The sequence below is a fragment of the Hemicordylus capensis genome, chromosome 3 (genome assembly GCF_027244095.1).
Source record: "Hemicordylus capensis ecotype Gifberg chromosome 3, rHemCap1.1.pri, whole genome shotgun sequence".
NCBI classification, from domain to species: Eukaryota; Metazoa; Chordata; class Lepidosauria; order Squamata; family Cordylidae; genus Hemicordylus; species Hemicordylus capensis.
In genome coordinates this window covers 151,791,449-151,863,537 of record NC_069659.1, presented here as the reverse complement: position 1 = coordinate 151,863,537, position 72,089 = coordinate 151,791,449, and the positions used below count along the sequence as shown (strand labels likewise).

General features: G+C 43.4%; 1 long non-coding RNA gene across 2 annotated transcripts; it reads right to left on the bottom strand.

Moving 5' to 3' along the window:
- Window positions 1-31,471: 31,471 nt before the first annotated feature.
- LOC128351550 (uncharacterized) lies at window positions 31,472-64,844 on the bottom strand. 2 transcript variants are annotated; one of them, XR_008319858.1, is made up of 4 exons: window positions 56,134-56,276; window positions 42,079-42,223; window positions 41,804-41,895; window positions 31,472-31,869 (listed from the first exon to the last, which is right to left on the bottom strand). It is a non-coding gene; the product is annotated as an uncharacterized LOC128351550 (long non-coding RNA). The 2 variants fall into 2 exon arrangements; XR_008319860.1 differs by lacking the exons at window positions 42,079-42,223; window positions 56,134-56,276 and adding an exon at window positions 64,769-64,844.
- Between the last annotated feature and the right edge of the window lie 7,245 nt (window positions 64,845-72,089).

Sequence of the window (72,089 nt, the reverse complement as noted above, 5' to 3'; positions counted from 1 at the left end):
TATTTTAGACTTTGTGTTTCTATTAAAGTACAGCAAGCCTCATATAAACTGATCCTGTTTTAGTAAAACTGATTCATTACCTCAGAAACAGGCAAAAATAAAATTTAATCCAGAGCATTTGATCAGATGACTGTTACATTTAATTCCACAAAAAAGCTTAAAAATATTATTAAAAAGCTTAGTGCAAGCCACATTATATGTGGCACAGAATTCCCCAGCAATATCACATTGGATCCATTAAGTATGGGATGTGGTAATCATGCAAAAATTGAATGAGTACAAACAGCACAAGACCTACTAAATAATAACAACCTCTTAGATGTATGAGATGTGTTTTAGTGGGAACAAAATAAGAATTCAGTGCATGGTCCAGAACAATATAACTCCATATTTTTATTGTTAGATAATAAAAGAAAATGAGGGTAACTCCACACATTACAGTTGGTGTAGGAAATACCACTGGTTGACAACCTAACAAAGCACCAATTCAACAGAAGGAGCACCAGTGCTTCTGAAGAATTCCAGAATAATGCTGCACTGCTGATAGTGGAGGGTTTCCCCCCAAAAAAACCTCCCCTTCCCCAGGAAGCCCTCTGTGTCACCAGAAAATATGTGCCTGAGGACTGTGTGACCCTCATGAATGTATTTTCAGGTGGCACAGAGTGCATCATGGCTAAAAGGAGTTGTCGAAATTTGGCCACACCATTAAGCCAGCAGTGGAGATGTTAACTGAGCTTTCCAGAAGTACCACTGCTCCTCCTGTTGCACTGATGCTGCTCTAGTCAGGATGCCAGCCACTGTTCTGCACTGCCAACATATAAAATGGGGTTATCATATGTGCCCAGTCAGGTTTCTCAGACATGTCCATAGGCATTTTAAGATTTTATTTTATTTATTTATTTATTTATTTATTTATTTATTTATTTATTTATTTATTTATTTATTTATTTTTACATTTCTATACCACCTTTCATTAAAAGACAACCCCAAGGCGGTTTACAAAAATTAAAACATACAATAAAAAGCAGTAAAAACATCAAGCTAAAAACAAGCATAAAAACAAGACAACAGATAAAAACACACAAAAGCAGCAGTAAAAAACGATTATGTAAAAGCCTGGGTAAAAAGCCAAGTCTTTAAAAGCTTTCTAAAAGCCGTGATGGAGTCCAAGGAACTAATGGCCACTGGGAGAGCATTCCAGAGTCTAGGAGCAGCAACAGAGAAGGCCCTGTCCCGAGTGCACGACAGCCGGGCCTCCCTCATTGTTGGCACCAGGAGCAGGGCCCCCTCAGATGTCCTCGTCAAGTGGGCAGCAACCGTTGGGAGCAGGCGGTCCATCAAATACCCCGGGCCCAAACCGTTTAGGGCTTTAAAGGTCAAAACCAGCACCTTTAATTGGACCCGGAAACAAACCGGCAGCCAGTGCAGCTCTTTCAAAATGGGGGTGATATGTTCCCAATGGGCTGCTCCGGATAAAACCCTCGCTGCCGCATTTTTCACTAGCTGCAGTTTCCGGATATTCTTCAAGGGCAGCCCCACGTAGAGCGCGTTGCAGTAATCCAACCGTGACGTGACTAAGGCGTGGGTAACCGTGGCCAGATCTGCCTTCTCGAGAAAGGGACGCAGCTGGCGCACCAGCCGAAGCCGTGCAAAGGTACCCCTGGCCACCTTCTCCACCTGAGCTTCCAAAAGCAGAGCCGGGTCCAGTAGTACCCCCAAGCTGCATACTTGCTCCTTCAAGGGGAGTGCAACCCCATCCAGAACCGGTAAAATCTCCTCATCCCGATTGGCTCTCCTACTGACCAATAGTACCTCCGTCTTATCCGGATTCAATTTCAGTTTGTTAGCCCACATCCAACACATCACGGCCTCCAGCCCCCGATTCAGGACATCCACCACCTCCCTAGGATCAGATGACAAGGAGAGATAGAGCTGAGTGTCATCCGCATATTGCTGACAACTCAGTCCAAATCCCCGGATGACCTCTCCCAGCGGCTTCATGTAGATGTTAAACAGCATGGGGGACAAGACCAAACCCTGCGGGACCCCACAGGCCAACGGCCAACTCTTCCTCCAGTGTCATTCCAGCCGTTGTCTGAGTTGTTTCATCGCCCTAAGCTCCAAGGAAAACCAAGGAGCAGACCAGGCTCCACCAAGCTGGAGAGGGCGTTTAGGAGCAACCGTGTCAACAGCCCAGGCTGTCTCTCCATTCCAGAGATCGACCAGGGCCTCAAGAGGGTCACCAGCTCTGGACACTGGAAACTCCCTGAGGGCCATCTGGAATCCAAGTGGATCCATAAGCCTCCGGAGATGGACCATCCTAATTGGCCCACCACCCCTGCAGAGGGCAGACGGAGCAGTCAAACTAAACCCCACCAGATGATGATCTGTCCATGACAAGGGAGTGGTCTCAAATTCCCCCACCTCCAGACCATTTATTTCCCAGTCGGCAAAAACCAGATCCAGAGTGTGTCCCGCCACGTGGGTAGGGCCCGATACCAATTGAGACAGGCCCATGGTTGCCATGGAGGCCATGAAATCCTGAGCCGCACCCACTAGGGGGGCCTCGGCATGGACATTGAAATCCCCCAAAACAATAAGCCTGGGGGAACCCAAGGCCACCTCCGAGACCACCCCCGCCAGCTCAGGTAGGGAGACTGAAGTGCAGCGGGGTGGTCGGTACACCAGCAGAATCCCCAGCCTATCTCGGAGGCCCACCCTCAAGGACAAACACTCGAAATTCTGAGATTGCCTGACCGGGCACCTGGAAACGGGGAAGGTCTCTCGAAAGATGACTGCAACGCCTGCTCCCCGGCCCTCGAGGTGGGGCTGCTGCATGATCTGGAAACCTGGAGGACAAAGCTGAGAGAGACCAACCCCGCCCAACGCATCCAACCAGGTCTCCGTCACGCATGCCAGGTCAGCACGCTCATCGACAATCAAATCGTGGATGAGAGATGTTTTTGCGTTAACTGACCTGGCATTCAGCAGCAGCACCCTAATCCTCGAAGGAGTGTTCTCAGAGCTCCCTAGGGTCAGAGGGTTGGGAGAAGGGCCGGAAAAAGGAACAGGCCTCAATTGCCTGGACCGTTTCCCCAATATGATGTGTATATTGTCCACACATCATGTTTGCTACAGAAACACTGACATGTTCTTCATCCGTCGTAATATGGAGAACTGCCCTGAGAGAAAACCAAAAAGATACAAGAATTACATCCATGGTAGAATTAAATTGCAGTTAATTTTTCTGTTGGGTCTAAAGGGCTTGGCAGAGGTGATATTTATGTCAGGGAGTTCCATACATTTGTGAAACAGAAGGGCTTTGTGTAAAGCATTATAATGTAATATATTATAGCTATATATAGAACCACTGTACTGAAGTGGAGATTATTTGTTATGTACTAATATTTGCCAGTCTCATTATGTTTTATAAAAATAAAATTTTAGAAAAAGCAATTAATTTCTGCTCTATCAAAGGGGGTATGTCCTGTCACCATAAAACTGAGGCTGTAGGTTTATGAGGCTAAATTTCATGATGCATCTCTCTCTCTCTCTCTCTCTCTCTGACACATGCACAGACACACACACACACACACACACACAGACACATACACACACACACATCCCAAGCCACTGGGTTTCACAATAGGATAGAATATGCTAACCTCGGCCTCCAAATCTGCTAGAAACTACTGGGATTTTCCCCTGATTCCACCTGACCCACCAGAAACAACTAGGTGTCCCCTCCCCCACATAATCCATGTCAGGCCCCACCATGGGTGTAGTGTGGTGTCCCTGGGTCCAGAGGGTTAGGGGTCCCCAAGGGGCCACCAGGCAGACTGCCCCTGCCTGGCCCCATTGCCACCTCCCATCCCATTGCCACTATTTCTGTTTGTCTCCAGACAGTGAACCAGGCAATGGTGGTAAGGCTCCAGCCAGCTTCTCCAGCAGCCTCTCCAGCTGAACTGGCAGCAGTGTCAGGCGCTGTAGCTAGCTGGCGGGCCAGCCTCTCCAGCGGCCCCTCCGGCCAAACTGTGCGCCTGTGATGCATATGACATCCATATCCGAACTTCGCAGGCATGCTGTTTGGCCAGAGAGGCTGCCGGAGAGGCCGGCCAGCTACAGAACCTGCTGCCACCAGTTTGGCCAGAGAGGCCTCCGGAGAGGCCCACCTGCCAGAAAGGCCTGCTACCAGAGAAGTCATACCTGCTGGCCAGCTATAATACCCACCACCGCCACTCAGCTTACCCTCCCCGGAGGCAAACAGAAATAGCATTGGTGGGGCAGTGGCGGTGGGGCAGGGTAAGGCAGGGCATTGGTGGGGAGATATTGGTTGCCCCACCCCTTTGTATCTGATGCCAGATGCAGGGGGAGTGGCTTAGGGGAGCCTCCCTAAGAAGATTTTGTCCCCTCACCCCCAGGAGTCTTGCTATGCCCCTGGGGCCCACACTCAAGTCACATCTAGGAACCAGAATTTTTTATTTATTTCTGGAATTGACAATCATCCTGGGGAACTTGGCACAATGGGAACATCTCTCTGAACGTGAAAGGCAGATCAAATAGATGATTGTATGCAACAGAAGGAACCAGACTGCTGATGCTGAAAATAATTAAGGTCGCAGAGGAACTTTTAAAGTGATATTTGGGGGATAGCTGACAGGAGCTGGACAGTATCTAGTTTTACAAATATCATCCCTTAAGGTGTGAGGGTTTCAATGTTTCAGATAATCCAGAAGGGGACAAAGTAGAATCAGGAAAAGAGCAGACAGAAGCACAATAGCTGGTCAAAGAGGTCAAATGACCACAAGGGAGATAGCACATACCAACACCAGATAAGGAACTCCATGTATGGGTGTCTATATGCCAATGCCAGAAGCCTCTGAGCCAAGATGGGCAAGCTGGAGTGCTTAGTTGCTAATGAAAGTATAGATATAGTGGGCATAAAGGAAACCTGGTGGAACAGTGAGAACTAGTGGGACTCTGTTATTTCTGGATATAAACTCTATAGGAAGGACAGGGAAGGGTGAGTGGGGGTGGGTAGCACTGTATGTTAAAGAAGGGATGGAATCTAATAAACTAGAAAACCAAGGAAGATTGGAGCCCTCCACAGAAACATTGTGGGTGATAATATGGATAATATAAGGCTTGAAAGGAAATGTATTAGTAGCGGTGGCCTGGAATTGGAAAAAGAAATCAAGGAGGTGTCAAAGAGAGACAGATCTGTAAAAATGGGTGACTTAAATTACCCTCAAATTCACATGTGGAGGCCAAATTTCTAGATATGCTAAATGAGTGTGCCTTAGAGCAGGTGGTCATGGAACTAACCAGAGAGAAGGAAACTTTGGACTTAATCCGGAGTTGTGATCAGGACCTGGTGAGAGATGGTGTAGTGTCGTGGAACCATTAAGGAACAGTGGCCATAATGAGATCCAGTTTAGCATATAGGCAAGTGGAGAATTGGGAAGTCCAACACACACAATTTGGACTTTAGGAGAGAAAATCTTTTTTAAAAATGAGGGGATTTGTTTTTTTAAACAGGCTGAAGGGAAAGCCAGGAGGGTCAAAATGCTCCAGAAAGCATGGAACCTATTGAAAACCACAATAATAGAAGCTCAGTTTAAAATTCTGTATACCAAAAAGAAGGTAAGCTACCTCCTCCAGGAGGAGGCCAGCATGTCTAATTAATGAAGAGAACAGAAAGGAAAACAAACTCTGGCAAAAGGTTACAAGGAGGCAATAAAGGATGTGAAAAGAGAGTTTGAGAAACTTATAGCTAAAAGCATCAAGGGGAATAAGAAACACTTCTTTAAAACCATCAAAAGCAGGGAACCAGAAGCAGAGGGCGGCTAGACCCTTATTTGATGAAGTGAAAGGGATTATTAGATATAAACATATCAAGTGGGTATATAAACATGCTAAATAAATAAATAATAAATAGATTCTTATGGAGGATATGGAGATTGCAGAGAAGCTGAAAGAGTTCTTTGCATCTGTCTTCGCGGCAGAGGATACTGAGCATACACTGCTGAACAGAACTTCTCAGGGATGGAGGCCGAAGAACGGCGTCAAATAGAGATGATGAGAAATGATGTTCTAAATAGTCTTGAAAAATTAAAAATTAAGAAATTGCCAGGGCCAGATGGCATCCACTCTATATTTATAAAATAACTCAAATGTGAAATTGCTGATCTCTTAGCAAAAATGTCAAGGGCTGACTTTCAATAGATCGCAATGTAACTTGGACCTACAATTGGACTCAGTACCAGAGGACTGGAAAGTAGCCACTGTAATGGGATCCAATAATTGTTAAGTTAGCTTAACATTTGTCCCAGATAAGTTGATGGAAAGCATACTTAAGGAACTAAAATAGAAGAACAAGCTTGCTGAAGGAGAATCAACATGGCTTCTGCAAGGGAAAGTCATGCATTACTAATCTCTTGAACTTCTTTGAGAGTTTCAACAGGCATATGGACAAAGGTGATCCAGTGGACATCGTATACCAAAAAGCTTTTGATAAAGTTCTTCATCAAAGGCAGAGCAAACTTAGCAGTCAAAGGATAAGGGGACAGGTTCAATTGTGGATTGGTAACTGGTTAAAGGACAATATTATTAATGACATTGTATTGGCTATGGAATCACAAAGTTTCTTTCCTCCTTCACTTAGCTGGCATACAAAATGATTTTAATGTATGACACTTCTTTCCTGTGATGAGATTGGCCTAAGAAGAATGCTGGCTAGATTGGTGATTACTGTGAAAAGGAGAAATGGAGGATTAACTATGACAAAAAAAGGAGGTAGTTTTTGGCATAGTAACATCAAACACAGGTGGTCAATTAATGTCCAAGAGAACAATTAATGCTCCTCTCTTAAATATTTGGGTGTTTCCTTCTATAAGTCCCTTGCATGGAAGGCACACTTCCAAGTTGTTCTAGCAACTGCTCAACATTCTGTTTGGGCTATTCTGAAGTTTTATTTTATTCTAAAGAGGGGCAGTTAATAGCCGCAGCATTTAAAATATTTCAGGGCAAGGTGATATCACAGATGTTATTATTTGATGTTATCTGTTGTTGAGGTCTGGGGGTGGGGTAAGAAGGTTGTTGCTCGGTTGGAAATAGTCCAGAACTTCCTCAAGCAGATTTTGGGCCTCCTATATGGCATTCCTGCTGCTTATCCTTTGGGGGCCAGTCTGGTTCGATTTTGGACCACTCAAACTGGCCCGGCTCGATGTCAAGCTTAACTTGAAATGAGCTGGCTCGCACATCCCTAATGTTTTGTTTTAATGCCTTTCTTTTATATTACTTTATGTTACAACCAGTGGTTATGATAACAAACTTATCACTTACTAAAGGACAAGAAACACAGAATAGGAATAAATGGACAGTATTCACAATGGAGAGAAGTAAGAAGTAAGGTTCCCCCAGGAATCTGTACTGGAACCTGTGCTTTAAATTATCTAGAAGTTGGAGTAAGAGGCAAGGTGGCCAAATTTTCAGATCACACTAAACTATTCAGGCTAGTGAAATCCCAAATAGATTGTGAGGAGCTCCAAAAGGATCTCTCCAAACTGGGGGAGTGGGCAAACAAAATGGCGTGTTGTTCAATGTGAGTAAATGTAAAGTAATGCATATTGGGGCAACCCCCCCCCCCTTAACTGACCAGGAAAATATCAGCTCAGTGTGCAGCAGCTATGAAGGTAACCAAGCTAAAGAGGGTAATTAAGATGATCAGAGCATCTTCCTTGTGAGGAACATCTGGGGCTTATAGTTTAGAAAAAAGGTGCCTGAGAGGAGACATTATAGAGCTCTACAGAATAATGCATAGTGTGGAGAGAGTGCATAGAAATTTTTTTTTCTTCCTCTCTCACAACATCAGAACCGGGGGTCATCCCATAAAACTGATTGTCAGGAAACATAGGGCTGACAAAAGGAAGTATTTTTTCACACAGCGCATCATTAATCGATGGAATTTCCTGCCACGAGATGTGGTGATGACCATCAGCTTGGATGGCTTTAAAAGAGGCTTAGACAAATTCATGGAAGACAGGCCTATCAGTGGCTACTAGTATTGATGTCTATAGGCTTCCTCCAAGCTCAGACATAGGTTGGCTCTGAATACCAGTTGTAAGGGAGCAACAGCGGGAGAGAGGGCATGCCTTCACCCTTGGTGGTGGGCTCAGAGACATCTGGTGCGCCACTGTGGGAAACAGAATGCTGGACTATATGGGCCTTTGTTCTGATTCAGTAAGGCTGTTCTTAAGTTATGCACATATTTGTAAATGTCTACATTTTTTATTTTGTAATGTTTTTTTCTTTAGAAAGCACAAGACAAACTAGAGTTATGCACATTTGTACACAATAGTCTCAGTAACAGTAGGTCCTTAATTTTTCAGTGTGTGCATAGATACATACAATATATGTATACACTTTAAAATCAAATAGATCACACAAAGTTTATAATATATAAATATCCAAAATTCAGAACTAATTCTCTACATACCTACAGTATACATATACAGGACAAAACCTAGTCTCTACATCAATTGGTTTAGCAGGAACTAATTTGAAATATTACATTATTATTTACAATTCTAGTCAAAGAGGCAGAAACATAGATTAAAATTATTGTAATTTCAAGTTCTCTCAAGAGAAAAAAAAATATATTAAATGATTAACCCAACCCAACCTCCCTCCAGGCAGCAATTTCTAACACTTTAAGATCTCCATTTTTATCCAAGCGAGTAATGATGAGAATTAATTCTAGATGAAATCATGGGCCCCCCGCCCCCCGCTTACTTCATTGTTTACTGTTTAATGAAGTCAGTAGTCTATTTTCTTTCATCAGCCAAATGATTATTTGCACCAAATTATACTGGCAAATTACAAAATAATCCCTGTAAAATTGGACGAGACGACAGAGAATCCATTGTACATTATCTGGAAGTACAAAATGATAATAAGTGTAGGGTTGATGGAGGTCATGCCTCATAGCTCTTTAGGTCAGGTAATAATGGCATAAGACATGAAGTTATGACGATACCACTCGCCTGGCTGTTGTAACTGATTGCTCATGATGAGAGTATCCCTCAGAGCAGCACACATAATTGTGCTGAACTTTTAGTGTATAAAACTGAAATAGTCTCCTTTTCTTACTTTTTGAGTCCAACTGTATGCATTTATTTTCTCACACAGGACTGTTCCTTGCCCTTTTATATTTTAGGAACTACTGCTCATGAATCATAAACACACATATGTTCTTTACGCTCTTGGGCACTGCAAAAGATATTCTCCTTAGGGGATGGGACGCTCTGGGAAGAGCACCTGCACGCTTGTACACAGAAGGTTCCAAGTTCCCCCTCTGGCATCTCCAAGATATTGCCGAGAGAGTCCTGCCTGCAAACCTGGAGACGCTGCTGTCGGTTTATGTAGAAAATATTGAGCTAGATGGACGAATCGTCTGTCTCAGTATAAGGCAGCTTCCCATGTTCCTATGTGTATGCTCTGTGCATACACAGTGCACACACGCAAAATTCAAAATATCCCAACCACTTCCCAGCAACAGCCTCCCAATTGTTGAAGCCAACTTTGTTGTTTATTAGCAGGTTACATGTTGCACAGTCCTCCAGTGAAGAAGGAAGGCTGCATATGCGCAAGGAGCCTTTGGCATCCCTGTGCTGAAGACTTCTCTGTGCAGCGGGCTGGGCACAGTGAAGCAGACCAGGCTGAAGAACCCCCAGGAACATATTTCGACAAAAATGAAGGGGTTTTGGAGGGAGGGGAGAGATGTGAAAATAGCTCCTCCTCCCCCTCAGCACCCGGTCTGCTGTACAAAGAAGCCTTTGGCACAGGGACTCTGAAGGCTCCTTGCACACCCACAGCCCTTCTTCTGCTGCACAAAGTGTGCATTATGTAGTCAATTATTATTATATATTAAACATATTTATATACTGCTTTTCAACAGAAAAGTTCTCAAAGCCGTCTACATACTAAAAGGTATGGGAAGATGGTTGCCTGGCCCAGAGGATGTGCTGTCTCTCTCTCTCTCTCTCTCTCTCTCTCTCACACACACACACACACACACACACACCACCAGCAAACACCCATTGGGAGGGGTTATGGGTAGCTGCTCTCCCCCTGCCACCAGTTTGCCCACTTAGAAGGGATACGTCACCATCCATTGCTGCTCTCACTGCTGCTGGTCATTTAAATAAACCACATCCTGGGAACTTGCCTGAAAGGACATTCTGGGCTCTGCCTTGGTGGCAGTAAGTTTCCATCTTTTGTCTTCAAAAGTCAGCAGGCATCCAGGGAATACTTTCCGTATTGACTTGTTTTTGCAGAGGGATCCCTTTGAATTGGCCACAAAGGCTCTCTGTGGGTTCTGGGGCATATTCTAGAATGCACAGCAGCATACTGATGGCACTTTACCCCAGTCCCCAATAACCGCTAGCATTTACAGACTGACTCAACTAGAATGGTAAAGATATAGGAAGAAGCCAGTGGTTAAGTTATTGGAGCGAACAGCGGCACCTGGTGCGGTATGAACATGTATGGCTGCTCCTTCATAGGCTGTGTACAAAACTCTCTCAACTGGATGGCTCAGTGGGGTTTAATGGATTGATTGCTGAGCCCATATGGGAGAGTGCTTGAAATCCTAATGAGACGAACAGCATTTACAATTGGAAGCCTGAAAATCTTGTAAAACTAATCACTTAAAATGTAAATGTGGCTGTAATTAACCCATTTAGAATAAATCATTCTAATTAACAAATGTAAATTGGGACTTTATTTATAAATTTCATGAAGACAAAAAACACATTTCTTGAGGGAGCACAAAGGAGGCAGTTCTGTAGAAGATTTTCACTAAACGGCAGCATTTGTTGCTCCATCTTTGCTCATGGCAATGGTTAGGCTATGTATGTTGTCACAGGATGACTTAAAGGAAATTAGCTGCCCCTAAACGCATTGAGAACCCAGCCAAAAGGGTGAGGCTCAGGTGAAACTAGATGTTACAGAGTAGAGATCATGAGGCTGCTGCCCAGACATTTTTCCATTTCCTCTTTCCACTTCCATAATGTCTAGATCAGGGGTGGCCAACCTGAAGTTTTCCTGCTATTGTTAAATTACAATTCCCATCATCCCCAGTCACTGGAGATGATGGAGGTTGTAGTCCAGCATCTGGAAAGTCTCAGCTTAGCCACTCCTGCTCTAGTAAACAAAAATGCATGTCATCATGTTGGGAATTTCCTCTCCACTGCTGCTCTTCTTCTTTGATTACCATTTGTGGGGCTGTGGGAAAAGTCATGTCCTGGGTTTTTAGCTGATTAGACATTTCTGAAGGATAAAGGAAAGAGAGATGTGGAGTTGTTTCCTTCAGTGGCAGTGACACAATTTCACCCTTAGAGATAGAACTGATGTATGATTGCCTATTAGCTGTCAAATACGATCAAATGTTAATGCCCTTAGCCATAAGCTATCCAACTTTCATTTACAAAATACCATTGCATAGTAACAATTTCATAGTTGATATGTAATGGCATTGAATATTTGATAGCTAATATGCAATCACTTTTAGTATTGGTTGGAATGCAACAGAGTCGATTGTACCTGAGAGCTGATATACAATGCTGGATTGTATTTGAGAGCTGACATGCAGTAGCATTTAGCATTAGGGATGTGCACAGAACTGGCAGGGGCCAGTTCAACGATGGTGGGGATGGCTTTAACAGTGGGGGTGGGTGCACTTCCCCATGCCACATTTCCCCCACTGGTGCGCGAGTCCTTAAGAGCCCGTCAGGGTGGCAGTGTACCTCCCTGCTGCCCCGTGCTGCCATTTACCGGATGTAGCCAGAAGTAGGAAGTGTGACTGTGCACGTTGCTTGCTTGCTTGCATGCACACATCGTGCTCACACACATGCGCGTCAAGTACATGCATGCAACGTACACAGTCGCATTTCCTACTTCTGGCTACATCCAGTAAACGGTGGCATGGGAAAGCAGGGAGGTACGCTACTGCCCCGATGGGCTCTTAAGGACTCGCATACTGGTGGGGGAAACATGGGGGGGGGACGTGCACCCACCCCCGCCCTTAGAGCCACCCCCCCCCACCGGCTGTCAAGTCTTTGAGCCGGTTCATGCACATCCCTATTTAGCATATCAACTATCAAAATGCATGTAGCTTTTGAAATTGTGTTGAGTAATGAAATAGTATTAAGTACCTGATAGCATTTTTGAGACAACATGAAATGGCATTTAGTATTTGACCACTGGCATCCTGTAACATTTTATATGCTATGCCTGCCAAAAAAAAAAAACCCCTCTAGAGGGTTTTAGATCAACAGACCTAAATCACTCAGATTTCAAAATTTCAAATTTCAAAATGTGCACAGGAATTTTGTCAAATTCATTGTTTTTTTCAGCTCCAGTTATAACTTTCTTGGGCCCCCTTAAAGAGAAAAAAGAAGGAGGAGGTAAACTTATTTGCTATCCTAGTTTGCAGTAGTAATGCACAACTAAACATATGAATGTGCTCACTAGGAGTCCAGGTTGCAGAATACCCATGAATGGTGGTGTTAATCTGTTCCACACAGCTAGCTATCAGCATTCTGGCACCTGGGAGTACAATCTGCATAAGCACATGACCAGTCACTGTGCAGGGTTTCTGTACAGACTTACAAGCAATAGCTTTCATATTACTTCATACAGTGAAGACAATTGATACACCCAATAGCAAGAAATCAAGCGGTGGCCACGCATGTGTGAACTAGCCCTAAGAGGGAGAGTGATGCAAGATATAAAAGGCAAATGGACTACTTATGCCCAATTTTAGTGGTATCAATACTGTTTAGATGATAAAATCTCTTAAGCAACAGAGAGATTTAACAGTGGCTGACATGAGGAAAATTACTCACAGTACAGTTGGAAAGGTTGTGGCATCGAGTCAAGGTTGACTCCTGGCGACCCCAGAGCCATGTGGGGTATTTGGTAGAATACAGGAGTGGTTAACCATTGACTTCTCCTACGCAGTATGAGATGATGCCTTTCAGCAGCTTCCTATGTTGTTGCTGTCCAATATAGGAGTTTCCCATATTCTGGGGAACACACCAGTGGAGATTTGAACCAACAGCCTCCTGCTCTCTAGGCAGGTTGCTTCCTTGCTGCACCATTAGGTGGCTCACAGTACAGTAAAGGTAAAGTTGTGCCGTCAAGTCGGTGTCGACTCCTGGTGACCACAGAGCCATCTGGTTTTCTTTGTAGTTCCATTGAAATATTAGACATATTAGGCAACGCTTCCTCAAAGTAGAACTACTTCAAGTAATTTTCCTCATTGTGTAGGTGACAAAAAAGGAGACGGAGTCTGACTCCACAACTGAGTTGACACCTGTACTCAACAGTGGTTCTGATGCCCGCCCCCCCAATACCCATGCCTATCACCTACGCTGCTAACTACTCTTTAGAGGGCAATGACATCTCATTATGAGGGCTTGATTAAAGCCAATGACAAAGAGGTAAAGTGTTCTCTAGAGCATTACCAGTTCCCTTGAGGACCTGGCATTTATAAGCTTGAATAGTTTAAGCCCACATCATCTTAGTGACCGTGTGCTACATGCCACATGGGACTGAACGATGAGGGACTGTGAGGGGTACTTCACAAACATTAGACTGGGCTGTTAAAAGGTCACACATTTCGACTCTTCAATGACATTAGAAGCTGAAGGAAATTGGGCTTGTGAAGGAGATTATTCCCAGAGCCTAACACCTGCCTCAGAGCCAAAGCAAACACAGCATAGAAGGTCCAGGATTGGAATTCCCCATTTTCTTTTTCAAAAAGCACTTATTTATTTTGTTTACAAATATATACCCCATCTTTCCTGACCAAAATGAACCCAAGACAGCTTACAACCAATATTAAAAATACATATTGATATAAAAATAATTATATTCATAAAACCACAGAACAATTTGTTTTATTTATTTATTGTTAGATTTATATACCGCCTTTCATTAAAACAATCCCAAGGTGGTTTTACAGCAAAATTTAAAAACAAGATTATAAAACTGACACAGTTAAAATATTAAGCTAAAAATATAAGACGAATCTGATTTAAAAATTTAAAACACAAGTATAAAAACAATACAAAATACAAAGTACAAAGAGCAGCAGCAGAGACAATCATATAAAAGCCTGGGTAAAAGGCCAAGATTTAACATGCTTTCTAAAAGCTGTGATGGAGACTGAGGAGCGAATAGCCACTGGGAGAGCATTCCAGTGTCTGGGAGAAGCACAGAGAAGACCCTGTCCTGCGTGCTGACAACCGAGCCTCCCTCATAGTTGGCACCTGGAGCAGAGCCTCCTCAGATGACCTTGTCAAGTGGGCAGCAACCCTTGGGAGCAGGCGGCCCCTCAGTTATCCAGGGCCCAAACCGTTAATGGCTTTAAAGATCAAAACCAGCACCTTGAACTGGACCCGGAAACAAACTGGTAGCCGGTGCAGCTCCTTCAAAATGGGTGTGATGTGCTCCCACTAGGCAGCTCCAGATAAAACCCTAGCTGCCACATTTTGCACTAGCTGCAGTTTCTGGATATTCTTCAAGGGCAGCCCCATGTAGAGCGTGTTACAGTAATTTCAGCCGTGACGTGACTAAGGCATGGGTAACTGTGGCCAGATCTGCCTTCTTGAGAAAGGAACGCAGCTGGTGCACTAGCCAATGCCGTGAAAAGGCACCCCTGGCCACTGCCTTCACCTGAGGTTCCAAAAGCAGAGCCGAGTCCAGTAATACCCAAGCAAAACAAAACAAGAAAATACCTAAAATTATTAATACTGTAGGTAAAAAGCCACTCATAATTTAGCTAGTAAAACACACATTTAAATGAGCCAGGTGAATTTCTAGGGAGGGTTCCAAAGTTGTGGAATCATCATGGAAAGGATCCTGTACTCTGTCCGCCAACCAGAGTAGGGCTTCCAAGAAAGGTTCCTATGTGGGTAGGTGGTACCTGAGGTAAACCAGGTCCAGACTACATATGGTTTTCAATGCCCTAAAAGGCTGTGATCCTATGCACAGTGATGTGGGCGGAAGCTCTGTTGAACTCAGCAGGAATTACTTCTGAGTTAAAGTGCATTGGATTGGGCTGTAAACCTCTCTTGTGGCACATGTGAGAGATCAGAAAGAGATATGGGAGAGGAGGCGGCAAGAGGGAATAAGATGAGCAACAGAGAGGGGAAAAATGAGTCCTGGATTGGGTAGGGAGGGAGGGACACGCAGCCTGGTTAGGTAGCCATGAAGGGGAGGGTTGTGTGTGTTGGAATTTACCAGCCAAAATATCAGCTGCAGGCCTCCAGCTATTTCTTATTTATCTGGCACTATCAGTACACACAGTGCTTTACAGAGTAACATACATTTAAAAAGGCAGGTCCTGCCCCCAGGAGTTTACACTGAAGGACATGGTACAGCAAAAGCTATGCACTTGTAAGTCCAATTGATTTCACTGTGATTGCTGAGCAAATGCTGCATTTGGCAGACTTACACAGAGCTCTCTCACAAGGCCATATTTGTGCTTGAGGAGCGACATGTCACCTAAGTGAGGAGAGCATGTTGTAAAACCAGTGCGTTGCACTCTAGCCCTCTCACTCATCGGTATTTTTTCCATGCTGCCAATAAGGCTCAGGCCTATTTCTCATGTGAGCAACCATAAAAATTAAGTCAAGATACAGTGGCTGAGCATGCATCTGTCATACAACTGGGAGAGTCAGTTAGGTACCATAAAATAAAGAATGGCCAAATGATCATACAGTACCCATTAGAGAGAGCATGTTAACTGCATGATGGTTGGCACCGCAATGTGAGCATGGGGCTTGAAATGCTGTAAACATCTCAGCCATTTATTTCAGGACCACTCAAATTACTCTGGGATAAGCAGTTTGAGGTTTGTGGACCTTGATGCTCCTGGAAATCCTTTGTTAATTTTAAACAAAATAAAACCACTGAAATATTGTTTTCAGAGTATCAACCTTGGATATTTTTGCTATAGCAACAGGAAGATTAATTGAGCTGTATTTACACTTTCCATTGATAACTAGCCCTATAAAGCTGTACCAGCTGCAATTTGTTTTTATTTCCCACAATCCCTTTAGCTTGTAAGGGATGTTCCTCAATTAGCTGAGCTGTGGTTCCTCTTGCTTACAAAGCACTTTTGGCCAAACAAGGCATGGCAGAGTTCCACAATTAGATCAAAAGATCAATCCTAATGTACCATTTTCTCCTCACCCTCCTGCTTTAATAAAGTGGACACAGTTCTCCAGGGGACCACTCAAAATCTTAGTACTGATATTTCTAAATTAGCTGACTCGGTGACCTTGCTGGTAATTGTGTTAGTTTATCAATGTTCAACACAATTTATTACTCTCCAATATGTACCAAAGTGTTTATCTCTGAACATAACAATATTAAAAAAATCTAAAGTATCTATTGAGACACAAAGTCATTCAACAAGGAAAATGCATAGTAAAGAGGAAATAATATACAAGGATTAACAGTATTTTTTTTTTAAAGCCCAATAAGGCAGGTGTAAGTAGATGCAGATATGTAGGAAAAAACCCAAACATTTTTATCCCACCCACCAACCTCCAGTTTCACAAAATGTACACAGTTGATACTTGGTGAATTATTATTATTTATTATTAGGGATGAACACTGGCGTTTGTGCATTAAATGACTATAGAACTTCCAATGAGTTGTGTGTGTGTGTGTGTGTGTGTGTGTGTGTGTGTGTGTGTGTGTGTGTTTTAAAAGAATGAATACTGAGAGAGTCATATCTAAACATTTAAAAGTCATTTGGACACATTGATCACAATTCACTCTGAAATTAAACACATATTAAATTTAGATGGGGAGAAAAAGACATTAAGTTGATGGAACCCAATTTTTCCATGAAGCAAACAAATGGCGTCTATTCACAAACCTGCTCATCTTGATCAGATTGCTATGCATTATTTAAAGCATGCGCTTGATTTGGGTAGTTAATAAGCTGCCTGTAAACTTGCTGTAAATTTGATGATTGCAGTGCAGTACTCAGCTGGTTTCTGCTAAAGGGGCTATTGATTTGTGTGTTTTTTTTCCGAAGGGCACATCCCATGCTCCTACTTCCGTGCTGAAGCACAAGCATAGAAAGCATGCAAACTGTGCCGGGAAAAGGAAAATCCCCCACCTCAGCACATGTCATAGAAAATGGAAAGCATGGCTTATGTTCCCTTTCAGTGACATTAGTCCATTAGTGAGGGACCTACATGATCTCAGGATAAAACAACACGTTATCTCAGCAAATGCATATTCCTAAGCCCACATTTACCAAGATAATGGCCACATTCGTGTGTAACACAAAACCAGAGGTGAAGGGGCCTCCGGTTTCAATTTCTGCATGTCCGAATGCAGGCAACAAAATGGACCCACAGTTTCCATCCTTCGATTCTATCCTCCGATTTGTACCTTCGGTTTGTAGTGAGGTTTGCTGCCTGGGCCTCCGGTTTAGCAGTCTCAGCGTTGTATCCAAATGTGGCACCTCATTCTGCCTGTTCTGCAATCAGAGTTGAGGGAGGAAGCTCATCCCTTGCCTTGGCTACTATTGGCTGCTGTGGTTGTCTGTCAGTCAAGAAGGAAGCCCAGGCAGTCAGTCCCCCCCCCCCGCAGTTTCTGAGATTCACACATTCTGCATTATGTGTGAATACAGCCAATGTGAAAAAAGGGGTGAGGGCTAGGGATGTGCAAACAGGTTCAGTGTTGAACTGGTTCAGTTCAATGGTTCGGGGTCAAACTGAACCACTCTCTGTTTGATCTGACTCCAGACTGAACCCCTCCCCTGCCCATTCAGGCGGTTGGTGAGGTTTTTTTGGTAAAAATAATAATTTATTTCTTTAAATGTACTTGCTCATGAGGGGGGTGGTCTCTGAGGCAGCAGGGGGTCCACAGTGGTTCTCCCCTTCCCCAGCCAGCCTCCCAATTGTCCAAAACCAGCCTGTTCGGCCATTCTTCAGCCTGTTTGTGCCTTTCCCCCACTGGCCCGGTGGCCATATGGGGGCTGTCGCACCTGCACAATGGGCCTCTGTGTGGCCTGGCATGACCCAGGCCATGCAGAAGCCCATTGTGCAGGCACAGCAACCTCCAAAATGACCATCTAGCTGGGTGGAAAGGCCCAAATAGGCCGAAGAATGGCCGAATGGGCCACTTTTGGATGAATGAGAGGCCAGCAGGGGGAGGTGAAAACTCCACGGACATCCCCCTCACCACTTCAGAAAAACCCCAGATGGGGTATTTTTTTAAAAAAAAACCTTTAAAAAAAGAAAAAAACCTCGTGAACCCCATCCAGACAGAGCCAAACAGGAGGGTTTGAAGGGGTGCTGGACTGAACTGGTCCAGTCCAGTTCAGGTCCGGTTCATACTCAAACTGAACTGGACCAGCTGGTTTCATGCACACCCCTAGTGGGGGTGGGGTCTAGTGAGTGATATTCTGTTTCATGTTAATGTGACATGCACACAGTTGTGTAAGAGTGCTGTTGCACAAACAGAAGAATTGCACAATTGCAAAAATGGCTGTACCATTGTGCAACTGCATTTGCACAATTCTTGAGTTTGCTCAACAGTGCTCTTGCACAACTATGCACACGTTGTGTTAAAATGCACATGAGATGCTGTGCAGAATGTCAGCCACTGAACACACACACCCCGCCACCATCAGCTGAGCTTACTTCCCATTATAGAGCTCGGCTGATTTCAGAAAAAAGAAATCGTGGGAGTTGCACTTACATGAATCCCCAAATTAAATACCTCCTTTCCTGCCCATTGATTTGCCCCTGCATGGTAAAGGGGATAGGGGATAGGAAGCCTGTTATTCTACTGCTATATCTAATGACTTCAATGGTGTGTGATCTTTATTGATTTCTATCAATGAGCCATACTGTGGGCCAACTGAGATGTGACAAGGGTGTTCTGTAATTGAAACTCGTAACATTTATTCTTTTCCAAAATGAAGCCATGGGGAGTGGGGCTGGCTTGGCCTGGGGCTGTGGCATGGAGGGAGGAGGGTCTAACATTTGTTGGCTGCTGACCTGAGTTTGCCATAAACTGCTCCTGTTTGATTCTTTTTTGGTTGTTGCAGCAAGTGCTATTCTATGTATGATGTTTTAATATGTGTTTTCAGTTCGTTTTAGTCATGTATTTTACACCATTTTTAAATTATAATAGAAAAGCAGTTTAGAAATTTACTAACTAAGCATTCCCACCTCACACTGTGATCCTGATCCAAATTGCCCCTCCCTATTCACTGGAGAGGAAGGCAACCTCTGGGCACAGATTGGAATCCCTTGTGTCCACTTACTGAAAAAGAGAAAGACATCTGTAGTGCCAGATGTGGAACTCACACATCATGTCTAGTTTGGCCCTGGTTTGAGATACTGTTTTTGCTGTAAATAACTGGGAACATGTCAGAAAAAATTACTTTGAATAGGCCACGCAGAGGCCCATTGGGCATGCACATTGGCCTTCAAAATGGCCACCGCCACAGAGGGCAGGGCCGGAACAGGCCAAAGGCTGCCCAAACACAGTGATTTGGCCATTAACAGAGGCCAGCGAGGGGGAAGGGGAATCTCCACAAGACACACTCCTCCCCGCAGCATTGGAGAAGCCCCCTGGAGTGGCAGCAGTGAGTTGTTTTTAATTGTTTTTCTTTTTAAAAACTTAGAACCACTTGATCAGACCAGGTGGAGTGGGCTGGTCGGTTTGATATCAAGCCATCAAACTGAACCAGTTTGATGTCGAACAGGTTTGGAATCAAACTTGTTTGCACATCCCTAGTAGAAGATATTGAGTAATACAGGTTGTTGCAAAGACAACTTTAGACTGAAATAGGAAGCTGATTTGTGAATGCGTATAGAAGAGGCAGACTGGCAACAATTGAATAAACTGGGATCTTCTTTCTCTTTAAAGATGAACTGTAAAATGTTCATCAGAGAGAACTTTTGCCAGGTAATGTACTTCACCCTGTAAAGATCAAGAACGCTGATGGTCTCAACTGTGCTTTATTGTATCAGGAACAGTGTAACTGAGGAGAGCTGGTCTTGTGGTAGCAAGCATGACTTGTCCCCTTAGCTAAACAGAGTCTGCCCTGGTTGCATAGGAATGGGAGACTAGAAGTGTGAGCTCTGTAAGATATTCCCCTCAGGGGATGGAGCTGCTCTGGGAAGAGCAGAAGGTGTCAAGTTACCTCCTTGGCTTCTCCAAGATAGGGCTGAGAGAGATTCCGGCCTGCAACCTTGGAGAAGCCGCTGCCAGTCTGTGTACTGAGCTAGATGGACCTATGGTCTGACTCAGTATATGGCAGCTTCCTATGTTCCTATGTAATTCTAAACACACTGATGTTTTACATATCTGGTCATGCTGTAAAGAAATCAAGGTATTTTGGCAGGGTTTGGAGAATGTTATACAGGAGGTTTTGGATGTAAACACTGTATGCATTATTTTCATTCGTCCTGAATGATCTTGGATGGCATTTCATCTCCAATAATCCTAAAATGCTTGTTAGTATGCCACCAGAATGTTAATAACTAAAAATTAGAAGAAGAAGAAAACATCATTAGCTGACTGGCATCAAAAGATCTGGTTAATAGTGCTTATGGATAAAGTAATCATCATCATCATCATCATCATCATCATCATCATCATCATCAGCTATTATTCACTATTATTCACAAACAAGCAGAATAAAAGCAATCCAGATATTTACATGTGACTTGATCTGTTAGTATTTTACTGTTACTGTTACTGTTAGTATTTGATACTGTTACTGTTACTGTTACTGTTAGTATTTGATCTGTTAGTATTTTACTAGAATGTGATATGATGCAAAAATGCAATGATAGTGGTGTGTCCTGTGACTATGATGTTGGTGCTGTCATTATTTTTGTATTTTTAAAGTTATGCATTAGAGATTTAAATATTTTTAAGTGATTAACACTGGCTGAATTGTGCTGTAAGATAGTTAGGTTTGATCTACTGCTTCATGTTGTCAGGGCAAAAGTGTATGTATGCTTCAATTTTCTCATAATTCATAATTCTCCCATTCCCCTCCCTTAAATTTCTCATAATAGTTACAGAAATGAATAGAAAGTGCACAAGAAAATAAAATATAGGAATACATTGTTGTGCATGAAAAGTGAATAAAATGTTTTCTTTGATAGCAGTATTTGCTAAACCACATGAAGTTTATTTCCATCAAGTGGGAGTTAAGTGCAGCTGCAACTGAGCATCAGTAAATAGAGGATGGGCACACCAGTTGTGTGTATGTTTGGGTGTGCCTGTATGCTCCTTGCCCCTCCAAACCAGTTTGAATGCCAGTGCCTGAGCTGGTTTGGTGCTTCCAAGAGGAGGCGCTGAACCAGCTCGTGCACATTCCTTGAGAGAGTGACTGGCCCAAGGTCACCCAGTGAACTTCATGCTCCAGCTGGAGGATTAAGACCCAGGTCTCCCAGGTCCTTTAACCACTAAACCACACTGGTGCCCTGAAGAGCTGAAGTTTGCTTTTGCAAGACCTTAAAATTTCATTACCATAGGTTTCCTGGATCCAAAGTAATACAGGAGGAAGGAAGATAAAATGGACAGCACATGAGCATCTCTGCACATTTCTGACATATAAAACAGTTGTACATATTTCCCTTTTAATATTAGAGCATCATAAGAGTAGATTTACTGATAGTATCTGATAACTCTTATGATGCTCTAATATTAAAAGGAAAATTCACTTAAATCCAAAACAAAATGTTTCCCACATTAAAAAAGGTTATTTTTTTAAATTAAACTAGAGGATGTTATGACAAACTCTGAAATTCAAAGCCAAAATACAAAATTTCATTTGCAAATTGCCCTCCATATTTCACAGTCTGGGAACTGAAGAATGCAAATTTAAATTTTATAGCTCAGTTCAGCTTTATTTAGTAGAAAGGACTCAGGCATTTGCACTAGCATCATGGGGAATTAAAGGCAAGGTGTGGATAAAGGATTTATCTAATTACAATTAGAGAGGCTGACAAAGTTTAAAATTAACTCCAACATTGTCATTTGGGAGCCCCCAAATCAACTGTCTATCAGGTTTCTTATTGACATTTTACTGAAGAATGATTTATAAAGCTTTTCTGAGACTGGACATGGAAAATGTGAAACTGGCTACTCTTTCAGGTTTGAGGCCAGGTCTGAGGAAGATCTTTGAAGAGATGCTTCTCTTACATTTAGCAAGGTGAGAGCAACTGTCCCTGTTCATCACCAACAGAGCATCTTTTCCAGTGGCCATTGCTGGTATCTGCTGTGTGTTTTTTCTTTTTTCAGACTTGGAGCCCCTTTGGGACAGGGAACAATTTCCCCCCTTAATTTCTCTAATATGTCAATCACTCTGTGAATGTGATTTTGTGTGTGTGTGTTGAGAAGTAACAACAACAACAACTAGCTGGGCCGGGCACAGAGCATCTGCACCTCCGTGGGCCCGCTTCTCCCCCCTCTAATGTCCGGCCCGCTTCTTCCCCCCCTGCCAAGTGCTTTCTAGCTGGTAGGCCAGCCAGCCTGCCACCTCCTCCCGCCCGCCCGCCAATTCCCTGCAGCCGGTTAGGGCCAGCCACCACCATTGTCTCCCTGTCGCTATCCCCCAGGTAGCTGCTCTCGCGAGAGCCGCCACACATGAGATTAGCAACGGCTACGCCTAGGAGAAATAAATATATAGATGATGATAAATAAATAAAGTGTGTATTTCTTTAATTTCTAAATAAGCACAGTCATAATCGCATAACAACCTTATACAACTAAGAACAAATTTTTGTTTATCACATTAATATCCCTTTCTCTAGGAAGCTCAACAACCCTGTGAGGTAGTCTAGTCTAAAAGATAGTGACCTGTTTGAGATTTTCTCTGTCCAAATCCCAATCTGTAGTCATTAGAGGCAAGGCTGCTGGTCTGAGGGTGGTGACCAGTCATGCTTCAGCCTAGAATTAATTGTTATTGCATAATTTTCCTGCAAAGGCTACAAAATTTTGCTTGCTCACATATTTTCCACATATACGTGCCTTCAGTGGGGTCTTCCATGGAGGAAGAACAGTCTAATGGAATATCCCCAGGTGATTCTGCCCACCTCCTGAGATTATCTGGTGAGGCTATCTTGAGTTTTGTTCCCTTCAGAAATTAAGCTGGTGGCAACACAGGAGTGGGCCTTTATGGTGGTAGCACCCACCATGTGGAACGCTTTGAAATTCATCTCCTTCCTCCCTGTGTTCCATCAGAACCTTAAAACAGGCATTCATTTAAGAAGGTGTTGTAATTTTGGTTTCTTCTTATGTTTAGTAATACTGGCTCTTATTTTATTTTGCTGCTGTTTTTGTTGGTTGACATCCAGACTAACAAAGCACATGTACAGTGTACTGATTTGCGGACTAAAGCGGTGCAGGGGCTTATGTAGGAGAGGGATTTTTGCCGATTCCCCCTTCCCCCTGAAATGTTCTGTGCCATCTGCAGATATGTCCCTGAGGGCTGCGTAACCCTCAGGGGCATATTTTCATGTGGTACTACATAGCATTTCAAGGCAGGGCAGTGCAAATCATCCCCTGTACAAGCACCTGTACTACTTTAGTTTTAAATGCAGCATGCTCCACATGTGCTTCATTATTCTGGATGTCAGACACTGTTATGTCTTATGGTTTCATTGTATTTTTTTTAACTGAATGTTAATTGCTCTGGGTACTCCATGCTGGGAGGGGATGGGATATTTTTTAATAAAAAATAAAATAGACTTTTAATGTTGTACTTGCTGTCTCTTTTGCTGTGTTTGCTGATTGGTGACTGATTATTGTAGATCTCTGATGGCTGGTAGCTAAAAGGGTGATCAGGAGCCATTTAAAAGCATTGCATCTGGGGTGATCATCTGAGACATTAATGAAAATTCTGTCTGTGGAACTGCATCGATAACCATCCATTCACAGACCTATGCAAGGCATCACTTACATTCACCAAGAAATAAACATGCATGTGTGAACCCACAGGTTCCTACTTTTGTAGGAGTATAGCTTTTAAAGGGCCTTAGAATAATTCATGGAGGACTGCAGGGTTCTCGGGGCATCTGGTGGGCCACTGTGTGAAGCAAGATGCTGGACTTGGGCCTGATCCAGCAGAGCTGTTCTTATTTTTGTTCTTTCCATAAACCGGCCCACTAAAGACAGCTTTAATGGTGCTTGAATACCTCATAGGATTATTATGTAACTAGACCCTATAATGTATTTTTTGTTTCTATTGCTCAAGGGATTAATAATAAATTATTAGTTCTTATCATAGTTTAGGTAGTTGTTTGAGAAACTGTGGAATGGAGGAAAACAAGAAAAGCCAACTAAGTTCTGAGAGTTACTTTTTCTCTGTTTTGTTTTTGTCAAGAGCTTCCAAGCAACTGAGGAGAAACGATGTTTACAAATCAGCAGATCACAGGGCGCTTCATGCCTCCAAACAGTGTGCAGCAAACGCATTTCATGCTATGCTATGGTGACGTGATAACTCTTGTCCTAGGGTTTTATGGCTCATTTCTGTGAAATTGTTCTTTTACATATGTACAGATGCAGGAGAGCCTGATGCAATGAGAATAATGAAAGCAATAACAAATGCTTGTTCGATAGCACACAAATGTTAACAGGAACTGTGCTGTTCTGTAGGAGGGGAAAATGCCATCTCCTAAACTGAATAGTTAAGTATGGAACATTTCCTGATCCAGCAGTCTTTATTTTTATCCTCTCCCCCCTCCCACACACACACACACACACCCCAAACTTCATTCTTTTAGCTAAAAACATGCATATCAGCTTTTCAATTTGATTGCCTTATGGGCATAATGCTTTGCATATTTACTGCCCATGAATCATACCAGTATGTGAAACCCGGTGAAGATTCAATTTTTTCCTGCTAGATGCACCTCTAGCCGTTTAATTAAAATATGTATTATTAATAAAACTATATTTAAGTCATATTTTTTACAGATATGACTTGAAACATTAAGGGCAAATTGTTTCATACTTTCACAGTAATTTGCTTTTAACGGTTTGTGCCTTAATCAAGGTAATGGCAGCAGCAGGTTTTCTGTGGTGCTCGCTATTTTCGCCATCTTTCAAGTTCGGGTGAAAACACGTCTAAATGGCTGCTCTAATGAAAAGTCGCATTTAGTTATTGGAAGAGAAAGATGCTGCTTAGCACATGAAACTGGCTTTCCAAGGGTCTACTAAAGCCCTTTCATAAAAATTTTCATAAAAATGTGTGTTTAGAAAAGTGTTTCTACATAGTACATAGATTTTGGCATGTGGTTGCCGTTTAACCATGCCATTGCTTTATTACTTTGGGGGCTTCTCTGGAGTCAGCATGCCTGCCTTCAGATGTCGCAGTTGTTCTGGTATTCACCCAAGTCATCTTCCACTTCTTGGTAACAAAGCTTAGTATTACTCCTGAGGAATATATTCAATTCAGTAATATGGATTAGCTATATTGGAAAACATTTGTGTAGCTGAGGGTGTGGAATCAATAATAATCATTTCTTCATAATATCTTGCCTACAGAACATGTTGAACAAATAATCCCATTAGATGAAGACAAATTCAATTCATATTTTTACCAATGCTACTATACTGCCAGGAATTACTGGGGCTGCTCCTGCTACCCTAATCTGTTTGACAAGACCAAAGGAGAGAGCAGAGGCATAGCAAGGCTGGAGTGGACAAAACATGAAGATGGGCCCCCTGTCCCACCGCCTCTTCCTCAGAGAGGTGAGAGGGTGAGAGCAAAGAGCAAGCTGTTATCCAGTTGGCAGGAGGTCCCCCTTCCCCCATGACCCAGAGACATTTGTCTCTCCTTGTTCAACTGTAGCTATGCCCTTAGGGAAGAAACGTCAGCAAGAAGTAGCAGAGGTTCCTTCATAGTGGCCAGGTTCAGACATCTCTCCCCCTGCTCTGGAGAGGGGCCTCTCTGCAGTCAGTGAGTCTGCAGAGAGGCAGGGGAACTGGCTGTGTAAGTTTCCTTCTTGACAGGATGGCAGCCCACACAGCCAACAGACTGGAGTGAGGGAGGAGCTTCCTCCCTCAACTTTGGTCCCATCCAGCCCAAACTGTGGTGCCAGCGTTTGAATGTAGTGTTGGCACCACAAAACTGGAGTTAGGGGTGGCAAAACTCCACTCTGACCAAAGAGTGGAGGCACAGAGTGCAGTATGGTGAGGGGAACAGCAGGTTCCTTTTTGCCCTTACCTCTGGTTTGCCGAGTTTGGACATGTGACTTCAGAAACTGGAGGTGAAGGGACCCCTAGTTTCCTATTTCATCTTTACTCAATCTCTGTGTCTTTAGAGCTATAAGTCCAAAACATAAAGCTTTTGGGCAGAGCTTTCTTTCCTCCTTCAGAGTGTTTTTCTATGTACTGCCATAGCCCCACCTCTCATTAAGAAATTAGCATAGTTTTCCCTAGGTCTTAGCTGCACTTATACCTTTTAGAGCTACACGTCTGAATTGGGTCAATTTGTTGTGAATTTGCTTGAAAGACAATTTTTCAGCCAGGCTCAGGCTTCAATGAGTCTTCAAGGAAAACCTGAGATTAGGACTGAGATACCAGGTTGGGACCGCCCCCCCCCCTTAATATGTTTCTACACACTCTTGAGGTTAACTGGTGAGGCTGTTTTGTGCACTCTGCTGCCCTCTGAAGCGCAATTTATGGTAACACCAAAAAGGCCTTTTTCATAGTGGCACCTAGTTTATGGAATTCCCTGCCCCAGGAGATCAGATTAACTCCATGTACGCCATCACCAGTTTCAGCAAACTGAAAGTCCTGCCTCAGATGGTACAGTAACAACCAGGCCACTTTCAGGAGCAGGGTTATTTTGCTGAGGCCAGTTGAGGCCCAGAGAAACAAGCTGCAGTGATGGCAGCACCAGAATGAGTCAGCCCAGAGGCTCTCTGATCAACAGATCTGCTACCCAGAGGAAAAGAAATGAGGGAGCTTTGAAATGGTTTAAATTTTCTAACTTATTGTACACTGCACTCTGAGTGCAAATGTATACAAACAACCTATACATTAAACAAGTAGTTTTAATTAGAACTAATGAAGCTTACTTTCCACTTCTTTTAAAATTGTGGCTCTTACCAAGGACCCCCTAACCTGCACTGTGAATTTGGCTTGTATATGTCAGAAAAATGTGTTACAAAGGGGTGTTGCCTATACTTCGAGTGGCCACCATATTGAAACTACATGGCAGATTGGCAAAAAAATGCCCCATCTGTGTTCCAGGAGACCCTTTCCATGCACTGTGAATTTGGTTTGCATCTGACTGTCAACACATGAGTTACAAACCTGAGTGACTATCATCTTGAAACAAGATGGCAAATTGACATTCACACACACACACACACACACACACACACACACACACACACACACACACACGTCCCCCAGGACCATTCTCAGGTGCTGTGAATTTTGTTCATATTGAATTGTAAGTGCAAAATGTATTGGAAGGGGACACACAGACATGGTGATCTCATAAGCCATAATCCTTTCAGAGAGGGAATGAAGCCCTCAGGGGCATATTTCTGAAACCAAAAAATACTTTTGGAGGGAGAAGAGAACAGTGACATTGCTCCCCACTGCACCTGCATGTGCAGCTGACTGCTCAGCAATACACCGGGTGAGCTCCAAAACAGCATTTCTGCAGGCCTGCTGCTCTGTTCCACTCTACTAACACTGCACAGACTAGGCTCATTCACACATTATGTTCAACACTCGTGCAGCAAGCGTACAGTGTACATAAGTACAGATCCATAAACAGGTACAGTCATTCACATGTTATGTTGAATGCAGGTACAGAAGTACATTTCCTATCTGTACCATGCATTTGAAGGGCTATTTAAGCCCTTCGCTTTTTTAATAACCACAGATACAGTCATTCACACAAACATGTCTATGAATGTACAGACATCTGTACATTCATACAGCATAATATCTGAATTGAGCTTATGTGAGCCACTGTTTTTTTGTTATAAACTGTTTTTATTGTTTTATATTTCCTAGCTGCTTTGGACTTTCTGTTTTGAAAATGAAATCAAGCAGGACAGATATTTTAATATAAATTTTAAAAGTAAGGAAATAAACCAGAAAAGGGTATTCTGAAGATACGATGTCACTGGCATTGCACAATATGTGCCCATGACACCCATGCAACCTCATTTTTCTTGCAACACAGCACAAGCTGGGGAAAGGCTCAGATTTTTTTCCTTATCAGTAAGTACCTTTAAGTATTGAGAGCTCGCCATACAACAGCAATAGAACTGCTGCCCTAAGAGATGCTGTCTGGATACCACACAGTTTTTTTTAAAAAAGCAAAAAGCTAAATAATTGCACCTGTGAACAAATGTCTTCAACACACTGGCATTATTCATATCTTTCAAATATTTATTTCTCATTTGCACAACAGTCTTGTTTTTTGGTTAGGGTCTGGATATGGAAAAAGTTGGAATCTATTGCAATATATTGAAAACAAGATAAATTATATGGGTACAAACAATACGGTATTTCTTGATGTTTTACCAAGAAAAAAAGATTGTAGGCTGAACCCAAACAGCTGCCCCTGAGTTCAGAAGAGTTTAGCAAATAAGCAATTGCAACTAAAGTATGTTGCCTTTCATTTCTTTAGTATAAATGTCTTTCTCTATTTTCTCTCTCGCTTCACTTTTTACAGTGACAATTACATCTACCTCAACCATCAATAGCCTGTAATTTATTTGTTTCTCCAGCTGAGCCTGATATTCATTGATTTTATTGGAGTAATTTGCCAGAAATGATTTTTTAATGTTAGATTTATTACACAGCATTCCATTTTCTGCAAGGTAATTGAAGTAAATTGTATTTATTTATATTTACTAACAACAATGCAACAACAACAACAACAACAATAACCTTTCCAAAGTTGAACTCTCCGATCATATTACCTGAAGAAGTGGCATCCATCTGTCATCATTTAAAATGGATAGCCTACTTCTCAGGACCATTTGGTTGATGGTCCTGAGAAGCCACAGATCAGCTGTCATTCATTCACAGGAAGGAGATATCCCTCAGTGGGAAACACAATTGTGTCGATATGTCAAAAACCGCTTGAAAAGGTTGCAGGAAGGCTGCTTTCAATACCATGATTATACAGTGTTTAAATGTATGGAAAGTCATGTTAGATCTTACAGATGAAGTTACAGGTTTGAGTAGCCATTTCTAATGTAGATGACTATTAGGCCTCCATTGCAAGCCATGCTCCCCCATGCTAGGATCTCTTCACACACACACAACTAGCATATCAGGGAAAGAAGGCTAGGTGAGAATCTTCCTGACATACTAGTTTCTTATGTTTTCTTTTTAAAAAATTGGAGGGGCATTCAGACAAATGGGGTATAGGCACACGTGGCTTGTGAACACAGGCCCCCATGCCCCCAGGAATCACTGCCTCTTCCATCTCCTTCCTCCTCCTCTCCCCACTGTCGCCTCCTCCTTCACCTGCCTTGTCTCATCACCGCTGGCCCCCACTGTTTTGGAGTGAGCAGAGGGATGCCACACATTCCCTTTCAGTGTGAGAGGCGGACATGTCCCATCCTCTCACTTGCTGCTCCATGAGTTTGCTGGAATTCTTGGCAGGCTCTTGGAGCAGTGAGTGAAGGCATGGGACGTATCCTCTCTTGCTGGCACGAGAGACGCATGGCATTCCCCCAAAGGTCCTGAAACAGTGGGGAATGTAATGGCAGCAGTGCTGAGAGGAGGAAGGAGGTGGCACAGCTGGCAAGGGAAGCCAAGACAGGGGGCAGCACAGAGGGGTTAGCACTGACCTCCACACACAAGGTGGGGGAATGATTGTGGGGGGGGGGGACTCAGGCTGCCACAAACTTGCTATGCTCCTGCAGACACATAAGAAGAGTCCTACTAGATCAGGCCAAGGCCTATCCAGTTCAGTATCCTATTTCCCACAGTGGCAACCAAATGCTGAGAAGCCCACAAGCAGGACATGGAGGCAAAAGCCCTCTCCTGATACAGCCCCCTCAGTTGGTATTCAGAGGTAGCATCAGGTTGGAACTCAGGGGTCAGAGGCAAAATATCACTATCATGATTCAGTCTCAAGTAATACAGACTAGCAAGACTTGTGCCACATGATTCTTCTGATCATGTTGCTTGGCTGTACGATTCTCAGAGTTTCTGTGGTAACGCCAAGATTCTATACCCATGCTCTGTGGTGTGAAAGTGGCATGCCCATTTCTGTTCTCCGGTTTAGCTGGTTAATATAATGAATGTGCTGAGTCAAGTGGTCCCCTCATTTTTGCCACCCAATTTCCAAATGGCAAAAATGGGGCAGGGGTGTTCAATGTTTTGTGAGGTGGGTAGGGCATGAAATTGAATGTGTGCGTGTGTGTGCAAAGCTCCTCAGTGATGACAACAGCATTCCTCCGAGGGGCTGGCAGCTGGCAGCCACCATGCCTTCCTTACAATCCACCCCACCCCTTAGCCACACTACATTTCCTTGCCATTTTCCATCATCACCCAGAACAAGCTGCCTTCTGCCCCATGGGGAACAGATATGAGAACTCATGTAGCTGTTCCCACATGTTGCATGCAACAATCCAGTTGTATTGCTTTTAAATTACACTATGATCTTATTCAAAACATTGGAAGATCATTTGAGTAAGAATTCTGCTTGTCATGTTTGGTTTTTCTTCCATATCTGGGCTCATTGCATGCAGACCAGGAATGAGGAGACAAGATATACACTGCTGGAATTTAAAAGGGCCATGACTTTATTGATTAACTTAAGGATCTGCAGCAACAAGATTGCTTAGTCAACCAACACATGCACCCTCGCACCTCCCCAGGGTGGGTATTTGAACTTTATGGGCCAAGAAAAGTGGTGATGGAGACACCACCATCCAGAAGTCCATCCTGTTTTGCTACTCCTTGTTGGAGCAGTTGCCTATACCACTACAGGCTCCTCACAGCACACACACAGCACACACATCCAAAATGTGCTGAGAAAGCCTGACAACATCAACATAGCTCCAGGCTATGCAGCAACAAGTGGACAAGGTAGGCAGACCCCAAGTGGGCTCTTGTTCTGGTTCCCCTAAGTTGAACAGCCACAAGGCCTGGTCTGGAAATCCCCACTTTACTTTCAAAGTGATGGTTCATCAGGGTGCTCATGGATGTGCATAACAGAATATTATATTTAAGTTCACACTGACCCTGATTATCCCGTTCAAAGTTAACAGAACTATGTTGTAAGCCCTTGAACACCTAGTTTCAGTATGTATATATATATATATATATATATATATATATATATATATATATATATATATTTTCCCTCTCACATGAAACTGGTGTGTGTGTGTGTGTGTGTGTGTGTGTGTGTGTGTGTGTGTGTGTGTGTGTGTGAGAGAGAGAGAGAGAGAGAGAGAGAGAGAGAGAGAGAGAAAACACACTTAATTGCTGCAACCAATTTGGGTCAATGTGGGGGAAAGCCTACTTGACCCCAATATTCCCATACTGCTATTGGGAATAATCTTCTAGGGAGAGAAAGTGGGTGCTGCAGCCACCAAAGGAGTTAGTCAAAGGGATGGAGTCCTTAAATAGCCTACCCTCACCAATTGTCCTGATGGAACTGAGGCAATACAAGTGCAACCGGAGTTTGTGCCTGGTCTCCCATTCCCTATAGCTATGCGTAATGCCACCTCTCTCAGCACCATCTTTGTGAGGTAGAAGAAAGCAGCCAACCAATCTCCATAAGCAACTTTCCCATCCATTTGTAACCTGAAAAATAAAACAAAAATGATTTATTTACTTGATCTTTTTAACTTCCTGTACACCTTAATGCTCCCCTCCACAAGTCGTCCTTACACAGCATTTTAATTTCAGATAAAACACTCTAAAATGCAATTAAAACCAAAGAACTGCTAGGGTACAAAATGAAAACAACATATATAGCAGCTGCAGCGCCCCGCCCTCGCCAAGTACCTTACTTAGTCCTATAGAACAAAACTGTGTTAACCTCACATAGCTGTGTGATACAGAAGAATGGCACATCATAGTAGAATATACCAGGAAAATATTGCTAAAATTGCCGTAAAAGTATATTTTACAGAAGTGAAACAGATGCTTAGTTGAGTAAAACCTTTGTAGAATGAGGAAGAAATCTGAACCAATTACCACAAGGAGGCTGTTAAAGGAACAAACTGTTCTTCCTTATGAATTCATAGGCTACTCCTGTAGAATTCCTAGGGCAATTGTCTGCTCATTTCCATGGAGGTATACCAAGCATTTAGCACTGTACAATAGTTCTTTCCAGATAGAGAAGCTAAACAGATGAGCAAAGCTCCTATGTGATGGGTTTGTTTCCCCCCCCTGAACTGTACAATCTGCAGATGAATGATCAAAAGTTTGAATATTCCCCACATAAAATGCTCCGTATGTATACAAAACTAGCATGTTGGGAAGAAAGTAGGGGCACTACTGAAAAGACCCTGTTCCTTCCAACAGCAGTTGTAACTCTCTGGATGCTCATACATGAAATCTACTCAACAAACTCTAAATCCAGCATTGAGTTTCCATGGTCTGAAGTTTGATCCTGAATATTTGTTTCAAAAAAAAAGAAGCCTTTTACAAAACAAGATTGAAACAAATTTTACTTTTTTTCATGTTGTGTGGGGTTTATAAAATGAAACTACTGTACCTTATTAAAAAATCTATAAGCCCACAGAGACTTTAATAGGAAAGACCACCTGATTAGTAAATGCATATCCTTTGAGGTCAATTCTAGTGATTCCAATGAAGCCATCATCCCCATAATTGTGCTGAGGATCATAGCTGCAGATTGCTTTCCCTTGAAATGTTCCGAGTTGGTATCCTGGTGCTCTCTCTGTCAGTATTATTGATAGTCGAAATCCATCAACTTGTTTTTTATGGATGATTAAGAATGGCTGACCTTTCCTTCACAGGTACAAATAGGTAGTTCTTCAGTGGCTGTAAATGAGTGACAAGATAATTCCACCCATTTAATATTGAAGTGATGTTGATGATATCATTCTTCTCATGTTTGAAACAAGAAAGTATCGAGACCTTTCTCTCACTCTTGTTCTGCTCTGCGTGATGGATTTGCTCTGTGACTAATCGCTGTCGCATTAACCTGCACTATTTCATCCTTCCGAGCTGTCAAGATAATGACGATAATCGAAGGGGCTCATTGTAGGTAAAGGAAATTATATGAGCAAAGTAATATCATAAAACAGTGTTTAAATATTTTAATTTCATTTGTCAGGGCTGCCCCAACACTTCATTACACATATAACCATCTCTCATCAGTGGAATTAGTGCATTATTCATTACTGTTAATTATTTTCACATAATGGCTGCCCTGATATATTTAACCTCCACATTATATCTCAGATAATGGGCTTGTAAAATTGAATTGTGTGAAGAGTGGAGTTCTAAAGCTCATTTGCAGAACATCAAAGAACAAAGAAGAGGGAAAGAATTCTAAATGGGACATGTTACCCAGCTGGGGCCAAACATTTGTTTCTGTCTGATTTGCGTACAGAAAATAGGTGGTTCAGGAGGGGGTTTGTACTTGATGCCTTCTGCTCATATTGCACAACTAATTAGTATTTGTTAATGACTTGCATGTTGGAAACAATTCATAAACTGCTCAGTTATATTTAAAAAAAACCAACCACACTATGGAAGACTGTTGCCATGAGTTTTGGCCTCAACTAAATCCACTACCAGGCCAGCCATGTGACAATCTCTCTTAGGCCACTTCCATTCTTGGGCATTTTAGTGGCACCCAATTATTACTTTCTGCTTCAAGCTGCAAACAGAATAGCAATACTGCTTCTAAACATAACAGCCAGGTTTCTAATTGACCGTTTTTCAGCCCGGTGTGCGTGTGTATGTTGTATGTGTGTGTAGAGATTTTCATTGAGACAATGCATATATTATTATATATTTATCATATTAATCATATTCATATGATAAATATTTAATATAAAGGATTAAACACTCCCCCTCCACCCTTCCAATTCTGATTTCCCCTTTCAAGACTGTGATTTAAAACAATTTTAAAACATGGACCAAAGGCAATGCCATTTAGGAAGGAAGAGTTAAAATGAGAGAGTTCCATTGCTAGAGAAAGAACAGACCACAGAGCAGGAAATGCCTACAACAGTAAAGATGTTATATCAAGAAATGTGGGACTATTATTGATCTATACCTGAGAGAGTATATGAAGATGTTTTGTTGTCTTTAAAAAGTTGGGTTCCCTATGTAATATAATGTCCACCTTTGGACATTGCATCAAGCTAGAGGCAATCATGCCAGAGGTTTGGGTTTGTGGTCATTCGAATGTGGAACTTTCAGTCCATGAGAAAAGCAACTTGAGGTTTCTGACCACAAACCTGAATTTGTACCCCGATTGCTCTTCAGTTTTGCCACTGAAAATTCCAGTCAGAAAGTGGTGTTGTGTTGTCCAAAGGCTGCCACAGTTTGTAACTGGAGTTGAGGGTAGGAAGCTCCTCCTGCTCTCTGTCTTCGATTGGCTGCGCGGCTGTCCTTCATGAGAAGGTGGAAGCCCATGACGCCAGTTCCTCTCCACTTTCAGGCTTCCAGACTGGGATCGTCTGGGAGCACGGCGGGGGGAATGGGGGCAAACTGCGGGTCCATTGGACCCACAGTTTGCTCCTATGGGCAAAAGCAGCCAGTGTTTTAGGTGTGAGGAAAGTATGGTTTGCCCATGGTTTTGTGTGTACCCTCAGAAAAGAATGAATGAACAAAGTGTGACGATCGCAGATCAGGAAGTGCTCTTAATTTTCTTCTGATGATATATGGCAATCAAGAGCAATGCTCTGCAGCATGCTCTTATATTTTATATTAAGTCGAGGTGGATGAAAGCAAAGCAACAGCTTTCAAGCATGACGTAAAAGATACTTTGCAGTCCTTTTGGCTTCACCGATGCTATACCAATGTAAGTAAGTTTACTGTTGTAAGTAACCACAGGTCATAACATATATACCAATGTAAGTATTTACTGAACTGTACCCTTTCATCTCAACAGGGCTAGTTTCCAGACTTGCCTGGAATATCTCTTGATTTGATAGGAGAGGTGTCACCACCAATCATAAGTCAGAAAATGGTTTATGTATTGCAATACAAGTCATTTAAGGTGATGTACATATTACATTCTCATTGGCTATAAAGTAATTTTTCATACAAGTGTTCTGCATCCATCTCTTAAGTGGCAGTAGGGGTTTTGGCCACGGCATTAATTATTTATAAAACATCTATCATCTTTCATCTGGCATCATCAGAGTTTCATTTAAAAAGAGATACATTTATTTCTCTGAGTAATGTTTTAAGTCTGTTAGAGGTTCCTCTTTCTCTAAAGGGATATTCTAATGTTTTACTGCCCTGCCCAGGCTCTCAAACTATAGCTGGTTAAAAAAAAGTAAGGGAAATAGTTACTTATTGCACCTGCGCCTGTATAGTTCTTTGCACACAACTTTTGCATTACAAGTCTTGAAGGGATCTTGTGTATACATGCCAGGAGATAATACTGTATGCTAAAATCTCTCTAAGATGGTAGGCAGTAGATTTGAATATTAAAAGAAAGCATTAATGAAACAGCTATTTTCTGAGGTATAGAGAAAACCTTTCAAACTTCTTGAAAAGCGTATTAAGTTGGATTCTGACTACTACTTATGCAAATGGAAAATGTTCTGTTTACACAAGGGTGGGGGCAATTTAAGTTGAACTTCCCTCCCCTCTGCAGTTCTATGCCCCCCCCCGATCTGCTCATGATGGACCCAAAATCACCCCTCTCCCCTTGCACAAATGGAACCTCTTCCATTTGCAGAAGTACTGGTAGGGATCCAACCCCATGTGTGTGTTGAAATACAAGATAATGGAACTGTACAAGATACTACTCTTGTATACTGATACAAAATAATGGCAAAATACAAAATATGATGGTCTAGTTTAGACAAGACACAGCCCTGACCACATATGATCAAGATGGGGTCATGCCAAGATCCTGCCTTCCCCGGATGTCACTGGAGGACATTGAACATAAGAACAGCCCTGCTGGATCAGGCCCAAGGCCCATCTAGTCCAGCATCCTGTTTCAGCCAGTGACCCACCAGATGCCATTGGAAGCCCACAGGCAAGAGTCGAGGGCATGCCCTCTCTGCCATCGTCACTCCCCTGCAACTGGTACCCAGAGGCATCCTGCCTCTGAGGCTGGAGGTGGCCTATAGCCTTCTGACTAGTAGCCGTTGATAGACCTCTCCTCCATGAAGTTATCCAAACCCCTCTTAAAGCCATCCAGGTTGTTGGCTGTCACCACATCTTGTGGCAGTGAGTTGTGTTGGTGGGGTATCCTTGTGCTGATGAGGCATCCTTTAATCACTGAGGGGTGTTGTTCATCTCAATAATCCCTCTACATGCACCCCAAATACCAGTTTAAACAGGTATTAAACAAATCTTTTAATACCCATCTAATAGTATTTTAAAAGGACAGATAAAATACTAGTTTTATCCCCTGATGTGATTTCTTCTCTCTTGTGCAATTAAGGAACATCCCTTACATGCCTTAATCCCCGCTTACACAATTAAGGCACGTATCGCATGGAGGAGCTGTTCACCAGAGTTGCTCCTCTTTAAACATGTTCAAACATGTATGTTATGTTATTAGATATATGGAGTGTGTGTAGAGAGGGGCAATTCAGATGAACACCCTCTTCCCCAGTGATAAAGGGGCATGCCAGGAGTGTGTTGGGATGTCCTCTGTTAATGTCACAATGGCTGCACCGGGCTCCATATTGCCCTACTGGCCCTATTTGAATACTCTTCCATGGGAAAAGGTTTCCTCCATATAGAAAAAGATAATGGCAGTGCCCTTCTCCTTGGCATGCAGAGTTTTGTAAAAGCAGTGCTTCAAGCCTGAAGTAGTCCAGTCCAGGAAAAGCTCTCCAACTTTGTTTCTGTAGACTTTATATACTGGCCCTAAGCCCATCAATTTACAATGCAGGGATATTCCACCAGAAATCAGCTATAAAAGTGCAGGTCTGCTAAACTCAGTATATGAATATGGGGCAGGGTGGTTGGTTTGTGTGTGTGCATGTGTGTGTGTGTGTATTTTAAATTGGCTGATACCATTTCTGCAAAAGTACAATAAAGAAATTTACCTTTAAAAATTAAATACCTTTCATAAAGATGATTCTGCAAGTAGGGATTAAAATACTTGAAAGGCAATTATTGAGATTTAGTCAAACCATAGATATTATGCTCAAAGCCTCATGCATTCTTTCATCTGTGTCTGTCCATTTAACTTTTTCCTCTCATACATTATGGGCTATTCTTATAAATGCCTTGTAATCTGTGATTGATTACTCGGCTGTAAAAGGACACATGTCGAATAACCTGATGCATGGATTTTGTAATTGAACTCACATATGTCAGAGTTTATACATAGAATATATAACTATAGTTGTCAAAGCATTTTAATATATCAGATTCTGCAAATCAAAGTCAAGAATCCATTGTATGCAGGGCCTCTTTGCTTGAGAGTCTGTGAGAGGAAACAACAGTGGCTTTGTAAGCGACATCCCAGAACCCATTCTGCAAGCAAGAAGCATGAGGAGTGGATGTGACAGTGGAGATATGAGGACGGTAAGACCGAAAAATAAAATATTAATCTGATTGTTGTAAGATAGGCATAAGAGTGGTTAAGAAGAACAGCAGCACCTTCTAGCCGTACTCACGGAGGTGAGCTTTTACATGCAGAGGGGCAGAGAAGTCTTTCCCTTTATAACAGGGATCCTCAACGTTGGGCCCCCAGATGTTAGTGGACTTCAACTCCCATAATCCCAAGGCCCAGTGGCCTTTGGTTGGGGATTATGGGAGTTGAAGTCGAATAACATCTGGGGGCCCAACGTTGAGGATCCCTGCTTATACCACTACTGCAATCTGTTATGCATATTGATACATCATCATTAGTCACCGCCTCCCGAAATGCACTCTCAAGGTTCAGACTGAGGTAACCATACTACTGTGTGGTTTGACAGTCATTCAAGACAGGCATGGCAGCAGAAACCCCTTCCTCTAATATCCTAAGGCAGGGGTTCGCAACCTGTGGCCCTCCAGATGTGGCTGAACTACAACTCCCATCATCCCCAGCCATAATTTATTGTGGTTGGGGATGATGGGAGTTGTAGTTCAGCAACATCTGGAGGACCATAGGTAGCAAACCCCTGTTCTAAGTATATTGCTTCTGATGGAGCAATAAAAGGTCCTTCCATTTAGTGATCATTGGTAATAACCTCCAATGGGTCCATCCTCCATGAATTTGTCTCAACCTTTTCTAAAGCAATCTAAGCTAGCGGCCATCACCACATCTGTGGCAATGAATTCCATCAGCAAACTATGCATCAAAAAAAGGAAGTTCTTTATTTTGTTTGTCCTGAAACTACTGCCGGTCAATTTCATGGGGTGATCCTGAGTTTTGTACTATGAGAAACTGAGAAGATGTTTCCTGTTTGCTCTCATCCTTACCAGATCAAGAGTTCCTAGTATTCTTTGAAGAAAGCCATGACAGTTACACTAGTATAAAACTGCATATCTGTTGGTGATGTACCCTAGGCCTTCATCATGTAGCTGTACTGCTGGAAATTTAGGCCTCCAGCTATACACTTTTGAAACAACCCTGTGATGTTTTCTTGTCTACAATAAGGCTTTCCAATATTGAAGTATATCTGACCTATGCCATCTGCACTGAAAACAGCCAGAAATTACTTTAGGTGCAATATTACTGTACTGCAAAATGTATCAGTTTCAGGAGACCAATCAGATTAGACACGGTAAGATAACCATGGTAGGTTGATTGCATGTAGTTGCTTTATTTATTTATTTATTTGATTTCTATACCACCCTTCCAAAAATGGCTCAGGGCGGTTTACACACAGAAATAATGAATAAGATGGATCCCTGTCCCCAAAGGGCTCACAATCGAAAAAGAAATATAAGATAGACACCAGCAACAGTCACTGGAGGTATTGTGCTGGGGGTGGATAGGGCCAGTTACTCTCCCCTTGCTAAATAAAGAGAATCACCACATTAAAAGGTGCCGTTAGCAGGGGTGTTCCTCATTTGTTATGTTTTGCATATTTGAGGGTGCACTGTTTTGGTATTTTGGTAAAACTTGGTATTTTTTGGTAGTCTGGGAAGAGAGCGAATAGAAATGTGGTTCCAGGGGTTCTGCTGGTGCCACATCCAGGGCTCCTCTTATTTTTAATACTACAGATTTGACTCCAGAATCACAAGAGCTAGAAACCTACCCTTTATTTTATTTACAGGCAGACTTCTTTATTTGCAGGGGTTCCGTACCTGCAAATTAGAGTAGATATGGAAACTGCAAATAAAAAACCCCTTACCCCTATGGGAATTCTGGTGTTAGGTTCCTTACACTGAAAAAAACACCAAAAAAGCAGGGACGGGGCTGAAATAAGAACAGTAAAGCACAGAAACTTGCTTTCCAGGAACGTCCCCCAAATCCTCTGATTTTTCACTCAATATGTCATTTCTGGTTACTCAAGGATTGCCGATAGGCAAAATTTGCCTATATTTCATGCCCCGGATAAAGAAACTGGGTCTCTAAGAGCCCATCTGTGAATACAGGAAACCACGATCTGCAGAACCGCGAATTCCTGGATTCTAATTTATAAACGGAGACTTCCTGGATTTTGCTGGAGTCACCAGACTGGCATTTAATGCTATAATATAATATACTGCAGAATTAATATAATGTTCAAAGCTTGGTTTATTCAGTAAAAGAGGGAACATTGATATTCATTGTAAAATGAAATCACCCATTTCCTTATAAAGAAATCCAAGTGGTACCATAAATAACTACAGATATAGGCGATACTGGAGGATTAATCCTCTGTTGGTACTTATCCAAACTTTAATTCGACTGTTGATAAAGAAAGCTGACCCTAAGTATTTCTGCCCCCGCCCCCAATCTCTTTTGGTTATCCACATATGGATAACCATTCCTTGCTCTACTAGTAACAAATAAGTGATATTTATTTCGATTTGTCATTCATTACAGAATGAATGCACAGTTGTAGCATCTGAGTGCTCTGCGCACCTTGGAATGTTCAAAGGGGAAGGGGGATGGAGGATGGTCTCCACTGATTTCGGTGGGAATGTTTTTTCACACCACCTCTTTTGAATCAGTATGTTACATGAGGCAGGTGTGAGCCAGCACTGGATTTGCTCCTGAGTACCTACTTTCCCCCCTGCCAGTGGTGTCCCACCAGTGCCAGCGGTTTTTGCCAGCAGTGGTCTAGCCCTTATGGGATGGTATTGTTTTGCCAGCATCGATTCACAGCATATAATTTTGCTCCAACCATGCAAGGGGATTTAGTAGAGACTGTATCCCACCTCTGGGTGCAACTTGAGGATACGATTGCTCTGTTAATTATGGAACTTCTGGTAAAGAAACCTAGTAGCAAATCTGAGAAAAAGGAATGCATTCTCTATAATCTAAAACTCTGAAACAAACTTTTGTGACTTGGCTTTCTTATTCCAACTATTATTTTAACCATTAATACCAGTTCAGACTGATTGTGTTGTTTAGATAATGCTAGGCCCATTTGTGCTTTATTTTCCAATATGTTCCTGATTATTCATTGGGGAAAGCATAGTAACTCTTTTAAGAAACAGGCCTGCATTGTTCATGTGGCCAGATAACTGCAAGAGGTCTCTGAAGGAAATAAGGAAGCACTATGCTGGTGATAAAAAACAATAAACTGCTGATAATGTCCCAAGTTTCCAGAATGCATTGTCTGAATAACTGGTTCTGCTGGCAGCAACTATACTGTGGCCCTACTAGGGCTGTGCAATGTCAGAGCAGGAATTCCAGAAATGGCCTAATATGGACCATTCAAAGGACGTTGGAGAAGTTCCTGATCTGAACTTGGGAAGCCAATTTTAGTTCAGACTGCTCTGGCATCTTTCAGGGAAAATGGGGAGGGAGTCTACTTTTTTCATTGTTGCAACCAGCAGAACCCCGCATCTTTTGACCTCTGTCTGCCCACCTACCCACCCGTGCATTTATCTCCTTTTTTTTTTTAAAGGATTTTAGTCCATTTTTAAAGTCACATTTTAATAAAGCAGCCAATTTCCAGCTCCCTCTGAGATTTTCTGATGTTGCATCACGATGTGATTTCCTGGTGTTACATTACTTTTCTTCTGGATTTCAGAGTATTTCCCAGTTACTTTTTAAAATTAATTTTAAAATCAAAGGATGGTTGGAAAAAACCCAATCCCAATCCTAATCCTGACATTCTGAAGGGTCCAAAGGACCCCGAACTGACATTTGTGGGATCAAGGGTCGGACCAAGTCCCAACATTTGCTAATGTGCAAAGCCCGAGGCCCAGCTGCTATCACCAGCTGTTCATTGGATGAGTTTTACTATTGTGAGGGAGACGAAATTATCTCTTTATGCTTTTTCCATGCTATTTCTAATTATCTTATTTCACCAGCCCCAGCTGGTGAAAGGCCCTTTGTGCCACAGACAACATGTGGACCTCCAATTCTATGAGTAGCCCCAGAGTATGCCTTGATCCTTCAGGGGAGTGCAGCCCCATTTAGAAAAGGCTGAACACCACAGACCCAGGATGACGAACCACCTACCAACAGTACTTCCATCTTGATTGAGCTTCAGTCTATTGGCTCCTATCCAGTCTATTATCCCAGACTTTGATTTTCCACTTCCACTTCCTCATCTGCATCAGATAAAAGAGAAACAGAGTTGAGTGTATCAGCCTGTTGATTATTCCTTACTCCATATCCCCAGATGACTTCACTTAATGGCTTTATGTATAAGTTTAGAAGCATGAGATGCTGTGTGATTCAGCAATAGTTCCCCAGCACCACCTTCAACATAGAGACTGCTGAACAAAATTTACCTTGGATCCCAACTCAAACTTTCTGGAAGAATAACAATGCGTACAAGAGGTCCAGAGACTCAGCCAGGTTGTGCTCCCCCATGCCTTCTCTGAGCACAGGTCATCCATTATTGTAGTGAAGGCAGTTTTTGCACCAAAACTAGTTCTGAAATCAAAATGAAATGGATCCAGTTTCATCCAAGTAGAGAAACATTTTCATCCAAGTAGGTCTGGAGTTCCACAGCAAAGGAAGCTTGAGCACTTTGATCAGGAAAAAGATCTTCATGATTGGCTGATAATTGTTCCAGTCCTTAGGGTTTCAAGACAGTTGAGACCACCCCCCTTACAAGGAAGCAGTGATTGCCTCCTGGACTCAGTTGGACAATCCCTTTTCAGACAAAGAAGGACAAAGGTTGATAAATCCTGTGACAGGCTATACGCCTACAAATACCTTTGTAGGCTGCAGCAACTGAAATCCATCTCATGAAACATGACTGGACTTGTGCTCCAGAGACATCCATGATCTCCACATTCCATGGAGTGACCAGGGCTTTGATAGGAGCACCAGCCCTGCCAATTGGAAACCTCCTGAGGGCACTCAAGAATTCCTCAGATTCCATTAGCATCCAAGGGCAGACCATCCTAATAGGTCATCCATCCCTCCAGAAAGGAATGGCTGCTATAAGTCTAAACTTCAGCAGAAAGTGGTCTGACCACACCAAAAGTGTGTCTGTGTGCGGTAGGGGTGGGACTTCATTCACAGAACCATTGTCCTGTCCATTATAAATGTTGATAATGTCCCCAAATGCTTTAGCCTTTCTTCATAGGGAACATACTCAAACCTCTTAATCCTTTTGATTGCCCCTTCCTCCATCTTGTTCAGCTCTATAATATCTCTTTTAAGATGGCATAACCAAAACTGGTGTTGGAGCAAAACCTTCAAAGGATCTTGTAGCACTCTTAAGACCAACAGATTTATTGCATCGTAAGCTTTCATGAGGCAGAGCTTCAGATGCATGAAGCAGTTACCTAACTGAGTAGGAAGATATATCCTGAATACTGGAGAAATAAATTTTCTTCACAAAATGAGCCCCAAAGGCCAAGCAATGCAAGATATAGCAATAGCTGTGTCATTTTACCATGCAGAGCACAAATGTATACAATATCCAGCCAAATGAATACAAATATTCAAAATGTAGATGCATTGTGGGTTTATACAGTATAAGGGCATAATGGTAACTAGCCACTTCATTTTCAGACCTTTTCCTTGTTACCCCAAACATGTAATTACCTATTTAATCAATGTTGCATACTGTTGATGTTTTCATTGCACTAGCTGCCACACAAGACCACTTTTCTGGATAGCATTAGCCAACTCAGATCACATTGGTGTATACATGGCTGGGGCTTTTTGTCTCAGTCTGCATCAGTCGATGCTGATTTACATTATATTAAAGTTTGTTTGTCATTTTGTTGATCATTCAAGTAATTTGGAAAAGCCTTTCTGGAACTCTTAGTTTGTTTGGGTTTTTACCATCCTGAATAATCCGATGCCATCCACAACACTTGCTGCTTCACAGCTCACCCATGAGAAGACCTGTGCTCTTGTCCCATGACTGTTGCTCAGGAGCCTTTGATAAGGGACTTGGCCAAAAGCTTTTTGGAAGTTCAAATATGTTCTTTGTTTACTGGATCACCTTATCCCCAAGCTTGTTGTCACTTTCACAGACACTCCAAAATGTTGACAAGGTAGCACTTTCTTTGCAGAAGCCATGCTGATTTTTTCCACAGCAAGCTTTGCACTTCTACAGGTTTAATAATTCTAGCTGCAGTTATGCTTTCCAACAATTTACCTGGGACAAGGGAATGTGTCTGTACTCACTTCTGGAACTCTCTTTTTAAAAAGTCATATTGGTTAGTTTCCAGTCTTCTAGTAGAGAGAGCAACTTAAGAGACAAATTTCATATTTCTCTTGATCTACTCCAGATACATTTCTAAACCAATAATTAGTATTTACGCAGACAGGTGCTCCCAGAGGTGCACCTAGGTAATTTTGGAGCCTGGACCTAAGGGCCTCCAGCGCCCCCCCCCACACTGGAGGCCCCCCCCATCAAGTTAAGCATCATACCCCTACACACACTGTGACACATGCTGTATTTTTAACATGTGGGTTTCCGAGGGCACCAACAGCAACTGAACTCTCAAGATTCTAAGAATATAAAACAGGTATATTTATGCAAATATGCATTAGCAGAAACATTTCAACATGCAACTTAACACTTTCCCCACTGCTCCTTCTGTCTCTAAAGCACCCAGCACAGGTCACAATTGCACTTGGCCACCCGGTGCAGTGTGGGGCCATGGCGTGGCACTGCAACCACATCACCCAGGACAGATTAAAGAGGATTTGGGGGCCCTCAGGAGATGTGGAGGCCCTGGACTTTGGCATGGAAGTCCAGGGGTAATAGCGCCTCTGGGTGCTCCTATGTTTTGGAAAGTTAGGTGGAAGTGGAAAGCTATTCTTGAAAGGAAATGCCCACACCCAGGAGTTTCCTATGTTTCAGTTTTGTTCTCAGGATTGCCAGCTAGCTCATAACTTTTCCTCTGAGGTCTTGAAAACAACTTTGACATAGTTTTGCACCTCAGTCTGTTCACTGGCAAAATTACAAATGAATCCAAAATACATATTTTCCAAATGTTAAGATACTAGACTTCAGACCTGGCTATACTGATCAATAAGTACGTAAATTGTAGTTCTTGGAACAGTTCAATGAACACTTCATTTGGGGAGGGGAGGGAATCAAAGTAATTTGACTCCCATGTTCAATTGTGAGCCCAAATGTGATTGAACTTGTGAGATCACAAGATACAATTTTAATAGACTGAGTGCGTGTATATAGATAGTTAGTCAGATAGATAGATAGATAGACAGATAGATATAGTTATTTTCAAATTGCCTACTTCATTGTTTTCTAAACAAGTAGTGGTAATTTATATAATCAACTATTCCTGTCACCAATGTTTCCTTACTTTAGGGAGTTTTTAAATCTGCAAGTCTCTGGCATGGTCTTCTTGTCCAGTGCCATGGAAAGTGTAGAGACTAGGAACCATGGGGAGCTTTAAGTCTTGTCATTTATTCACAACTGTGACATTTCACATCATATAAAATTAAAAAGTTTAGCTTGTTCATTCTTGGCCAAGATAACTTCAGCTACAGGCCTTTAGAACTTTAACAGCTCCTGTGCCATAGACTATAAAAGAAACGTCCCTTTAGGTTATGTGGTGATTCGTAAATGATGCATTGCAGGGAAGTTGCGAGAGGGTAGTGAGGTTGTTAGCAGTGTGAGCTGAGACAATGCAGCACTGGGGGCAATGGCTGGATGCCTGGCTTCCTAGTTAGCACACAGGACCTGTAGACGGAGGCTGTTGAAAACAATATTCTGTTAGTAGTTTCTCTCAGCATTGTGTGTGTGTCCAATTTTCTGTGTTCAGGGAACACTTTCCACATTGAGCTGGTTGCCAAAGAACATCAGGCTGACTACCATAGAACTGAGGTACATTGCAGAGGATTCTGGGACATGTTCTAAGACACACTCACTGTGAAAACAAAGGCACTGACAAAGTGTGTTGGACCTAACGTCACTGTGGCCGAGTTCAGATGTAGTGCAAAACAGTTAAATGGGGCAGAGGTTGGAACTCCAGAACATGAAACCATGGTTTTGCAGCAAAAGCAACCTCTGGTTTGCCTCACCAAACTGAGCCTTCAGTTTGCACAAAGGTTTACCACCGAGACCTCTGGTTTGGCCACTGAAGCGTTACATACGACTTTGGACGATGCCATAACCATGGTTTCACATTGATTTTCAAACCACAATCATAGAGAAGGTGGTGCAGACCCACCCAGGGCCGTGGCAGCTCAATGCCAGTGGCGCTTCTCGCTGATCTCTTCTCAAAGAACCAGCCCTGCCTCTCTTGTCACTTATGCAGCTATGGAATTGCCTGGCAACAGGTCACCCTCATATTGTGATGTGACATCTCACATCCCATTGCAGGTTTTTCATCCTCTCAAGACGAGCATTCCCTCTTCCCACTCTGTCTCTTGCTCCCACCCCATCGGCAGGCAAGCGGGAGGGAAAGGGGATGGGATGACAGGATGGATACTAAATCTTTTGCTCCCAGAGAAGGAAGAGACAGTGATGTATGTTAAGAAGCACAAACACTCCAGGTGGCTACATAAGCAGGGCACCCCATCACAGCACCGGGAGAGGAACATGAAGCAGGAACACTAAGCCAAGTTCTACTTATTTCACAGAAAGGTTGGGGAAGGGGGCCCCAGCCCCTCCCCCTTGGGTGTTAATGGTCCCTAGGCTTACTCATGAGAAGAACCATTTGTGAGGGATAAAATTTACTAGGAGGCACTCCCATAGTGTGCTGAGGGTTTGCCCCATTCTCCGATGGCCATTCTCTCACGAAAGTGCCAGGGCATCGGATGCTCTATGGAGGGAAGTTGCAGGTATGTGTACCTGGGCAAGTGCTGTCATGGTCCTGGTGGCTGCCACTAAGTAGCTGACAGAGCATGACTCCTGCCAACCCATCTGCCCATGTGGATATGTGCACCCTTGCCTGTGCCCTGAAATGTCAACCCCACTGTCCTGGGGCTGCTGGAAACTGAGGCTGCCCTCTCCAGGGAATCCTTGCACTGGCAGCTCTGTATACAGTACAAGGCCGGACTGAACTGGGGCATTTTGAATGGGTATAAAGATCAGTCCATGCACCTGGTGTTTTCCCTGTCCATGCACGCAGCCAGGTTCTGACACACGGGCTGTCAAAAACCCCTATGGGTGAGCACAAGGCTTCACAGGGAAGGCAAGGTTGCAGCATTCATGTTTAATCTTTTGACATTGATAGTTGGGGGCCCCGTGCAAGCAGGGACCTCTATGGAGGGATGAGTTTGACCCATGAGCATGCAGTCCGAAGGGAGACCTGGAGCAAACAACCATTGGTCCTCCCCAGTGCACTGACCAGTTAGGGTTCCTATAGCCAGCTCCTATAGCTGGCTCTTATATCCAGCTGTCAGCAAGCCACATGAGCAGGGCACCCCATTGCAGTCCTGGGAGGGGAGCAAATGGTTTTTATTTTCTGTTTTTTGCAGAGATTCAGTTCTATCTTTTACCATGGAGAGTTGGGGGCCCCACACAAGCGGGGCCACCTTAGGTGGGTTGGCTCAGCTCATGAGCATGAAGTCTGAGGAATGCTGGCAGCACCAGCGAGGCATGGGCATGGACAGTTAGAGCAGCCTTCAGAAGACATTCATGGGAGCATCTCCCCTCACCCACCAACCTACCACCAAGGGGACAGATACCTTGGTGAGCGCTCTGTCCCAATCCTGGTGACTGCCATTGAGTAGCGATCAAAGCATGGCCCCTGCCAACCGGTGCCCCAAAACGGCAACCCCGCTGTCCCAGGGTTGCTGGAAAGCGGGGGCTTCCCTCTCCTGCGAATCCCTGAGCTGGTAGATATGCATACAACACAACACCAGCCTGAACCCCAGAATTCTGAATGGGTTTAAAAGTCCTTACCAGTGTTTCCCCCTGTCCATGCACGCCGATGGTCCATGGCACATGGAGTGTCAAAATCTCCTTTGGGTGTGTGCAAGGCTTCACAGGGAACTGAGGGGGGCGGGATTGCAGTGCTTCTATCTTTTACCATGGAGTGTTGGGAGCCACACACAAGTGGAGGGCCCTTAGGTGGGTTGGTTCAACATGTGGTAATGGAGTCTGAGGGTAGACCAATGCCCTCACAGCTGCATGGTCCTCCCCAGTAGATTGGCCCTGGTTGGGTCTGCATAAACTGTTTTACCAAGGTTACCCCTCACATCATCCTTGGTTACAGTGGGACAGACACACCCACCCACACACCTAGCATCTTTTGTCTTCCCTCATCTGCATATCCTCTTCTAGGATGTCTTCATGTTCCCCTCCATTTCCTGAATAACAGGGAAATAGGGACCCCCCCTCAAGACACCACACACCCCAAATTGAGCTTGTGTGGGACTATGTGGGTGCAGGACTCTTTGCGGGGGCGGTGGTGCCATCACTGTCAGAAGAGGCTCTGGAATGGCATGGCATTTAAAGGGGTTAAAATGTCCTTTCCATCCCAAGGGCGGGTGGACCACTCTGAAAATGCATGATCGTGCTTGGCATGCCCCCTTTGAGATCATGGCCAATCACAGCTGCTCCACGAACGTGCTGACACTCTGCCCACAGTCTGGCTGTGGAGCTTGCTGGAATTGGCCTTGGTGGGCAGGCAGCAAGGAGGGGTTCCCATCTCTTGCAACTAGATGTTTATTCATTCATTCATTCGATTTCTATACCGCCCTTCCAAAAATGGCTCAGGGCAGTTTACACGGAGAAATAACAAACAAATAAGATGGAACCCTGTCCCCAAAGGGCTCACAATCTAAAAAGAAACATAAGATAGACACCAGCAACAGTCACTGGAGGTACTGTGCTGGGGGTGGACAGGGCCATTTACTTTCCTCGTGCTAAATAAAGAGAATCACCACATTAAAAGGTGCCTCTTTGCCAAGTTAGCAGGGGTCGGTGGGCCATGGTTTGACAAAGTCTGGTGCAATTCACAGTTAGAAATTGAAACCATGGGTTCGCCAACCTCCGGTTTTGTCTTACGTCTGAACCCTGTGAACTGAGTGTACCCAAAAACATCCATTCTCAGCTTGTTCACACATTAAACTGGACTGCTTTTTCTGCTCACGAGAGTAAGTGGCTCATTTGTTTGAGCCAAGGATCTCAGCCACATCAGCTTCTGTAGTTCCTGAGAGGCCTAGAGTACACCTAAGGTGCTCTGCGTAAGATATCAACTGTTACACAGTTCAGCTTCAGGGAAGAAGAAGAAAGAGAAGCCGAAGGTAATATGAAACAACTCTTAGACAGCAAAGTTGCTAATCCCAAATGATCAAAATTATAAAACAAAACCAGAAAATCTTGCAATGTACTTTTAAAAATAGCTGTGTATCATTTGATTTGCCTTGAAGTTTCTGAGTATTTGGAACATTCATTGAGCTTATGGAAGTAATGGGGGAGAGGGAAGAACGGGAAAAAGTCATTGATTTTCCTATCACCACACATAGCATTGAACACCCAGGCTTTTAAAATGCATTTACATTGTTTTGAAATGCTTTTGTTGTTTTAGTCATATTTGTTGATTTGTTTTGTTTGTTTTAATGTGTTGTAAATTTTATTTGACTTTCTTCTTCTGTGAACTGCCCAGAGAACAAATTGTTATGAGGCAGCCATAATTCTTACTCCTCCTCCTCTTCTTCATTATTATTATATAACAACAACAGCAACAGCAACAACAACAACAACAAAAAGCAACTTTACTGGGAACAGCCTATATTCTGCGACGATATCTATAACAGCAACAACATTGACAATAAAATTCAGCCATCCCAGGTCCTTGGGAAGGACCCGATGTCTGGATAAGACAAACCAGTCAATAACATCTGTCTGACTGTGTAAATAAATAAATAATAACAATAATAAAATAAATCTGAAATATGCATATTTTCCTGCAAACTGCTGTCCTCTTGTGCAAACTGCTGTGCCTATTATTGGGCATTTGCACATTTTTGTGTTGGGGGGAAATATGAACATTCCATTTCAAATGTGACCAAGAGCCCAACTAGAACATTCAGTGACTCACATTCTGCACAATGTTAGTAGAGTGGGACAGAGCAGTATACCTGCAGAAACTCTGAGTCATAACTTAGTCTGAGTTTGCTGAGCAGCCAAACACATGCAGGCGGGGAGCAGGGAGTGATTTCCACCTCTTTCTCCTTTCTCCAAAAGTACTTTTTGGCTAAAGTAATATGTCCCCGAGGGTCATGCAGTCTTCAAGGACATATTTCTTAAGCCAAAAAGTATTTCTGGAGTACCCCTCCATGCATCTGACTGCTCAGTGGCACGCTGACTGAGCTCCAACATGGAGCTTCTGCAGGCACATCACTCTGTTCTGCTCTACTAACACTGCGCAGAATGTGAGCCACACACCACATTTTAGGGTTTTCCTGTTTGTTTCTTAAAATGTATATAGCAGCAACACAGATCCATGCTCTGGGGCATTCTCATTTTGCCCCACTGACATCTCATTCTGGACAGGGCTGTTATTTGCCCTAAATGAAAACTCCTATTGTTACCAATGGGAGCTTTCTTCCCAGGGAATCCAGATTGGGATTGCATTTGGGAAGAAAGGGTTAAAATTGCCCTCTCCCACTTCCCCACTGTAGTCCTTATCCAGCTTAGGCCCCACATGCTTGCTATTTACATTTTTAAAAGAACAAATGCATGCCCTAGTCATGCAGTCACTGGCTGACATTCTGACTAACAAAGCGCCAGTGCAACGGAAGACTACTCTGCGTAATTTTCCTCACCATGTTGGGCATTGCAATCCACAAAGAAGTAGGTGTCCAGAACAGTGTTCCTTGATACAACAATTTATTTTTTAGCTAACTGTGCTCTTCACAAATGATCTACTTCATTCTCTTAAACATTAAGGTTGCTCACATGACCATGCTGGGGAGGGTTAATGCTGAGGCAGGCTCCTCCCTGGCTTTCTGCACACATTCTCTCTTCCCTCAGAGCTCTGCCACTTGTGCTGCACATGAGCACTGTGGCAGCGAGTGGCAGAGCTGGGAGATGGAGGAGGAAGTCCTCCAGCATCCCCCTATGCACTGTGTCATTGGGGGATTTCCCCACAGCCAGGCGCTCTTGCTGGCTGGCTCCATGGACACTTGGGCTGCCTGCAGCCCAAGCAGTCACATGACTGGAGAGTAGAGTAGAGTAGAAGAGCGCCCTCATGCCCTTCTACCTCACTATAAACTCAGGTACAAAACCCGGGCTACCCAGTGAAGAGCACTGGTGCTCCACACGAGCAGCCTACTGGTAGGGCTGCTCATGTGAGCAACCTTACTATATTCTTAATTTTTTCAGTAAAATGGACTCAAGGTCAGTATCTATATATTTAATTCTCCTGGGTGTGCCTTTAGAATGTGCATCAGCTGACTGGCTGGGTGGCGGAGGCACCTGATAAGCTGAGGCGCACCCAGGAGAATTGTTTGCGACTGCGGTGGTGGGCCCGGCTGCGGAGGCCAGTGGCAGTGGCGGGCCCAGCCACAGAGGCCAACGGCAGTGGCGGGCTCGGCCGCGGAGGCCAGCGGTGGTGGTGGGCCTGGCCGCGGAGGCAAGACACGGCGGTGGGCCAGGGCCAGGAGGGGGAAAAGAAAGTGGAAGGGGGAGAAGTGGCAGTGGGGAGGAGAGGCAGCTGGGCCCGGCACGGTCCAGCCATGGTCAGGAAGCAGAGACTGGTGCAGAAGGCAGCGGGGAAGAGGTAACCGCCGGCCCCAAAGAGCGCACAGATGCTCTGTGCAGTGTTGGCTAGTGTTATCCTATATAATAAAAGGCTAGGGTACCTGCGTCCGTGTCCTGCGTCCGTGTCTCCGGCGGGTGTTCTGCGCATGCGTGGCGTGCGCGGAGGAAAATAAGCCAATCAGGAGAGGTGCCTGCAGTAGTGAGGCGCACGAAACTCGAATAAGCACAGGCCGTGGAGAAGAGGATTTGAGGTGTGCACGACTGAGATGCAACGGGGAGGCCTTAGATACAACTGACGGGTTTTTGGAGCAGCCTGAAGAAAAGTGGGTGGCAGCATCGACGCCAAGGAGGACAAGCAGCCAGTCCAGAGAGGGAGACGAGAGCGCAGCAGCAACCAAACGCGCGAAGCTTGAATAACGGAAGCTTGGGAGGGCGGGGGATGCAAGGTGCGTGCCGTGCGGAAAACGCCGCGGTCGGTTGGAGCGCCGCTCAACGAAGCGCCGTGCGGGAAAGCGAGCATAGCGGACTCAGTCTCGGCATGGGCAGAGGCGGCCCACTGGCATAATGGGGCTGCATGGGGCATGGCCTGACTGCTGGATAACGGGAGGTCCGGCTGGAGCAGGCACGGCAAAGCGAGCAAGACTGGTCGGGGGAGCTGCGTATTGGGGCGGGGGCGGGAGATCATGCCACCCTCCTGAGCACTTGCCGCCGGGGTCCGGGAAAGGGAAGGAAGGAAAGGAGAGAGAGGGAGAAAGAGAGAGAGAGAGAAAGAAGGAAGGAAAGAAAGAGTGAAAGAGAGAAAGAAAGAAGGGAGGGAGGGAGGGAGAAGAGGGAGAAGGAAGGAAGGAAAGAGGGAGAGAGAGAAAGAAAAAAGAAAGAAGGAAGGAAAGGAGGGCAAGAGGGAGGGAGAAGGAAGGAAGGAAGGAAGGACGGAAAGAAACCCTTGAAGAAAGACTGTTCTTGCAAACAAATCTCCACAACACTTCTAGCGCCCGTTAATGTAACGGGCTTAATGACTAGTTTATACTATAAAGCAATAGTTTTCAAGCCATGTTCTGAGGTTGCTTGGAAGCCTGTTAGGAAGCCTGTTCATGTGGAGCAATGGTAAGTCCATCAGTATCCCAGAATCCTACAGGGATTCTGGGAAACTGAATATACTTGCAGGGTTGCTTGATAGAAAAGTCAACCAGGAAAGGGCTCTCTGAAGGCAAACAAAATTAGAAAATCATGGCTGCAAAGAAGCAGGGGGAGGGACACACTATTTTTGATTCTCCAGTCACTGCTGTCTTTCCACATCAGTGCTGAAATTAGTTATTGTGAGTTTATCATAAACAGAGCAAAAAGGCTTACCCATTCCTTGATCACAAGACTTTAAGGTTGCACAATGAGGCATTATTCCTTTTCAGTGTAGCACCCAACTTAAATTTTCTACTGCATCAGTGTGTGGGACTCAGTACCTCTGTTATGATGTGGAGTGTCATCTCATGCATTTTGAGTAAGTCCCTGCCACCCTGCCAAGTCAAAGAAGATGGTCCTTCTGAATTGTCAAGAGACCCAAAACTACGTCTGTTACGTTGTATAATATATGTTGAATGATTAATGTTAGTAAATTAATGTGTTTAAATTATATGTGCACGACCCACTCTGTGCATGGCATGCATACCCAGTGGGCAGAACTTAATTGCCCATCCTGAGAGAAAAATTGAATACAGATACTTGACAGTATCTTTCCTCCTGTCAGCATTTGTGTGGGTTGGAGAGCTGGAATTGAAACAAGTACATATTATATTCCAGATGATACATTTGTGGGCAATTAGAACTTGACTTGAAGAACATTGCAAAGCATGAGGCTGAAAAGCTGTTTCTCTTCAACCACTTGAGAGAGCCAATAATTCCCAAGAAATTCAAATCCAGGAGTATTTCACCATGACAATAAAATGAATTCATGGAGAGAGGGGGGGTGGGCAGCGGGAGAGTCTAAACCTACACTTGCTGTAGCAGCTGCCACTGAAGTACTGATGACATCAGTCACGGCCAATCAGAATGTCCTTGTAATGTCCAGGGTGCTAAAGACATTTCATAATTAAGTAACGAGACATGTCAGGGCTTGAACAGAGCTATATTAATTCATGCAAATTGTGCTGTTGTAAGGCAAGAGAATGAAGGGCAATTGCCAATGATTCAGCCAAGTGTGAATTAATCCTGGCTGGGTCACATGACAGATCCTCTTATTGTGGCTTATACAAAATGTTTAAAATATTGATATTGTTAATTAAGTGATGAACTTCTAGGCCATGTCTGAAATAAGCTTGATCACGCCTGTACAGTTTTGAGCCATGAATTCTGTGATGCTTTATTCGCTGGTCAGGATTCTTTGGAGTAAAGGCACTCTGCTTTGCTTTTGTTTTGTCTCCTTCACAACCATTGTTCCAACGGATCCTTTTGTTATAAGGATTGCTTCAGTGGCTGCATTTAATTGTATATCAAAGTCCTGGCTATGAATGTATTTGAAAATTATGTAAAGAACGGGGATATAGCAAGACTGGAGATGGCCCAGGGACAAGATTTCAGGATGTCTCCCCTTCCCCACCACCAGGCAGTGGCAGGGGGTAGTGCCTGTTTTCAGGATGTTAGCACTTCTGGCCACCTTGGTGGTTGTGCTCAGCCCCAACGCTGTGCCAGCTGCTCTTTGGTCAAGCCAACATGGCCTGATGACATCACTGAGCTGGTGTGACCACAGCGGTTCAGTGAGGCAAAACTGTCCTGATCCCAGAAGAACAGGTGGCCCCTTTAAGGTAGACTTGATCTCACGGGGGGCGGGGCAGCTCTGCCTCACCAAACTGTTGTGGCCACACTGGCTCAGTGACATCATCAAGTCTCATCAGTGCAAGTGGAGAATAGTCTGCATGAGTTGGGGGCTGGCCGTAGCCATCAAGGTAGTCAGAAGTGCTTGTGTCCCAAAGATAAGCATTGTGAAGGGGGGTGCCCAGTACAGGAGTGCAAGAACCTCCATCTAGGCGGTGAGTGGTAGTGACAGGCAGCCTCTGGACACATACAGCCCCCAGACATGTGACCCCCATCTCAATGCCTTTGGTATAGAATATTGTTGGTTCTGAAAGTAGCTGGGCAGATTTATACAATATATTTAATAAGGTTCCATCTTGGGCCAGTACCTCTGTTGCCAGATTTGGCTTTTTTAAAGCCAAATTTTGGGTTACGGCCCATTTGACTCATGAGGTTCTGGCCACCCCTCTGGCCAACTTCAGACTGTGGAACCTGGCAGCGGGGCCTAGGGACCTTATTGCATGTACTATCAGAGCAGCTGTTAGAGGGAACTATTGTCTTGGCTCTACCATCCAGATTATAGGCAGCAATGAATATTGTAACTCATCAGCCCAGCCAGACAAGGTGATCTGAGGAGCCAAAAGGGCTTGGCTGGGCCTCTAGAACTATTGTTTCAGATTTGGTTCCTCAATCTGAGCTTGTTTCCAGAAAAGCCATACAGAATCCTATGTCTTGTATCACCTTCCCTTTCTCTAGACCACTGCCTTTTGGAACCTGGCTCTGCATGACCTTGGCCTGATCTAGCTATGCACCTACCCCTGGTTCCTCTGATTTTCACTCACTGCTCTAGATCTTGGCTTTGGCCTGACCTGGACTTCATACTTCCCTTTGAGCCTTCCATCTGATGGCTTGTAGGCCTGGCCCCACAGAGGGCTGGTTCAGATGCTTGCTGGCCAGCACACATGAGCAGGATTGGAATGCACTGAGAGTGCACTTGCCCTGACATCACTGCAGGACATCCTGACACACTGTTGGGGTATCCTTTAATCACATGAGAGGGCATTCATCTGAATCGCCCTTCAACATGTGCCCCAAATGCTGTTTAAACAGGGTCTTGGAGTGTGTGTAGAGAGGCAATTTGGATGAACACTGCCCTCACTCAAAGGACACTCCAACACTGTGCTGGGATATCCTGCGGTGACATTCTTGGCACATCCCCATCCTGCTCACGATTGCTGGACAGTGATCATCTGAACTGGCCCTATATCTAATTAATTGGCCTTTTGTCTGGTTAGCCTCATATCCCTGAAACTCATCCCCATACACCTACATTGTGTCACCTCTTTCATTTCCTTAAAAAAAACCAAAACACAACCCCTTAAAATTAAGCCCGTGTTTTCAGTGAAATCTCCAGTGTTTAACCCCATTAGTCCTCATTCATTGCTTGTCCTTCTAAGGAGTTACTCAGTCACTCCAGGTTACAGGTACAACCCTTGAAATGTTTTTGTACTTTGTTATATAGCACTGAAGCTCTCTTTGATAATTTAATATCATGTTCTGCATGATAATATCATGTTAATATCATTGTCTGCAGATTGTCTGTTACAGTTACCTTGGCTTCTCCATTTCTGTCCCTTTGTCGTCTCCTTCCATGACCTTTCCTCTGTGAATTTGTCTAATCCTTTTTCAAACCAATGTAAGCTGTGCCACAAATGCCTGATTTCCAAAAGCAGATTTGCATAAAGTTGAAGCAGCAGATGTAGTACGGTATATACAAACCAAATAAATGCTGCAGGAAAAAAAGATACTACTATGCACTAAGAAGGACTGTCAATTTCCCGAGCAACAAGCATCTGCAATTATATTGTTGTAGCAACATCATCTTCAGAATAAAACCATTGCTCACCTGCCTCTTTACCAGGATATCAATCTTGAACATGGATCTTCTAGTTTGTCTTCCAAGAAATGGTCCATCCCACACCCTAGTGAGATTTTCCATGATAATTCAGGACAGATTGACAATATGTTCTCTTGTGATGAATATTACACCACTGTGACTTTGTAACAATGAAAAAAATAATAAAATCTCATTTCTTGAACAATCAACATCCTTATAGACTAATTTTAATACTCAGATTCCACACACCCCACCCCCCGTTTGAATAGCTCATGATTAAAAGTTCACAACCTTGATTCTGCTATGCAGTTTGAGAAATGGCCACACTGTCCATAGTGATTAAATATTCCCATGTTGTAATTATTTTGTAACTTTTGTTCTGCTTTACTCACTCCAAAATTATCATAAAATTTTGAAAGATATCCTCACTGCAGAATATGTCCATAAAATATTAAATATTCAATTTTCCTCTATCATGGCTTGAAAAATTCATAATTACATGATGATCCACATAATAACTCATTCTGAAAAGTCATATATGGTGCTCCCCCTGTGACTGAGTTAATAATTTACTGCTGTGTGGGATTTTTGCTCTGCACTGTTAGTCTTGGAAACATTTATTAAGCAAATGTTCATTTGCAAAGATCAGGATGTGAATGAAGAGGGTAAGAATTTAATGAGGAGTGACAGACAGGTGAACTGATTCCATACAGTTCTTTACTACAAGAGAAAGCAGATAGCTTTATCTTTCATTGCCTCAATAGACACATGAAATAAAATATAGAAGACAGAGGGCAGAAGGGGGGGAAAACGAGCGATACTTTGCTAGAAGGGCCAACAGAGGAATAAATCACAGCAACTCAAGAGAGCACCATCCAGACCAGTGGGGAAAGCAGTTCAATTTTTGAACCTGGAGACATTTCTGGCAGAAGACTGTTTTATTTTAAGATCTTTGCATGTTTTTAAAGACAGGGTATTACTAGTTTCTGAAATATTTATGTATAGGAGCAGACTAAGTTTGTCAGACAGCAGAGAAAGATGTGAAAAACTAATATTTCTAAAATTTTAAATGAGTTTGGGTTTGTCCTTTGTCCTGGAATGCTTCACTTTAGAGCTATGAGAAACTAAACCACATTATAAGCTGTATGGAGCTGCCCTTGAAGATGGTGAGGAAGTGTCACCTAGTGAAAAGTTCTCCCACAACTTAACGGTTAGCCACAGAGGCAATATTAAACTAACTCTTGCTTGCTTGGGCTGCCTGCCTGTGTGGTTCTGAGATTGATTCCAAGCAGAACCATATATTACCTCAGCAAATCCAGGCTTCTGAAACCCACATTTGCTGAGGTCAAGATTACAATTGCATGTAACATAAAACTGCAGTCAAATGGGGCAGAGGTTTGAATTTCTGTATGTCCGAATGTGTGAAACTGCAGTTTTGTGGCAAAAGAGACCTGTAGTTTCCTTCACCAAACTCCAATTTGAGCCTTTTGGTTTGCAATGAGTTTCTTCGCCACCCCAACCTGAGGTTTTGAGGTGGGAGCGTTACGTCCAATTGCGGATGCCACCATTACTGTGTTTCGCGGTCTTTCTGGAACCATAACCACAGAGTGGGCAGCCCAGACCCACCCAGGGCCACACCCGCTCCATGCCTGTGGCACTTATTGCTGATCACCTCTCCATGCATTTGCCTCGCCTCATCTCCAATCTAATAAAGCGGGTGCCCAGCAACAAGGACACCGTAACATCCCACCCCAAGCTTTTAAGTCTGTCAAATGGGAAAGTCACAGGGGGCATGCCCTCTTTCCACTCTGTCCCTTGTTTCTGCCTCCTGGCAATCAGAAGAGAAAGGGGACAGGATGGCAAGAAGGGGACTGTGTACTTTGTTCTCTGAAAATGAAGTGCTAAAGATGTGTGTGCACATTTAAAAGGGACCAGCAGGTTTATTTTTTGTATAAGGAAAGGGGGCCCCAGCCCTTTCCCCTTGGATTAACACATGTGATCCCTAGGCTTACTTATGAGAAGGGCTGGGCAGCCAGATCAGAACTGCCTCCAGTGAAAAGAGCGAATCTACATGTGTGATGATGACAGATGCTGCTCCTGAGCAGAGTGCTCTCTCATGAGTAGAAGGCCTTGGGGATACCCCTTCACGACTCATGAGAAGAATCCTCTGGAGGTTCTTCACAACTCATGAGAAGAACCGTCTGGGGGGTTCATTATTAGTGACTGGGCAGAATCACTAGGGTGACGGGGTGACAGTGCAATCACTGTCTGATGAAGGGCTTGCACGGCATTTAAAGGGATTTAAATGCCCTTTCCCCACTGAGGGTAGGCAGTCCATTCCAAAAAGGCACATTTGTGGTTGGTACGCTCCCTTGAAGGTTATGGCCAATGTCTGTCATCCTGCAGACGTTCTGATGCCTTGTGCGCTGTCTGGCAACGCAAGTGCTATGGAGCTTGCTGGAAAGTTGACTACACAGTCCAGGAAGAGGGAGGGGCTCCCCTGCCCTGAAAATGGAGGTTGCTGAGCTGTGATTGGGCAAATGTCTTCAATGCAATTCATGGTTAGAAAAATAAACCACGGGATTGGCAATCTCGGGTTTCACATTACATGTGAATGCAACCAATGTGAACATGGGGCTAAAAGAGACATATATGGAAACAATGAAGAGGGAGAAGGGAGGAATGTATAAGGTGTCTCATGCCCACTGAGTCACCCCCTGAAGATGCCTCCCCCCTGGCCATTTTCTTCTTAGCACTTTTGTTTTTTAGAGCTTGGCTAGAGGAAATATATTAGAATGTCCAGGAAGAAGATTTTCAGGAGAGAACTGGAGAAAGAAAGTGGGGGAGCCCACCCCCGCTGTTGCTTTTCTCCCGAAAGTGGCCTTCTCTTACCCCTGCATCTGTCTTCTGACAGAAACAGGGTAGGGAACCCTGTGTTTTTCTCATAATAGGTTGTTCATCCTTCAACTAATATCTGTTGTTTTTCATCTTAAGTTGAGTATGGGATTTTTTTTTGCTGGTGATTGATTGAATCTGAGGTTTGGGGTGTGTGTGTGTGTGTGTGTGTTTAATTATACAAATTCAAACTGAGTTCAGATTACAGAGGATTCTGAGTAAATTGGGCAGACTCAGAGTATGGGATTTGAAGAATATATTGGCTTGAATAGCCTTTTGTTTTTGTAGCTTTATCTATTTCAAATTGCATTTTGAAAAAGCAAGTTCTGTATTATATGGGACAAATGTTAGTACTGAAATCAGCTGCCTTTGCTGAAGTTCCTAGTAAATGTAGGATTGAGTAAAGGTTGGTTTTTAAAAAATGACTTCAAGCAAAATATTTATCTGCTATACTGCACATAATGTGCATTGAGTACTGCATGCATCTTTATACACTGTACTAAGCTTTAGCCTTCGCAAAATGCTTTTTTCAACTTGGTTTTTCATTTGTTCATTCAAAAAAGTGAAATTATTTTTATGTATGAGCATCATGTTATTGATTGCTTTGCACTGGTTTTTAGTGTTTAGGAGCAATTTCTGCTGACATTTTGTTTTGTAATCTTTGTTCTTCTGGCAATGTGCTACAGCAAAGGCAATTCACAAATAAAATAATGTAAGTCATGCCATCTTGTGTATAAAATACAGCTGGAGCACTTTCCTGTAATTCCTAACTGACATACCACCAATGGAGCAACTGGGACTCTATGTATACAGACCCCCAAAGCAAAAATCCCTCTGATAAGTTGCTTGGTTTGGAACATGGAGCAGGGAAAACTGAATCCACTACTACTACTACAAATATTAATATACCACTTTTATACAAAAGTTTCCAAAGCGGCTAACATAGAAAAGTAATAAATAAATAAGATGGATCCCTGTCCCCCAAAGGGTTCACAGTCTAAAAAGAAACATAAGATAGACACCAGCAACAGTCACGAGAGAGATACTAGAGATGTGCACGAACCTGTTCAGAGGCCTTTTTATGGGCCTCTGAACAGGTTTGAACACTGTGGGGTTCAAAGTTTGAAGGCAGGGGGGTGTCTCACTTTAAGGAAGGGGGAGGGTGCACTTACCCCTCCCTCTGCTTTCCCCCCGCCCAGTATTTTACATGTCTTATGGGGTGGCAGCATACTTCCCTGCCACCCTGTTTGCTCTTCGGCCGGAAGTGCCAGCGTGGTGTAGTGGTTAGAGTGCTGGACTAGGACCGGGGAGACCCGAGTTCAAATCTCCATTCAGCTATGATACTAGCTGGGTGACTCTGGGCCAGTCACTTCTCTCTCAGCCTAACCTACTTCACAGGGTTGTTGTGAGGAGAAACTCAAGTATGTAGTACACCGCTCTGGGCTCATTGGAGGAAGAGCGGGATATAAAATGTAAAAGAAAGAAAGAAAGAAAGAAAGTGGCCGGAAGTAGCTGGTGCATGCACTTGCACATGTTGGGTGGGCAGGCACGTGCTCGCAATGTGAGCACTCGGCGGGTGCATGTGCGCCAGCTACATCTGGCTACAATGCAAACGGGATGGCAGGGAAGTACGCTGCTGCCCCGTAGGATGTGTAAAATACCAGGGGCCGGCAAGGGGGGGGGAGTGGAGGGAGGGGTAAGTGCACCCTGACCCACCCTTAAAGTGAACCCCCACCCACCCACCATCGAGCCACCCACGCCTGGTTCCATGCACATCCCTAAGAGATACTGTGCTGTGGGTGGACAGAGCCAGTTGCTCTCTCCTTGCTATATAAAGCGAATCACTACCTTAAACAGGTGCCTCTTTGCCCAGTTAGCAGAGGAAGACAATTAATCAAATCCATAGCCCTGCTCCACCTCCTGATCCATCAACTGGTAGGATTTTAGCAGTTTTACTAGGGTTCCATGCACCTTGGTTCCTGATTTCAGAAATGGAAATCACATGCATAGCACTAGCTGGTCTATGCAGTTCCCCATTCAGCAATAAAAACATGCATGAAGTACCATGCACATTTAGGATAAAATTAGAGATGTGCACTAAATGGATTTTGCATTTTGTTTTGATCCTGAAATGAAACGCAAATGGCCGAAACATTTCATCAAAACAGCAGTCAACCCAGCTGTTTCAATGGAATAAAATTCGAAACATTTCAAGTGTTTTGGCCACAGGGAACAATGGGGCACTCAAAACACCACATTGTTCTCCACGAATAGCTCCTGGGGACACCAAAGTGGGTTGGGTGTTAGGGCATGGTGGGTGCTACCTACCACCCAACCCACAAAAGAAATTTTTAACCTTTCCTCAAAACCCTCATAGCAGCCTATGGGGATTTTGGGGAAAGGTTAAAAATTTGTTTGAAATTTTATTTATTTTAATATTTATACCCCACTTTCCCTCCAAGGAGTTCATTGTAGTGTATGTGGTTATTTCTATCCTCACAACAACCCTGTGAGGTAGATTAGGCGGAAAGACACATGACTAGCCCAGAGTCACCCAGTGAGTTTCATGGTTGAATGGGGATTCAAACTCAGGTCTTCCCAGTCCTAGTCCAACATGCTAACCACTAAGCTATGTTGGCTCAATTGCCCACTTCCCCATTTCTTTTGTGGCTTGGGTGGTAGGTAGCACCCATCATGCCCTACCACAGAACTTACTTTGGTGTGCCTAGGACCTACCCATGAGGAACAATGGGGTGTTTCGAGTTCTCCGTTGTCCCCTTTCACTGGAACAGTTTTGCATTGCAATTTGCAACCCTGCCTTTACTGTGTGCTTCTACACTGTTAAAAGGGAATTTTTCCCTTCTAACACACAACACATATTTAAGATACAGTCCAAAAATTTCAGAAAAGAATAACTGATCCAGAATCCAGTGCCAGCCACAGTGCCTGCACTGCAGTAACATCACTGGCACAAGTTGCTCTCTCACACACAATTATGCCTCCTTACTTCCTAGTATTGCAATAGCTGCCACAGCAGCACCCTTAGAAGCAAGCATAGCCACACGCTCAGCTAGAGCAACTTCAGCCGCATTTTGACTGAGTACACTTTGCTATGCAGATTGCAGAGCAGACCAGAGCAGTGAGTGAAGCACAAGTCAGTCTCAAGGCCAGGCATGGAGCTCATCACAGCAGTCACTAAGAAATACCACACATACACAGAGCTGCTGCTGTCCATTTCTCACCCCAACACTATCTCACAAACAAAACCCAGGGGCTCTCTTCCCCCCAGACACTGGGGACCAGGTACATTGCCTCACAGTCCCTGCTGTCTCTGAGGGAGGGAGGGAGGGAGGGAGCCAGCCAGCCAGCCAGCCAGCCAGCTCCCTTCCTGGCTGCTGCCACCCCCACACCTGCTGCCTGCGTGTTGGAATTGTGTAAGAGATGAAAACTGTCTCAACCAATCGAGGCTTTGCTTTCCTGCTTCAGGAGCTGTGTTTTAATTGCAAGCAGGCAGGCAGCCCATTGGCTACCCAACATTTGTTGTATCATGTGCTCTGTCCCTACCTCTCTAGTTTGAACAGTTTTTCACAGCTGCTCACCAGTAATCTGACTAAGCCAAGTTTAAAAATCAAAGGGGGGAAAAGAAACTGTCAATGTGAGTAAAATAGGGTTGAGAGGGAATTGAGAAACACAGAGAGAGAGAGAGAGAGAGAATAAAGCTACATAGAAAAAAGAAAAACACATACTTACAAAGAAGCAACAGAGAAAGAGGGAAAAGACAGAGAAGGGGGGAGGCGAAAAAGAAAAGGAGAGGGTTTTTAAAAAACCTTTTCATTCTTAAATCCTCCTGCAAAACTGTAGTTTTAGTGTCCCTGCCCCCCCACTTTTGTTTTTGCATTTTTTAATTATTATTTTTTGCAAATCCACCCACGTTTTCCATCAGCCAAGTTTGCAGGGTGATTAGCATTGTTTTTAGTATGTGTTTTTGTACATTATGTGTTTGTAGCTAAGCAGGAATTTAAGGCTTTTGCTCCCTTTCTTCTCCCCCCACCTCTTTTCCTCCCATTTAATGCTAACCTTTTTAATTAAAATTTTGGTTCTGTTCCACCCTCATATGGAATCATTACTGCCTCATGGTAAGCAATCTGGCTGATCAGAATAAGCGGTTCTGTTCATTCCACAGGATAGTAGGGAAAGGGTTTTGGTTTTCATAAATTTTGATCAGTAAATTTTTGTTCCTCCCTGGGAGGAGAATTAGTCTTGTAGGAAGCATGAATTGCCCACTTTGCTCCATCTTGGTTTGCATTTGAATGAGAGACTACATGTGAGTGCTGTCAGATATTTCCCTTAGAGGAGGGGTAGGGGTGGATATTCCCTGAGCATTTTCTGGTGTAAAAAGTAGTGCATTCAGCTAATTTATGTGGAAGGATTATTCAGGCAAAATGTGATATCTCTCTGCAAGTTAGTGGGAAGTATCTTATTCAGAATCTCTTAAAAATAGTTTTCTGTTTCTCCTGAGTGTGTTCTGGTGTAAAAAATAGTGCATTCAGCTAATTTATATGCCAGGACTCTCAATGCAGAATATGGTATGTGCAGGTCTGTGGGAAGTATCTTCATAATCCCCCCTCCCCAAACAACAACATCGTTTCCAGCTTTCCCTGAGCACGTTCTGGTGTAAAAAAAAAATAGTGTGTTCAGATACTCAGGCATTCAGGACTCTCAATGCAAAATATGGTATGTGCAGGTCTGTGGGAAGTATCTTCTTCATAATTTTTTCTTAAAAAACAATCTTTTGTTTAGTCACATTTATTGCAACACTGCAAGAGAAAAGAAAAGCAGCTCCAAATTCTTGCCTGCTTTTCTGAATGGTGGGTCCTCTTTCTTTTTTTAATAGCATTAAAAACCAACAAAAATACCAAAGTATTCCGCCCCTCCCGCCCACTGCCAAAAAAAAAAAAATTACCTTGTTTTTTACGTCTATACAATTTTGCAAATTCAGTTGCTTAAATATTAGATCCTTTAGAGACAGAACGGGCAGTGGGTAAAGAAATACATGGAATGTGAATATGTTAAGTTGCATGTTGAAATGTTTCTGCTAATGCATATTTACATAAATGTACTTGTTTTACACTATTACATTCTTGTAAGTTCAGTTGCTGTTTGTGCCCTCAAGAACCCAGGTGTTAAAAAATATTGCATGTGTCATGGGGTGTGTGTATGTATTTGTGTGTGTTTAGGGGGGATGATGCTCAACTTGCAGAGGGGGCTCCACAGGTCATTAGATGATGAGGTTTAACTTGTAGCAGTGGGCTCCAGGGAGGGGCTCCAAAGGCCTTTAGGTCCAGGCTCCAAAATTACCTAGGTGCACCACTGAACTAATCAAACTACAACTCAAGGAAGACAGGTACTCAAGTTCTGCCTATGTCAATTTGAGATCCAGCAAAACCAGATACTTTTGGGTAGAAAGGCATTTATACTGATGCTGTGTTTATGCTTGAATTCAGGATCAAGCTGTAGTAAACTTTTAAGCATACAACACAACCAAAAATAATCCATGGTTTCCCCCTCTAACTGCGGCATTCATGCCAACAGCATTTCTGCTGTGTTTCTTCAATTTTTAAGCCTTCCCCACTTACTGCAGCTTTTACGCTGATGTGGCCTTTCTGCCCCAAATTATGGTAGTTATAGCAGCAATATCACAGCATTTTATACTCAGTGCTGAGAAAACCACAAAATCAAGGCAACCAACCTTCCTTCCTTCCTTCCTGATATATCCTCTCCAAGAGAGGCACACTCTAAGGCCTCTTTCTGGCTCCCAGTCTCTATACATTTTGAAACTCCCTCCTTTTGGGTTCTCCCTGCTCCCCTTACTCTTCCAGCCAATGGGGGCACAGTTGCCCATGACAACACTTGATTTGTATGATAACAAGCCAACCAAGAAGCAAGGAGATCACAAGCCAGTTGGAAGCCAGTGCCAGAAAAACAACCAGAAAGGGGAAAACAGGCCCTCCAAATTGCACTCAAAACATCAAAATGTTTTGACTCAAATGGGGTTGTTTTGTTCTGAGCACGAAACAGGCCCTTTATTTAAAGGATGTTTTGTTTCGACCTCTAAACACCTGAAACGGTCTGTTTTGAGTAGAAACGTTTTGATGTCGAAATGTTTTGCACACCCCTAGTTAAAATAAAAATCATAATATTACACATCAGCTATGTGTAGCCCTTTTGCTATTGGAAAAGCCCCAATTCAGACAATCTCCACAAAGCAAAGCAAAAGTATATCGGCATAATTCCACCCAAAGTTAAGCACTTTTGATTTCTATGGATGAGAGTCAAGCACATACTTATTTCTCCCTTTGAAAGTAAATAGACTGAGAAATGCTCAACATTGGTTGTATTGTGCCCTAAAATGATTTTAAAATGATCATGTTTTTCTACACTTTTATGCTTTATAGCATTACTGTTAGGTGAAATATTATCACATTTCAGCCACAATTGTAGCAAATTATCTAGCCAACACACATACTGACTTCAGCAAAACTGCACAGTTACTGGTGGTAAAAAGCAGAGCGTTTGATATAGTTCAAGAAAGAGGCAAATTACTCAAACAACTTTGATTCAGGAGAGAAAATCCTGCAAATAAAAGAAAATTGCCTCAGAATTGTAGGCCTCTGGGCTATTTCTAAAGGGTTCCCCAGTGTCACCACTACCCTGAATTTTTGACAAGTTTTGCTTGCTGGACTTTCCAGTATTGTCAGAATCCACATTTTCTTTTAAAACACTCATTAAAAGCATTTTATAATGTTTGAGACGAAGCTCATATAGCCATCACTTGTTTGTAAACACTACCTGTTGATCTTATATGAACCTGTAAATGCAACCCAGGGAAGTGTGAAGTTGTTTTCAATAGCTGGTTATAGACTGGTTGGAACAGTCTGTGGCCTGGCCTTCTGGTGAACAGTGAAAAGGGCAAAAGCAATTAATATATGCTTATATGAAACACTGTAATCTTTGGCAATGATTTGCCAAAGTGTAGTTTTCCATGGCACCTTCCTCCCAAGTGATGTCTGCAATAGTGAGAAAGGACTTCAAAACTCGCTTTATTAATTCTCTTGCAGTATTCCTGCTGTTTGTCCATTCTCTCAGCAAATGTGGTAGTAATAAGCAGCAAGAATTAAATCATTTATTTTATTAAGAACAGAACCAGGTTTCTGCTTTGGCATGTTATAGCCCATTTTCCAAATATTTATATTTTATTTTATTTTTGACAATGATAGTTTGGAGGTTTAAGTTCCATTCAATCTATTCTGTCTCTCAAGAATCTGGAGACAAATTTACACTCAGTCCTATGGAACGGTTAGGCCAAACATGTGCAAGTAGGACTTTAAAAAAAAAAGAATGTTAGGGAAAGCCGGAGTAGTTAAGCCAGAGTGAGCCAAGGCCAGAACCAGGGAGTTATCCACACATGGCTTCATGCTTTGGGGTATCTGAAGAGTGAATCTGCTTCGCAGCAGATTCATAGATATTTAATTTGGGGGATTAAATGGACCATTCTCATAGGGTTGGCTCTTTTTCCTGTGTGCGTTCCCACAGGTTGCTCTGGGTTTTTTCTCCAGCCAATCACATCCCAGAGGATCAGGCGAGAGACTGTTGTTGTTGTTGTTTGACAGTTAGTTACAGAAGACTGGCAAGACAAGTTGCCAAGCGGCTGGATCAAACAACAGAACACAATCATTGCTTTCTCTCTGTGGTGAAGAAAAATGCAGCCTCATAGAATCAGCTCAGACACAAAAGGCTCAGGTTACATCGAACCTGTAGTCTCCATTGTTAAGCTTCTTCCTCTAACAATATCTGCATAAGTAAAGCCTATGTTCATATGATGACCAGTGCGAGTTTCGAAAAAAGCTGAATTACTGGCAATGGCCGCTCCAAACATCAAGGGAGACGTAGCGGGTCATACCAGAAAGCTCACGTTGTTGTTTTTAAAAAGCTGTTGCAAATAGAAGATTTTTTTTTTACCCCAGACATAATTTGGGCCAAGCTAGAATGCACAGCAGTAATTCGGGAAAAATCAGAATTATATGTGTACTGGTCCCTGATAGCTCAAAGAGACTTTATCGAAGTAAATCCAGCTGATATGTGGACTCACACCCTCCATTAGGGAGGAGATGTAAACAAAGAGCCATGTGTGTAAAAGTCCCTGGTAGGCTAATGATGAAGCAAATCCTGGGTGGTCAGGGGAACTTTGTGGAATGGAACTGTCATTGGCAGCGCCTCAGATCCAGGAGGCAAAGAGCTAAGCTTAGGCAGGACCTGATTAGTGTCAAAGGTGGAGACAGAATGGAACATGATGGTAGAGCCACAATGAAATGTGATGGGTCCCAACTGGAGCCTGGCAGAATCCTGACAGATCTTGCCATAGGGTCAGTGGCAAAATGTCTTTGACAGGCCAGCTCTGGAATTTATTAGTCAGACCAACAAAATAATTGTTGCTCAGTGCTGGGGTCTATAGCTGGGGGGTCTAGGGTTACCAGCTCCTACTGAAACTCTTCTTGGAGATTCTTCCTCCAATATTTTTCAAAACATTGAACCATTAAAATAAGTAGGATTGCTTTCAGTTACCATCTCTGGGAGGCCAATGCTATTGGAGGTAAAGGTAAAATGTGCCGTCAAGTTGATTTTGACTCCTGGTGCCCACAGAGCACTGTGGTTTTCTTTGGTAGAATATAGGAGGGGTTTACCATTGCCTCCTCCTGAACAGTTTGAGATGATGCCTTTCAGAATCTTCCTATATCACTGCTGCCCAGTATAGGAACAGCTAGGATTTGAACCAGCAACCTTCTGCTTGTTAGTCAAGCATTTTCCCACTGTGGAGACTCCAGGTCAATTCTGGAGGATTGGTAACCATACCGGGGGCTTCACTGAGTCCTAGAACCAACTGAATATGCTTTTTCATATACAACATCAACTCTAGAAAACTGCCTTGGAGATTGTTCTTGGGGCCCAGTTTTATTACATGGAACTATGACTTGGATCCTATGCATGTACACCCACTTTGTAGTATTTGTTCCTTTGAAGCTTGTAGAACTTGCTTTCACTTATAAATGCATAGGATCAGGCTACATATTATATTAGTAGTAAGCAAAATATTTTACAAGGTAACTGCAAAGCTAGAATATTGTGTTTGCATTGGGTCCATATGCTCTCCTTTCCCCTTTAGCCTCTATATATTGATCCACTGGGCTGACTCATCATTTATGGGCTGACAATTCTATAGTATGATAATTGCCTATTGGAGCACACCATGTGTTATAGTGAAGGATTACAGGGGTACTTTTCTTTCATTATGCTGCATCAAACAACCTGAAGAAATCCAGTCATGAATTATTATTATTAGTATTATTAGTATTTTTTTTTTTACAAAGCATGTGCACTCTGGCCTAGGTCTAGATGACAGGTGGTATAAACACATCAGAATTATATGGTTTATAGGTTATCATGATTGTATGGTTATTAGTATTATTTATTATTTGTATTGCAGCAGCCCCTAGAGGCCTATCCTCCATTCTGTGTTTCACTGAATGCCCTGTATAGCAAAAAATAAAATTAAAAAATGGTTCTTGAACAAAGCAGCTTAATGAGTTTAAGTGATGTTATTTTTTAAGATATTGCTGAAAAAGGGTTTTCAAGCATTCATAGATCACAGATATGCACCTTAAGAAATACCTCCTCTTACATTACTAAAGCTACAGTCTCAACTACATGGTCTCCCTCTACTTTCTGTTTTTAAAGTTTGGCAGCAGCTGCTGTTTCTGGACAGATGGGAGCTGGGAGGATGTATTTTGCAGTGGAGAATCATTGGGTAGAAGGAGAGTGTTTACCTCTTGCCCTACCTGCTAATTTCCCCCTACAACATTCCATCAGTGGCCTACATAATGAGGAAAATTACACAAAATAGTCCCATTGGCATTAAAAGGGCAAGTTAGGCTTTGCTTACTTGCCTTTTAAATTTCAGTTGAACTACTTTGAATAATTTTCCGCATCATGTCAGCTAGTGCTATTAGTGTACAAGGGCTGACATACAGAGCAAGGATGCACCAGTGCAGTAAGAGAGCAGCCTAAGAGAGATTTTTAACTGTACCAGTGAAGCAGAGAAGTGACCATTTTTAATTACCTTCCCTTCCCCAGGAAGTCATCTGTACCACCCAAAAATATCTCCGCCGATGGCTACGTAGCCCTCGGAGACATATTTTCAGGGGGCAAGAGGGCTTCCTGGGGAAGGGGAGGATGTCAAAAATTGCCCCTTCCCTGGTGCATTGGTGCAGGTCTCAAGTTCTGTTAGGCTGCTCTCTTGCTGCAGTTGTGTATCCTTGCTCTGTATGTCAGCCATGACATTTTGCAAAATAACATAAGCAGAAAAGACAGGTCCCACCTCAATGAGCTCATACTCCACATTGTCACAAAGAGGGACACAAGGCAGACCATGGAAGAAAGTGCACAAAAACAGTTTGTAGAGAATGGTGTTTCGGTTGTTCAGACCCCGCAAGTCCTTCTGGGCGGGCCCTGACTGGTATACTGCTGCCACCACCTGTTCAAAACCTTGGAAGGGTTTACTGACCCTCTCCCCTTATGGTTTGCCAGACTGGACCAAACAGGACAGCCAGCCCCCACTCACAGTCTCTATAAAAGGCTGAAACTGTAAACTGATCCCTTGGATGGGGTTCCTCTGGCCCAGGGTAAGAATGTCATGTGACTGGGGACCCTACTTTCCCCACTGAGCACTCGGAAAACAATGTCAACAATATTTTTTTTAAAAAGCTTTATTGCATAAAGGGATATGAATTGGAGCAAAAGGGAAATACTACAGAGGCAGGCTTTAGCCTTGTTAATACACCCAAGCAACACAGAAAAACAAAAGAACAAACTGACGCAAAAACTAACTTCAAGTACTGTTCTGTGTCCTTGGGGCTGTTATTCTCCACAGGCCTCCAAGTAACCTCCTCAGCTCAAGCTGAGCGAGGCCTCAGGGAGCAAGACCAAGACGTACTCTCCTCACCTTCTCTTCTCTCCTTCCCAACTTCCAACTCTCCAGAAATACAAAACAAACCACTGAAGAGACATAGAAAAGAACAGAAACCCCTCCTCCCCAAAGAGCAGGAATATCCAAATCCCAATTCAATTGGTTTCCGGTGGGATACTGAAGCCAATCACAGGGTTCAGTGTGTGGTCTGGCTGTGATGTTATCTACCCCAGTAACCAGGCTCAGACTCCTCGCTCACCATACAGTTACATCTGCTTGGGCTAATGGGCTTTGTTTCAGGCAGCAATGAGGACTAGGCAGGAGTAGAACCAAAGGCATTAGGTAAGAGGCAGATTTTGAACTGTGAGTTGAAGGAAGTCACAGAGGCAGTATAGTGTTCAGGAAAGAAGTTCTGAGCATAAGCAGCAGCAAGGTGGAAAGAGCAAACTCATTTCAGGGAACAGAAGGCCTTGGGGTGGCTGAGAGTGGAGGAGGAGCAAAGGGCATAGATAAAGCTTTATTGGAATTCTTTGTGTGTGTTGAACAACAGATCTATATAAACAACTGCAGTAACAAAACAACTACACTTTGTTCTATATAAAATTAGTCTTCTAAATTAAAAGGAGAAATGAAGGAGTATGAAGCCATCTGGAAATATTTTTGGGCTTGAAACAACCAATGACACTACATCTTGTAATTAACGGCTGCAGCAACTAGTCTGCAATATCCTGCAATCACCTATCTTTATTCTCCCAGTAGTGTATCAAACTTGAGTTATTAGATAATCCATCAAGCTTCATGACCAAGAACTGGACAACAACTGTTGGGTTATTTATGGTTCATAAATAGGTTATTTATGGTTCATTGACTTCTTGGTCAAGGAGGATCAATCTCTGCCACCCATATATTGTGGGAGTAGATCAAAGAATTAACAGGCAACATGATGAGCTAAGACTATATCCTGAAGGCCTCACATGCATTCAGACACTTTGGGAGAAGTCTTAATATATGTGTAGGTATTTTTTAGGGGTGTGCACGGACCAGGTGGCATGGTTTGGTTTGTGTACAGATCAAATTGCAGGTCCCCCAAACTGGTTTGGTCAAACCCATTGGCTGGGCCGGTCAGGCCGATGAACCGGCTCAAAGCAGTTCAAAGTGGTTCTCGATCAAACTGCACAAACTAGTACAGTTCACAGCAGACCAATCCGCCATTGAACACCCCTTGTATTTGTGCACCTATAGTCAGGTTGTGCTGTCGAGTTGGTGTCGACTCCTGGTAACCACAGAGCCATGTGGCTTTCTTTGGTAGAATACAGGAGGGGTTTACCATTGCCTTCTCCCATGTAGTATGGGATGATGCCTTTCAGCATCTTCCCATATCGCTGCTGCCCAATACAGGTGTTTCCCATAGTATAGGAAACATACCAGCAGGGATTCAAACCAGTAATGTCATGCTCTTTAGGCAAGTTACTTCCCCGCTGATATGGTCACCTAATCAGTCAGGTACATGATCAGTAATTCCCAAACGATACCAGCATCCAGTATATTGCAAGCAAACTGCTATGATGATGTCATAAAATAATTAAAGGCTCTTTGAACTTCATTGTACTCACCAACAGAGGAGGCTGCCTGGCTGCCTTGCCTTCTTCCAATCAGTCAACCAGGACGTTTGCCATGTCACTGCATCAGATGTGATGGCATTATTCAATCACTCCTGACGTAAAGCACAACAGAATATTCAGCCGCTCAGAATAGGGTGCCTGTTGTAGCTCTGCATGACCCACTGAAAAACAGTGAGTCATACAAATGAAAAAGGTGGACTTCTCTGAAGCAGACAATTCTTGAATGTAGGAAGCTGTCTTCTACTGGGAGTCAGACTCTTGGTCCATCTAGTTCACTACTATCTACACAGACTGGCAGTACTTCTTCAAGGTTTGGCACTGGGGTCTTTCCCAGCTCTACATGGAGAGTCTGTGAGCTTCTGCACAAAGAGAATGAGCTTCTGCACATCTGTATTCGCACTCACTCAGCTACAGCCCTCTCCTTCTTA